This window comes from Zootoca vivipara, chromosome 6 (genome assembly GCF_965207765.1).
Source record: "Zootoca vivipara chromosome 6, rZooViv2.hap1.1, whole genome shotgun sequence".
Lineage (NCBI taxonomy): Eukaryota > Metazoa > Chordata > Lepidosauria > Squamata > Lacertidae > Zootoca > Zootoca vivipara.
The window spans coordinates 36,476,225-36,546,154 of NC_142589.1; the positions used below are offsets into that span (position 1 = coordinate 36,476,225).

At 47.3% G+C, this 69,930-nt stretch overlaps 4 protein-coding genes across 5 annotated transcripts in view; 2 read left to right on the plus strand and 2 right to left on the minus strand.

The window, feature by feature from the left end:
* CHMP1A (charged multivesicular body protein 1A) overlaps positions 1–8,651 on the plus strand; it is an 11,954-nt gene extending 3,303 nt beyond the window's left edge. The window contains exons 3-7 of the mRNA XM_060276046.2: positions 2,067–2,144; positions 2,998–3,144; positions 4,863–4,991; positions 6,342–6,529; positions 7,037–8,651. Coding sequence (XP_060132029.1) covers positions 2,067–2,144; positions 2,998–3,144; positions 4,863–4,991; positions 6,342–6,529; positions 7,037–7,058 — 564 coding nt within the window. The 3' untranslated portion in view covers positions 7,059–8,651. The remainder of the gene's footprint in view (positions 1–2,066; positions 2,145–2,997; positions 3,145–4,862; positions 4,992–6,341; positions 6,530–7,036) is intronic.
* Positions 8,652–13,045: 4,394 nt separating this feature from the next.
* On the minus strand, positions 13,046–26,325 carry DPEP1 (dipeptidase 1). The gene is made up of 10 exons (XM_060276045.2): positions 26,056–26,325; positions 21,828–21,960; positions 20,767–20,899; positions 19,025–19,175; positions 18,291–18,360; positions 16,836–17,012; positions 15,956–16,040; positions 15,772–15,847; positions 14,849–14,984; positions 13,046–14,144 (listed from the first exon to the last, which is right to left on the minus strand). Exons 1-10 carry the CDS (start codon positions 26,163–26,165, stop codon positions 13,974–13,976), a joined length of 1,242 nt encoding a protein of 413 aa, XP_060132028.1. The 5' UTR covers positions 26,166–26,325; the 3' UTR covers positions 13,046–13,973.
* A 10,285-nt stretch (positions 26,326–36,610) lies between these two features.
* LOC118087707 (sulfotransferase 2B1) lies at positions 36,611–47,752 on the plus strand. Of its 2 annotated transcripts, none has more exons than XM_035120633.3 (6): positions 36,611–36,925; positions 40,905–41,113; positions 42,593–42,719; positions 45,225–45,319; positions 46,641–46,821; positions 47,184–47,752. In XM_035120633.3, the coding sequence occupies exons 1-6, from the start codon at positions 36,787–36,789 to the stop codon at positions 47,288–47,290; spliced, it is 858 nt and encodes a 285-aa protein (XP_034976524.2). In that variant the 5' UTR covers positions 36,611–36,786; the 3' UTR covers positions 47,291–47,752. The 2 variants fall into 2 exon arrangements, with proteins under 2 accessions (XP_034976524.2, XP_088528087.1); XM_088671961.1 differs by having other exon boundaries at positions 36,780–36,925; positions 42,590–42,719; positions 47,184–47,740.
* Positions 47,753–50,951: 3,199 nt separating this feature from the next.
* On the minus strand, positions 50,952–57,668 carry LOC118086793 (melatonin receptor pdcr-1-like). The gene is made up of 2 exons (XM_035118785.3): positions 54,340–57,668; positions 50,952–51,196 (listed from the first exon to the last, which is right to left on the minus strand). Exons 1-2 carry the CDS (start codon positions 55,463–55,465, stop codon positions 50,952–50,954), a joined length of 1,371 nt encoding a protein of 456 aa, XP_034974676.3. The 5' UTR covers positions 55,466–57,668.
* Between the last annotated feature and the right edge of the window lie 12,262 nt (positions 57,669–69,930).

Genomic DNA, 69,930 nt, shown 5'->3' on the forward strand with positions numbered 1-69,930 from the left:
GCGAAATCCCGGCTCCGATGCCTTCCGGAGGCCGGGGAGCGTTTCCGCGACTGGGCTGTACAGCCGCGAAAGCAGTCCCCGGCTACCGGAAGCTGGGGACCGCTTTCGCAGCTGCACAGCCCAGTCGCGGAAACGCTCCCCGGTCTCTGGAAGGCATCGGAGCGGCTTCGCTACGATGCCTTTGCGGAGGCCGGGGAGCACTTTCGCGACTCTCCCCGGCCTCCGCAAAGGCATCGGAGCGAAGTCCCGGCTCTGATGCCTTCCGGAGGCCGGGGAGCGTTTCCGCGACTGGGCTGTGCAGCCGCGAAAGCGGTCCCCGGCAACCAGAAGCCAGGGACCGCTTTCGCAGCTGCACAGCCCAGTCGCGAAAGTGCTCCCCGGCCTCCGCAAAGGCATCGGAGCGACTTCGCTCCGATGTCTTTGCGGAGGCCGGGGAGCACTTTCGCGACGCTCCCCAGCCTCCGGAAGGCATCGGAGCCGGGACTTCGCTCCGATGCCTTCCAGAGGCCGGGGAGCGTTTCCGCGACTGGGCTGTGCAGCCGCGAAAGCGGTCCCCGGCTTCCGGTAGCCGGGGACTGCTTTCGCGGCTGCACAGCCCAGTCGCGGAAATGCTCCCCGGCCTCCGGAAGGCATCGGAGCCGGGACTTCGCTCAGATGCCTTTGTGGAGGCCGGGGACCGCCTCCGCAAAGGCATCGGAGCGAAGTCCCAGCTCCGATGCCTTCCGGAGGCTGGGGCTTTGTTCCGATATCTTTGCGGAGGCCGGGGACCGCTTTCGCGGCTGCAGCCCAGTCGCGGAAACGCTCCCCAGCCTCCGCGAAGGCATCGGAGCAAAGCGGTTAATCCGTTCTAGAGGGTGTTTTTCCTCGTCTAGAACGGATTAATCAACTTCCCATTACTTTCAATGGGAAAGTTCACTTCGGTTTACGAACACTTCGGTTTATGAACAGACTTCTGGAACCAATTGTGTTCGTAAACCGAGGTTCCACTGTAGTGGGAAGTTTCACTGACTCAGACTAGCTTTTCCCACAGCTCTCCATTGTGTATTCAATGCAGGTGGCTTCTATTCTGTCTTGTAAAATTTATTGATATTCTACAGCAGGCATCCCCAAACTGCGGCCCTCCAGATTTTTGGCCTACAACTCCCATGATCCCTAGCTAACAGGACCAGTGGTCGGGGATGATGGGAATTGTAGTCTAAAACATCTGGAGGGACGAAGTTTGGGGATGCCTGTTCTACAGTATGCCAACCCCTTGGTATTGCATCTTTGTGGGCCTCAGATTTGTGTACTCTGAATATGCACACAACTTAAAAATTACTCAGGATGTATTGGTCTAAAGTAGGGAGATAATGGCCATTTCTACCTCTTGTTTCTGTACAAGAGCCCTCCTGAACCAGACCAGAGGCCTGTCTCACAGCAGCCAACCAGATGCCTCTGGGAAGCCCCCAAGTAGGACATGAACACAATGACACTCTCATGTTCATGATCCCCAGTAATAGTTATTCACTGGAAGTGATATAACCCTCATGACTAGTAACCATTGTTATCCGTTTCTCCGTGAATTTGTCATATCATCTTTTAAAGTCATCCAAGTTGGTGGCCAGTACAATCTCTTGTGGTAGCCAGTTCTATAGATGAACTATGTGATGTGTGAATATTCCCTCCCTTTCATCCGCTTTAAATTTTCCACTTTTCAGATTCCTTGGATGACCCTGGGTCTAGTATTATGAGAGGAACAGGAGAAAAACATGATCTTCTTTTCCCACCTCTTAACATACATAATTTTACAAGCCTTTGCCCTATTTTCCCCATAGCCCTTTACTGGTCCTTTTTGTAAACTAGAACACCCCAAATATTATAACCTTTCATCACAGGGGAGTTTAGCCACATATGGCTTGTCTTTTCTTCATCTTTTGAGGTCTTGCACATACTTTTTGAGATACGGTGACTAGAAATGTACAAATAGCAAGTTCTTCCCTGTGGATATCTCCTCCTCTGGAGATGTCTTCCTGCCTGCCTACCTACCTACCTACCTACCTACCTACTGAGCATCTCATTCTCTCTAGTTTACAGCCAAGCAGCTGGAGAAGCTTGCCAAGAAGGCAGAAAAGGACTCCAAAACCGAGCAAGCCAAAGTCAAGAAGGTAATGGAAACAAATGCTGGTGATGAGAGGAACTGCCAGATGTCCCTGGAAGGCTGACTGCCTCTCCAATCAGGAACTCCGATAGCAGCATTGCTGCTCTCTCTAAGCCTCCTTGCTTACACACTGTGGCTCCCCATTTGAACACCAGGAACCAGTGCCCCTCCAGATCTTGTTCAATTATAACTCTTATCAGCCCCAGTCAGTATGACAAGCGGTTCGGGATGATGAGAGTTGGGTCCAACAACACCTGGAGTGCCACAGATTCCGTATCCTTGTTTTAATTGTTTTTGTTTTAAGGCTCTGTGTTTCCTGTGTCTCCCTGCTCAGTGCAAAGTTTTGGCTCCCTTAGTTTCTCCTTTCTATGCCCATCCTCTCTGTCTTTTGCTGCGTTCCATTTCTGGCAGAGCCTCACCTTTCCCCATAACTGATCTACTTGGCTGTCTCTGTCTTTAGTAGCTCCACTCCTGAACATGTTTGTCCATTTTCTTGTTCTCTTCCTTCACTCCTGATTTCTCTGTCTAGTGCAGATTGTCAGTAAGGACCTTTCGAAATTGTGGGCACTACATTGTTGCACCACTAAAAATGGAGAGGCATGGGGCAGTCCTTATATAGGGAAAAGGTGGGCCTAGCAAGTCTGCACCATGTATAGAATTCTTGACGTTGGGAGACACTGTTTGAAGGCCACCTTGTTTTGGCCAAGCCATGCATATATGTTGTCAGGTGTGGGGCAGGTAAAGATGCAGCTGGGTTGAAAGGTTTGCCGGTTGATTGGCAGCATGTTTAGAGCCCCATGCAAGTGTTCTGATTCTGGTGAATTCACCCTGAGCATCTCCCCATTTTTCTTCTGCTCCAGGCCCTTCAACAGAAGAATGTGGAATGTGCCCGTGTCTATGCAGAGAATGCCATTCGGAAGAAGAACGAAGGCTTGAACTGGCTCCGTATGGCTTCCCGAGTGGATGCGGTGGCCTCTAAGGTCCAGACGGCAGTGACTATGAAGGGGGTAAGAAGATGCACTTTGGCACTGGTGTTGGGTATCCACAGTCTAACCTGGTGGATGCTTCCTCTTCCCTGCTGCTTAAGGCTACAAGGACTTGCCTTTCACATTGGCCATGTTTGCACATAATGTTTAGCAGCATGGTGTACAGCTTCATGACACCCAGTGGCAATCCCCTACTTTGTGCTCACCAAGGTCTCCTGCCCCTCTCATTGCTTTTTAAAAAATCACATCTTTTACCGTAGGCATTGCTGGGCAAGGTGGGTTGATTTACATCAAGATGATTTAAATCACAGCCATTTTGTGGTGGTGCCCATGCCAGTTTCTCATATTTCCATAACCTTGCCCCACTCCAGTCCATCTGAAAAAGTCCACACTTCACCATTGGTCAATAACAAACCATGGCTTACTGGGAACGAGCAACAGACTGATGCACTCTCTCAGCTGCACCTGCTTCACTCCTCCCTAGCAAGAAACAACACTAATGGTTTAACGTTCAAGCCAGTGCTTGTGTCTTGTTTCTCTCCAAACACACCATGACTGGTAAGCCAAGAGCAAACCTTGGCTTCCACATGTGATTTATCTGGCGAGAAACAAATCACCAGCACCGCTTAGCATGTAACACTAAGCCAGCTGCTCCATGGTTCTGTAAAGGGGGCACAGGGAAGGAACTGGGCAGGATGATTGAGCAGCACGCAGAGTACTTTATTATTTCAGGCTATGGTGTACCATTACATGAAAACTGAGCTACAGTTGGACTGACAGCCACCCATCCAGCCAGCTGTCTTGGTTAGCAACAGATTTCTAAGATCTCTGGAAGGAGTACTTTTCCAGCCCTACTGCCCAAGATCCAATCTGCAATTTAATCCATAATATTAAGCATGTTGTTATTGGCAAACATGCTCATTTGACCCCTGGGTTGCTGACTCTTCCTTATCCTATATTGGTATGTGAGCAGAACTGGCCAGTCTGGTTTGCTGCATTGAAGCCCTGTGGGCTACTTTGGGGCCAAAAAACATTCCTCTTACCCACTCTGCCCCTTTCCACTCTGCCCATTTTTTCTCTGCTTCTCTCTGTTGCCCCCAGCATCTCAATCCTGGCCCCTCTTGACTTTTAGACATTGAGTCTGGGCTTCCAAGACTGAAAATGATGAAACAGCCATTAAGGTCTTGTCAGCTGAGGACTACCTTGGTTGTGACTTGTGCTTCTGAAACCCTCATTCCCTGTTCATTTGAAACTTTCTGCCCCTGGCCTTTCCTGCCATTGTTGCTCTGGGGGACATAACTCTTAAATCAGTGGTGGAGAACCTCCAGCCTGTGAATCTAATTAGACCTACCAGCCCTGCCCATTTGGCTAATGGAGGTCACTTCAGCCAAGCCATGCCCATCTGCTCTGGAGGAGGTAAAGAGGCAGGGCAGCTGAAATGAAAGCGGGTTTGCAGGCACTGCTGGTTGGTCACTTGCAAAATACAGGGCTGTGCTTTGACCTGCGCAGTTTGGTTTTAAACTGTGCAGGCAGAACAGGGCACCTGATGTCATTGCGATGCCAGCCCACGTGTCAAATTTGGCTCAGGGGATGGGGGAGAATGCAGCTTGTGGACCAGATTCAGTTTCCCCCCACTTCATTTAAGTCCTCTTCATGTCCTGGCTCCAGCTCTCTGGGCAATTCCCTGGTGGGCTTCTGCTTTCTAAATGCATGATACATTTTCTGACTCTCTACTGCAGGTGACTAAGAACATGGCCCAGGTGACGAAGGCCTTGGACAAAGCACTCAGCTCTATGGACTTGCAGAAGGTCTCCGCTGTGATGGACAAGTTTGAGCAGCAGGTCCAGAACTTGGATGTTCACACTTCGGTAAGGGCTGCTTGCTGTCCAGGGAGAACAAGGCATCTGTGCTGTAATGCTATGGGTGGTGGGATGCAAGACACCTTAAAACTCCTTCCAGTAAACCTGTTCTGTCCCCATCCCCCCCCTTTGCCTATGACTCCTTCTCCTTCCATCTACCCCCTCACTGCCCGATATGGTGAAGTTCTTTTGAAGTTCAGACTTCAGTGTAGGAAGTGTGCAAAACACTCTTTTTTGGCAGTATGTATGCTCTGGTCTGGAGTTTGGAACGTAGGAAGCTGTCTTATACTGAGTCAGACCACTGGTCCATCTATCTCAGTATTGTCTACCCTGACTAGCAGCAGCTCTCCAGGGGTTTCAGACAGGGAGTCTCTCCCAGCCCTACCTGGAGATGTTGGGGATTGAACCTGGGCCCTTCTACATGCAAATCAGATGTTTTACTGATGAGCTATGGCCCTTGGATGTGGGCTAGGGCAGGAAGGCGCAGAATGTAAATGAACAGCCTTTTTCATGTATGCAGTGTGTTGGGTCTGCTAGCCCACTGTTTTGTTGTGTGAAATGTGGATCAGTCGAGTGAAGGTGTTCTAAGGTGGTCCAGTTTAGCAATGTGATTGTTCATATTAATTTTATAAACACTACAGTTGTGCACAACTCTTCCCTGCCTGTGTAGAGGAAGTGATTGTGTGTGTGTGTTTTCCCTGCTCTCAATGCAAGCTTCTTGTAGAAGGGCCTTGCTACTGCTGATTGATCTCGAGAAAACAAAATAGAGAAACTTCAAGTAAGCATCATGGAATCCAGCTGCAGACACAGATTATAGAATACTTAGTCCCTACTAGCTCACAGCAAATAATTAAATTATATTGAAAGAGTCGTTAACAGTTTTGTGTGATAACTAGGCACCAGCAGAACCCTTCCAAAGCGAGGTGTGGATATTGGGAGGGCCTGAGGATTTTATGTCCTTATTGATAAAGAGGAAAATATAAGAACCACAATTTTTCAAACTGATCTTTCTTCACTTCACTTCTTGCCACTTGTTCAGACAGGACTGTATCCCAGACAATGCTGAACCATGCCTCTGTCGTTATTCATTACTTCCAATGTTGAGCAATGAACATCTGAACCACCACCAGATGTTCATCAGTGGTGGGACAGCAGTAGCACTTTCCTGTTGCAGGGAGATCTGGAAGAAGGGCGTGTTTTGTGCTGGACACTTGTGTGGGACAGCAGGAGGAATAATTGCCACTGAGAAGCAGGCCCGTTTGTTGGGACTGCACCCATTTGCTTCTGTAGCTTTGGGGACCTATTCTTGTGTTCTGTTTCCTCCCTCCTTGCTAAGGCTCTGTTTTGTGACCCCCACAGGTGATGGAAGACTCCATGAGCTCAGCCACTACACTGACTACGCCCCAGGAGCAAGTCGACAGTCTGATAGTACAAATTGCTGAGGAGAACGGCCTGGAAGTCATGGATCAGCTGAGCCAGCTCCCTGAGGGGGCCTCGGCAGTGGGAGAGAGCTCTGTGCGTTCCCAGGAGGACCAGCTATCGCGAAGGTTCGTTGCCACCCAAACATGCCCATAATCATTTCATAGGATTCAAATTCCTGCTTCTCGGCCAACAACAGAGACCTAGGCCTGGCAGCTGTTAAAATATCTATAAGTTGCCATATTCTGGTAGCAAGTAGCATCACTCTTCTCTCCCCAAAACAGCACCACCCATCCACAGTATCAGCTGGTTTTGGGGAGCCAAGAGGTTTTCAAAAGTATTGTTTAAAATCTTAATAAAATCAATTTTAAATACAAAATTAAAGAAAGAAAGCTTAAGGGCGAACAACCCTAGGGGACAGTCTCCAGAGATACCCTGACAAGCGCTGAGCATGCTCTGTGGCTGCAGAATCTTCTCTGATGTGGCAGGAGGGGAAAGAAGGCAAAACTGAACGAGAGTTGTAATATTCTGTTGCAATTCCCCACCCCATGGTCAAAACTAAAAAGCCAGCTCTTTTCTGTACCTTAAAAAAAAGCCTTTTTTTCATTTTCTGTTTCTCCCATGTTCCTTTCCAGGTTGGCTGCCCTGCGGAATTAACCCTCTCTACTCTCCCTAATGGACTGTTGCTTCTGCCTTGTTCAACTATGATTTGTGGACTTCCTGCGGGAGGCCCCTGGCCACCCCATCCTACGGTGATCGGAAGCAAGACTGGTCCCTCGACTCCTCCAGGCCTGCTATGTTCAGCAATGGACTTTAAATCCTTTCACGGTGATGGCAATTGACTCCCTAAAGACAGTGACAGCAGCAAGCATCTGTGCATGAACTTGCCTAGACTTGGCTGGGATGGCGTGATTGGGAGGCAAATTTATTGGAATGGTTCTCCGCCCCCCCCCCCCCAAACAACAACAACAACTTCTTTTTCAGCCCACACTTTCCTCATCCTCTTGTGCCTGAAAGTCATTGGATGAAAGGAACAGGAGCATATAGCTCTTAGAAATGATTCAGGCAGAGCCTTTGCAAGACTTAAAACCTTTATATCTGGAGCCTGTGTCTGGTGTGTGGAGGCAGGTGTGCTGTTTGTTTCTCCTAATATCAATCACTTACTTGGCTAAGGGCAGCCTCCCTGACCTGGTGCCCTCCAGATCCTTGGACTACAACTCCCACAAACCCCAGCTTCTATAGCTGATGGGAGTTGTGGTCAACAGCATCTGGAGAGCACTAGGTCAGGGAAGGCTGTTTTAGGGGATGGCTTGTGGAAATCAGACTATTGGAATTGTGCTACAAAGTGAGCTTGTTGAGAGAATGACTGTGCACCTTTCTCCCCTCCCCTGCCTGTCTGTTTACACACCATTTTGGATTTACACACCATTAAGTGACCTTTGAAACTAATGTTCCTTTATTCTCTCCCTCCATTTTACACACACACACACACACACACACACACACACAGAGAGAGAGAGAGAGAGAGAGAGAGAGAGAGATTCATTTGCTGATTCTATACCCTCTGATTCTTCTGCTAGCCCTCCTAAGAACTCTTTGCTCATGTTCTGCATTTCAGTTCACCCTTGTCCAGCATGTACCTTTCCTCAAACTTCTGGAAGGGGAACTCTCATGCACAGAGATGCTTGGGTCTTTCCCCCTGATTTGTCATATTGGAGAAGTTTGCCTCTTGGTTCCAGAGCAGCTCTTCCCCCTGCTCTCTCTCTCTCCCCCCCCCCTTTCAATAAGACTTGGGACCTCCTAATACTCTGGGTGGAAACTTACTCTGGGTGGAAACTGGGTGGGGCTTAACAGGATTAGGTTCTCGTCTTCAATGGTGTTGCTTTGACCTTTCTGCCAGAGCCAGTGTCAAGAGAGCAAGAACCTCTTTGGTCTTAGAGCTCACCTCTCCTGTAAGAAACCACACTGTTCCACTTTGCTGCTCGTATTCAAAATGAGGTCTCTCTCCTCCCACCATTCTGTCTCCGAAGGGCCTGGCCTTTATGCTTGTGCTGTTCCTGTTCTTCTAAGCCGCACTTTGTGGGGTGGGGTGTGGGAACAGAGGGTGTGTTTTCATTGTGAAAGGCTTGTTGGAAAGGGGTTATGGAGTGCCACATCCTCCCAGCTCTTTTTTTGGGAAAAACACTACTCTGTTTTGCCTTCCTCCACCTCTAGTTAAAAAAAAATTAAAGCGAATGCTATTGTTTCTTTCATGCTGTTTTAAATAAATTACTCTCTGGAAATCGGGGCGTATGGGGTTTTAGGAGAGGGGTAGTACCACTAGGGGAACACACACATCATGCTCCTTTTGGTCCCCATTCTGCACTCAACTCTCACCTGGGGCTCTTAAAAGCTGTCAACATGCAACAGCAGTCATGCCAGGAGAACAGCTTCAACTGGGCAGCTAAGCCAGGCGAGGGTATCCAATGAGTCTCAAACACTCAGTAAGTTAGGAACTTCCTCTGCATGCAAAGGCAGGCTCCAGTGGATTGGGAGGATGAGATCAATAGTGGGTCCAATGATCAAGAAGGTGGTTTCTGTGTGTGTTGTAGAGGGAAGTGAGGCAGATGAGGTTTGTCAACCTGGGAAGGTACCCAATCTAGGAGAAGGAGAACTCTGCTGCCTTGCAAGGTATCTTCGAGGGAAGAAAAGGCTACCCTACACAAATCTGGAGTGGAGACTCTATAAGACGGTTAGATGATGCTTTGTACACCAACTTTTGGAAACTCCTGCAGTCAAGCTGGTGCCAAAGGTATTGCTCTGCTTTCCTTTGGACCACATCAGCGAGGCCGAGAGGGGGGTCTTATGGGCAGCCCAGTACCTCCATACACACTGGCCAGGCCTGCATCCCAAGGAGGTCACTTCAGTACTGATAAGGTAGTGATTTTAATTAACCGCCGGAGGTACACTCCATTGTCTCTAAGTCTCAAGGCAGGCAGATGCCAACTATCTCTGAAAATTAGTAGGTGGTTAGGTTTACATAGGTTTCTTCACTCTTGGAGCAGGCTGGGAGAATGAGTGGATAATCCTGCCCTTGGGGATCCTACATAGAGGAAAGGAGGGTTACAAAAACTAAGGTCAGTGCCAACGGTCAGCCAGATTAGGCACTGACAGAGCCCCGGGGGCTCAGAAGGGTTTCCTGCCCTGTCGCCATCCCTGCCTTCCCTGCCGTGGCCCCAAAGCTGCTCCTTTTGAATGAGATCCAAGTTTGATTTCTATCCACAGTGTCCGCATACCATGTTCAATTACTCAGAAGGCCCAATCCTTCCTATTTCATTTTGTAAGAAAAATTGTCGCCACAGGGCAGTTTACAGTGTCCAATAGGTGGTCATGCCATCTGCAACATGATGAAAGAGCAACTGCTGTTCTAGCTCTTATGTCTGAGAATTGGTGTCTGAGTTGAGGGCAGGGAATTGAATTTGCAGCTCCCGATACACAGCATGGCTCCTGACAGTTCTTTCTGGTGTTACGTCCCTCCCCCGATCCAAAAAGGTTGGTAAACTCTGTACAGCAGGCATCCCCAAACTGCGGCCCTCCAGATGTTTTGGCCTACAACTCCCATGATCCCTAGCTAACAGGACTAGTGGTTGGGGAAGATGGCAATTGTAGTCCAAATCATCTGGAGGGCCGAAGTTTGGGGATGCCTGCTGTACAGCAGTGTTTCTCAACCTTTTTTGGACCAAGGCACACTTGTTCCATGGAAAAAATCACGAGGCACACCACCATTAAAAAAGTTAAAAAATTTAACTCTGTGCCGCCCTATATTGACTATATAATTATGACTGTAAGAAACACTTGCCAATTGCTGTGTTGGTTGCGATCTCCTGTAATAAGGCTTCACAAGCCGCTGATTTCTCTGCCAGCACAATCCTTTGCTCGGCAAGTTTCAGGTTGAGCTCATCCAGCCAGCTTCTTTAAGTTTGTCTAAAACCACCCTCCCGTGGTGGTGGCTGTTGAGAGCTGCGCTCGCTCCGCGTTGTGACCCGGCCGGCTTCCTTTCCGGCGGGTTATTGTTGGGAATTGGCGGCCGCCAGGCACGTGACAATGCAAATCGCCCTTCTTGTCGCCGCACGTTGCGGCACACCAGCCAGCGTCTCGCGGCACACTAGTGTGCCGCGGAACAGCGGTTGAGAAACGCTGCTGTACAGTATCGCTCCCTCAAATTCTCTGTGTGGTTCTGCATTAAACAGGTTTTCCACAAGAGGGCTCCCTTCCCCAGGAATGGCGCTGCTTTTTGCCTAGTCCAGCTTTAGATGTGCTTTAGCTCCAGCAGAGGCAATTTGGGGGGGGGGGGGCTTCCAGGGTGATTGGCCCAGGCACATTCTCCTTGGGGCAGGGGACTACTCACATCACCCTCCCCAAGCCAGCCTTGTGCCACTTTGTGAAGCTGGTATCTGATCAGATTCCATTCTTGGGCACTGCCTGGTCAGACTGCCAAAGCAGTGGCTCAGAATTGGGGCAAATAAGAGACCAACCTGACCCCATCCATTGGCCAGAGAACGAGCCGATACAAGAAGCTGGCCTCCCTGCTCTCCACTCCCATTGCCTGTCACTCTGGGACTGTAGAAGCAAGGAGAGAGGATGCTGTGGCCCCATCTGTCATCTGCTAATGGAACAAGCGCTAGCAATTGCTATTCAGGCAAGAGAACCAGCAAGGGGAGATTAGCCTGGCCCTTTTCATACCACAAATGCCATCTCATGCAGCTTACTTCTTTGGCTTTAAAAGAACTGATCCCCATCATCTACCTTTCCCCTACACTCCTCTCATTTTTTTTTAGTCTGCTTTGGGAAATGGCAACTCTGAAAAGTGGAATAAAAATAGCAATAATAATCACAGTTGTAGTCTGCATCAAACCCACAATTCATTCCTTACTCATTTTAAAAAAGAAACTTTCGCTTCTCGCTCCCCACCCCCCCTGCTTGTCTGCAGAATTGTGATCCCACAATTCAGCTCCTTTTTAAGCAATTGGCTGTTCTTCTTCAGCACACAGAGGGCCCTTCATTTAAAAGTGAGTCTCAGGTTAACCCCTACGTGGAGTCCTAGGGAACTGCTTCATACCATCGGTCCATCTAGCTCAGTATTGTCCACACCCGTGGTCTTCAACTGGTCCAGACCCAAGTCCTACCTCTGACTCAGAACCTGCAACATGGGACCCACTGTCAAATGTCCACATTTGATTTATACTTAATGCACATTATTAATCCTAAAATAGTAATTCACAGAGCAGTATGCTTTAGCATTGCTACCAAATGAAAAGCAGTGGTTGTTACACTTATGTTTAGTCAAAAGGCTGAGAAGCTGTTTGAAAAAAACCCCTAATTTTTGCATTCTGGGAGAAGTCCAGATAGCCATAGAAGTAGACTCGAAAGTGAACAGAGTGCCCCTGCTCCATACAGAGCTTCCTCTCTAGAAGCATAGATGTAGGGTGGTGGGGCATGTGCTTGGCCAGAAATATGTACGTTCTTAAAAATGGCTTGTGCCTTTCTCCTGCCATGTTGCAGCACGCGTGGAAATCGATAAAAGGTGTGTGTCATCAGACGAATGTGCCCTAATGTGCCCTAGACACCACATGTAGTGTTCTTTTGGCCTAGTCAGCCTTATCTGGAATCCAGCATGGCAGACATGCTGCAAGCCACCTGGTATAGCCTCTTGATCCACCTGTGGGACCTGACCGACTGCTTAAAGAGCTGTGGCCTTCACTGATTGGCTGTGGCTCTCCAGGGTTTCAGGCAGGCGTTTTCCCTAGCCATACCTGGATTGAACCTGGGACCTTCTGTGTGCAAGGCAGAGGCTCTACAGCTTAGCTATGGTCCTCCCTCTCGTGCTGTTGTGCCCTCAGCAACTGGTATTCAGTGGCGTACCAAGGTTATAACAGTGGTCATTAAAAATATATATATTAGTGACTGTTGGAGCTGTGGTCTAAAGTGCAGAGGCTTACAGGCGGATGCCAGGCTCTACAGGGCAGCTTTGGGCTAGTTTCAGTATCTTTTCTGCACTGTAAGGCAGACCGGGGTCTCGTGTGCATGTGTGTGCCTGCCTGTGTCTTCCTAGCTTGCCCCCTCTCTGCTGGGTAGCAGGCAGGGCTACGCAGGGGCCACGAAAAGCAGGAAACGGCCTCCACCTGCTACCCTGGTGCTGATCCTCTCCTACACAGAGCCCCTGTGCCGCAGCCAGCCAGCAAACGCAAGCAGGCAGGCTGAATCCCTTCCCAGGTCTGTTTGTGCAGGTGCCCATCACCGCCTCCGCGTCCAAAGACAGGCTGTTCTTGAAATGCCACCGGAAGCTGCTAATGAGCTGCTTGATTAGCTAATTAATTGGCTAATGAGGAATGCTTGGGCGGAGGCTGAGAGACGGCAGCACCTGCCCGGGTGGCACTTGGCAGCTCTGTTGGGGCCCTTGTGCAAGCTGAGAGGCTGGCAAGAAGGGGAAGGTGGTCACCCGGGCCTCTCGGCCTCATTGTCAGAGGTGACCATTACCTTTCCGGCCTTGCCTGGAGCTCCCCAGCAACAGATTTCAAAAAGGATCCTCTCCTCCGCTGGGGGAAGCTCAGGCGCCTCTTGCATGTTCATGCGTTCGACTCCAAAAAAGAAAGGCAACTGGTCTCCTTTGAACAGCAGTTAAACTTTTACTTAGAGACAGGAGTGTACTTGGCACTTCGGCAGTACAGAACATGTGATGGGGTCCCCTACCAGTGCTTAAACCCAGTGAGGGCGAAAGGGGAAAGAGCAGGAGAGTACTGGAGTAAAGGTTACTCATGAATGACTCCAGAAAGGAGGAAGCGTCTTGCTGGACTGTTGGGAGAGGATGCAAGAATGTCAGAAGAGCTCTGCTGGATCAGGCCAAAGGACCGTCCAGTCCAGCAGCCTGTTTGCTCAGTGGCCAGCCATAGGACATACGGTAGGAAGCTGTCAAACCACTGGCCCATCTAGCTCAGTATTGGCCACACTGACTGGCAGCAGCTTTCCAGGATCTCAGACAGAGTTCTCTCCCAGCCCTACCTGGAGATGTTGGGGATTGAACCTGGGACCTTCCGCATGCAAAGGAAGATGTCCTACCATTGAACTACAGCTCCAGATGCCTAAGGGAAGCCTGCAAGCAGGACCTGTGTCCTAGAAAGGGCCTCCAAAGGCAGGGTAGCTGTTGTGATGGCCTCTTGTTTATTTGCTGGACTGCAGCTCCTACCAACTCTGGCCATTGACCAGGTTGGCTGGGACTGATAGGTAACTCAGTCCTCAGTGTTCTTGGAAGCCACACTCTGGCTGATGAGTCCAGCTTGGTTGCCATAGGTTTGATGAGCATGGTGCCCTTTGCTTTATAGTTATTGGGAGTGGAGCAACGGGCCAAAGCTACCAGACAGGGGGGAACAGCTGGAAACGTGTTCATTGATAGTTCCGTTGAATTTCCTAAAGCGTTTGGGCAAGGGTGAAGCCTAGTTTGTGGTAGAAGGGATGCAGCAAGAGCCTGATCTCTGGTGTGACTTTCAACCAATCGGATTCCATGAGGTCACCAAGACAGGGGAGGTGCTGGAGCTTCTACCAGAGCAACACGAGGAGGACAGGGAGTGTGAGCACAGCAGGCGGCAGTCTGGGGTGGTCCCCATTGCTACGGTACCCATAGTCTGTTCGGCATGTCCCCTCCAATTTCTCAAAGTCGATGGGTCCATCGTCAGGAGCTATTTTTTCAAGGGCCATTACGTCCCGCACCTAGTGGAAAAGAAAGTCCAGTTAGGGTGGCAGTTGATGCTTGCCCTACTCAGAAAATCAATAAACCTGAGCTATTCATATTCATTACCTTCAGTGGGTCTACTCTCAGCTAGACTACCGGTAGCATTATATTCATCCCGTTGCACGGTGCCTTATACTGAGTCAGACCATTAGTCCATTTGATCTAGGATTGTCTACACTGGCTGGCAGCACTTTTCAGGGTTTCAGGCAGGGAGTCCTTCCCAATCCCAGCCCTACTAGGGATTGAACCCTGAATCTTCTGCCTGCCAGGCAGATGCTGTACCACTTTTTTTTTAAAAAAAGCGATTCTGAAATGGGATGGCCTTGCATGCAAAGGAAGGAGCCTTATACTGCGTCAGATCCATTGGTCCATCTAGCTCAGTATTGCCAACACTGACTCTCAGTGGCTTTCCAAGATTCCAGGTCTTTCTCCCCTCACTTGCAGTGTCTCCCTGCTAGTGTTGAAGATCCAGCTGCCATTCTGGTTGACTGCTGCCTGTGGAGTTGATGGGGTGTGAGCCATCTTCAGATAACAAAATGTCTTGGGCAGGGAGGAGACAGGGCCAAGAAGTAGTGAGGGGAAGGGGAGCGGTCCTAGCAGTGCAAAGCATTATCTGAGGCTCTCTGTGTCTCCCTCCCAACCCTTCTGCAGACAGAGCCTTGTTGGTCTAGGGCAGTCTCACCTGCTCCACACTCTTCAAGACCCGCAGCAGGTTGTTGGTCAGGGCGTCTCTCACTTCCTTCTCTGTCCAGTTCCTCCTCAGCAGCTCTGCAACTAAGTCTGGGTATTTGGAGACATTTTCCAAACCATCTGGGACACTGTGTGGGCCAAAGAATGCCGGAACAAATCCAAGAAATGAGAGTCAAGAGTCCCCCGCACCTGGCAAAATCTCCTCATTTTGCCTCAACAGGAGGGAAGCATCTGGAAGAGTCAGCTCAGTAGCTTCTCTTTGGTGGCTCACACACCTTGATCAGCTGTATACCCTTGGTCAGGGTTCAAGAAGCCAACAAGAGACACCTCTGGGAATCCCTTGCCTCTTGGGTTGTACCTCTGAGATAGTTTTGGTGGAGTCACGTATGCATATAATAGACATGCAACCATTGCAGCCTTCATGCTCCCAAGCGCCCTTATTTTATTCTCTCTATTTATAAATCATCTCACAGCCAAAGTGGTGTACAATACAAGAAAATGAGATGAAATACAAAAGAGACAGAGTTGAAAAATAATAAATGCATAACTACAATTGTACAATTAATAAAATGAGCGGATCACTGATGGGATTGGGCTACATGATCTTTGAGAGACCTTCCAATTCTGTGATCTATAATTATGCAAAATGTGGACTTTCAATATCTGGGACCAAGCATCTCTGTAACAAAAAGGGGGCTGAGTACATTTTAAAATTAACTTGCGGGGGGCGGGGGTCACTAGTCAGTTACTTATGGTCTCCAGGTAGTCAAGTGAACTCTGATGGGTGAGGCATGAATATCTACTATGGCCAGGCTTTGGATTGATTGGGCCCAGGCCAGCCTGACAGACTCAAGAACTGACATATCTGGGGTATCTGATATACCCTTCTATCTCCTCCCCAATTTCCTCTGGTACCTGGGAACACCATCATAGTCTCCTCCAAAGCCAACTGCCTCTGGTCCAGCAACACGCTTTACGTAGTCCATGTGGTCTGTGGGCAAGAAGTCTGGGAGGTCAACACCCTGACTGCTTTTGTGTGCTTTGATCCCTCCCAGCCCACCTCCTCAGGTGCGCCCTCACCCCACCCGCTCTGCCTCACCTGCAACCTGTGTAAGGTTGGCTTTGGAACTGCAGGACACGTAGGCGCTGTAGAAGTTCACCATCACAAGGCCACGGGTCTTGTTCTGTAGAAGGGAGGCAGGGCAGCCATTTCAGAGAAAGCATGTTCCTGGCAAGAAGCTGGCGCTCTAAGACAGGACTGGGCAGGCTTCTGGTTTGTGGGATCCACTTGGGTGGTGATGTTTTTATGAGAACCCCCAACGCCCACCAAGCAGAGACATGTGCAAAATACAGGCCACTTAGAATTAAGGAAGCCCAGGCCCAGGAATTACTTCTCGTATGCAAAAAAACCAAATTCCTGGGCTTGGAATTCATTCATTCTAACCAAATGGAACAAAAATCCACTCCTAATTGCACCAAGGTTGCCCCCCCCCTCATTTCAGCAGTATTATGTGTGTAGGTTTCCTGCTGCTATTATTTAACCCAGGGACTGCTAACCTATTTGGACCAGTGGGTACATTTGGAATTGTGAGAGAAAGTTGGGTGCGCCAAGTCACAAAATGGCTGCCATTGAATGGTGTGGCATAACGCAAAATGGCTGCCATGGGACCTTGGTGTTCCCTCATATCCTTAAGTCTTGCCCTACTCACATCTCTGGTACAAGGTCACTTTATAGCAGTCTGCAACACCCTGGTACCCTCCAGATATTTAGGACTACAACGACCATCAGCCCCATTTTGTGCTGACTAAGAGTCATGACACAAAAGGAAAAGGCACTGTGGGGGGAGGAGGAAAAAGGCAAGCTCAGGCATTAGTTCTTTGGGCAGGAGCTGATGGGAATTGTAACTATACCCCAAAACAGTTGGAGGGAACCAGGATGACACAGGTTACCTTGCAACACACATCGTAATCTTTCTCACCACTTCGCGGAGGACATCGTCTGGCACATTGCGCCGGTGTTCACAGATGGCATAGGCTGAGGAGTGGCTGAATATCATAGGTGCTCTGGAGACACTCAAAGCATCTTTCATTGTCTTCACAGAGACGTGAGCCAAATCCACCATCATTCCCAGACGGTTCATCTCCCTGACCAAGCGCTTTGAGGGAGGAAAAACAGGGCAAGGGGAGGAGAAAGAGAGAAATTGGGTGCAGAGTAACCAGTGAGTCTCTTTGTATTTCCTAAAGTTTTATGATCAAGAGGAGAAGAGAGGGCAGCTATGTGAGGACAAACCCTTCAAACTGTCCCTTACCAAGAGATAGGCAGTCACTCAGTAGACTGTTAAGCTTAAAATCACTATATATATGGTTTTTTTTGGGGGGGGGAGGTTTCCCAAAAAAAGCTTAACAATTTTGGTTGCTTTCTGAAAAGAAAGGTGAATAACTTTGCAGGTGTCAGGAATTTTACTTTTCGAAATATGGCAACCCTACCTAAAATCCTTTGCTTATTAGGGGCCACCTCACATTTTCTTCAAAAAAATTGCTTTGCACAGGTAACTACCATACAGTTATCAAAAATTTCAAAAGTAGAGGGTCCGTGGCTTTTGAAAAATAGGGGGTCCTAAGTAATTAGCTAATTGGGAACGACTGCCCTAAGTTGCAGAATTCCTTCTCCACAGAGATGTGTCTGGCTTACTCACTATGCAGCTTTCAGCAAATGCTGAAGACATACCTCTTGACAACTGAGGTGCGCATTTTCAGGGCCCACTCTATTCTTGTTAATGTAGCCTGTTTTAACTTTTTAATTCTGAATTTTAAATTGTTGCACCCCACCCTGGGATCTGATGGTGAAGGACAGGTGACGAAGAAGAAGAAGAAGAAGAAGAAGAAGAAGAAGAAGAAGAAGAAGAAGAAGAAGAAGAAGAAGAAGAAGAGGAGGAGGAGGAGGAGGAGGAGGAGGAGGAGGAGGAGGAGCCACTGCCCAACAGGGGAGTAGATTGCCTCAGAAGAAATTTTCAAACAGAGATTGGGTGGTCAGGGATTTTTGAGCTCCGATTCCTGAATTGGCCTTGATTATTGTTGGCATCCTTTACAACTCTCCAGTTCTGTGGTTCTATGATGATGATGATGATGATGATGATGATGATGATATCACTCAAAGCATATCCACTTTCTTCCTATCCTTAGCTAAATCAGGCTATTGGGGGGGGGGTAGCTGCTTGCTAAAGTGTGACAGGAGCTCATGCAATTGTGACATTGGGAGTTGAACCTCAGCAAACAGGAAGGACCACAGCTCAGTGGCAGAGCATCTGCTTTGAATGCAGAAGGTCCAATCCCTAGCATCTCCCAGCAAGGCTGAGAAAACAGACTCAGACCGAGAGTCAGACTGAGGAATGTCATATATTTCCTTCAAAACTTGCTAGAGAGCTTCCACTCACCTTCCCAAATTCAGTCAAGCCATTGTGAACTGGTTTCTCCTCCGGGGTGTCCACCAGCCAGTTATCAGCCCTGCCGAATGTTATAAAAGTTCTGGTTAATACACACTATCTTTTACGCATGCGCATAAATAGGTGCATAATCCCAGATATCCCCTTTCTGTCTTCAAATAAAATTACATTCACCCAAAACATCTCCTCTAAACCACAAGACTAAAAGAGAAACACAGAGCAGGAAAAAGGCTATGTTTAGCCTTTAGTCCAATAATTACAATTATTTTATTGCTTTACAATGTAATGTAAATCGCTTTGATATACAGTCGTACCTCGGAAGTCCAACAGAATCCATTCTGGAAGCCCTTTCGACTTCTGGAACATTCGGAAACCAAAGCGCGGCTTCTGATCTGCAGCCAATTGGAAGCTGTGGAAGCCCCATTGGACATGATTTGGCTTCCAAAAGAATGCTCAAAAACTGGAACACTCACCTCAGGAGCCAGAATGTTCGACTCCCAAGGTGTTCAGGAGCCTAGGTACAACTGTATTTCTATGAATAGTGGTATATAAATATTCTGATTGATAGATAGATAAATAAATAAATAAATAAATAAAGGAACTGCATTCTGTGTTTGCTCTGACACACTTGCCCAGTGCTCTGGGGCTGGGCCCTGATATTGAAAGCAGACTACGCTCTGGTGAGACCAGGGCACAAAGCAAGCCTCTAGCAAAGGCAGCCTTACCAGGGTGTGTTGCAGCTGTGGGTGAGGGTCATGTAGCGCACCCCCAGCTGGTAGAAGGTGCGCAGGACAGCCATGCTGCTGTCGATCGAGTGCCCACCCTCCACGCCAATCAGACTGGCCACCCGTCCATTCTTGAAAGCATTCTGGATACCTGCAAGGAAAACATCTGTGGGCTTCGAACACCAAGCAAAATATGAAGAATCTGCAGAGGATGGGGACAGGACAGGTGTGGGAGGCGGAGGCATTCTAAATCAGCCCCTTATCACCAAGTAACCCGTTGTGGGATTCAATGGGAATATAGTCTCTTCAATAGTAGGGAAGATTTTGGCAGGGGCTGCTTCTGTGTCTCATCTGGAGCAGCACAGTTTAAGAAGGACATTGACAAGCTGGAATGTGTGCAGAGAAGGGTGACCAAGATGATCAAGGGCAGGGGTTCCCAAACTAAGGCCCGGGTGCCGGATGCGGCCCAACTGCCTTCTAAACCCGGCCCGCGGACGGTCTCGGAATCAGCATGTTTTTACATGAGTAGAATGTGTCCTTTTATTTAAAATGCATCTCTGGGTGATTTGTGGGGCCTGCCTGGTGTTTTTACCAGAGTAGAATGTGTGCTTTTATTGAAAATGCATCTCTGGGTTATTTGTGGGGCATAGAAATTTATTCATATTTTTTTTCAAAATATAGTCCGGCCCCCCACAAGGTCTGAGGGACAGTGGACCGGCCCCCTGCTGAAAAAGTTTGCTGACCCCTGATCAAGGGGCTGGAAAGCAAGTCAAATGAGGAATGGCTGAAGGAGCTGGGTATGTTTACCCTGGAAAAAATGAGACTAAGAGGTGATATGAAAGACATCTTCAAATACCTGAAAGGCTATCACATGGAAGATGGAGCAATCTTGTTTTCTGCTGCTCCAGAGGGTAGGATCCAAACCAATGGATCCAAAGTACAAGAAAGGAGATTCTGATGAAACATGAGGAAGACTCTTTTGATGGTGAGAGCTATTTGACAGGTGAATGGGCTACCTTGGAAGGTGGTGGACTCTCCTTTGCAGGAGGTTTTTAAACAGAGGTTGGATAGCCATCTGTCAGAAATTCTTAAGCTATGATTCTTGCTTTATTATTTATTTAATTTTAAAAATTATATACGGCTGTATCATTAAAATATATCACAGCAGTATACAACAATATAAAAACATAAAACCAATCAATAACATCACAAAAAGTTAAAAGCAAGTTAAAAGCAAAAATAGAAATAGAAAAAAATATCAATAGGCCATTGTTGGGAATGTACGGTTAATTGCCTGCATAGTTTTCAGCAGCCATTTAAAAGTTGGTACATAGCACACCTGCTGAATCTCTATTGGCAGGAGGTTCCTCAGGGGGAAACCTTTGCAGAGGTTGGACTAGATGACCGTATGGATCCCTTCCAACCCTGCAATTCTGTGATTCTATGATTCTCCCACCACCAAAGCACAACCATGGGGAATGTGGCACCTGTTGAAATTGTCCCTACTATGAATGGTAGCCTGTATTCAATTGAATCCAGCAGCCCCCACTGGCCTTCCTGCTCCATCACAGATAGGAATGGGGCAGCAGCCAACCTCCCTGCCCTGGGACTTCTCACTTTTGTCAAGGTCTTGCCCTGTGTTGAATTGTTGCAGGTCAGGCTTAATGAATGTGTTCCCATCCTGGGCTACCCGTCTCCAGCCTGGGAGAATCTCTCCTGTCTAGGTTGTTTTCCTCTCTTACCTGTACTGCTAGTGACACACTCAAAGTCATCCGGGTAGTGGTGACACATGCGATGGATGACGTCAATCTGCTCTAAGGTTCTCTTGACAGCATCTTTGTTCTGGGTTTCACAGGGCACATAGGCAGACCAGAACTGAGCAAGGAGAGGAAAGCAAAAAGGAAGGTTTCCAAGGGCTAGGAAAACTGCCTCTTTCATGCACCCACCCACCCACCCATGGAATGAGCTGCTGGGATGCCATGGAACACCAGCAAACATTCTAACTTCTGGTGAGGGAGAGCCAGTCTGTAGAATCTTGACAAGACAACGCTTGCTCCAATCACTTAGTCCAAGTACAGTTTTGCACTGAGTGTAGGGACAGGAAGTTCTGTGTGTTGTTTGTGGTAAGAAAGTGAGCATATAGTGGAGTTTCATCTTCCACTGAATGGGTCTCTCATACACTAAAGGTAAAGGACCCCTGGGTGGTTAAGTCCAGTCAAAGGTGACTATGGGGTTGTGGTGCTCATTTGCTTCAGGCTGAGGGAGCTGGCATTTGTCCACAGACAGCTTTCCAGGTCATGTGGCCAGCATGACTAAACCGCTACTGATGCACGGAGGACCATGATGAGTGCCAGAGTGCACGGAAATGCTGTTTACTTTCCCACCATAGGAGTAACTATTTATCTACTTGCACCGGTATGCTTTCAAATTGCTAGGTTGGCAGAAGCTGGGACAAAGCAATGGGAGCTCACCCCGTTGGGCGGATTCGAACCACTGACCTTCTGATCAGCAAGCCCAAGAGACTCAGTGGTTTAGACCACAACACCACCTGTGCCACCTGGCAGCTGGGAAAGAACTGTAACACAACCAACGTAGCATTAAGTTAGCCACTTAGTGGTATACTTGCTACACTGATGTGATATTGTTGCACATGGGAAAACACAAATGCATTACCAAATATTTTCCTCTGAAAAATAACCTGTAGGGGTTGGAAACTTGCAAAAACGTCCAAATAACCAAATGGTTTGACAGAAGTGCACATTCCACCTGTTCTATTTTTCTGTCTCTTCCCCACTGCTTGTACCTGTGCTCCCACATGTCCAAGACGCAGCTTCTGGGTGTTCGTGTGAGTGTCATTCAGCGTGGTCAGATTTGCAGACTCCAGAGACAGCTGGTTGTTGAATTTCTTCAGCAACTGCCAAGGTAAGTCATTGTGCCTAGAACAGGAGAGGGTAAAATAACAATAAGTCAACAGGCCCAGCACTGCACAACTTAGGCTGCTTTTGTCCAGAGAAGGGCACAGCTAGGTTACCAGCCAAAGCTGATAGAAGGCACCATCAAGGCCACTTGAGCCTCAAATGATAGGAGTGGATCCAATGCATACCCCAAAACTATGCACCTGCTCGCCCAGAGAGAGGGTAACCCCACCCAGTGTAAGTAACATTCTACCCATCTGGTCCAGGTAACCACCTACTAAAGATGCCTTAGTTTTATCTGCCTTAATTTTTCATGTATTGGCTCTCATCCAGTCCATTACTGAGGCCGGACATAAAACAAGCACATCTGCTGCCACACCTGCAGATGTAAAGGAGAAACAGAGCTGTGTGATACCTGCATATTGCTGTCAACACAATCCTAAACTTTGGATTATTCCACTTTAAGGATGGTTTGGCCAAGAAATGTATTCTAGAGTGAATTCCATAACTTAGGAAGACATTTGCTTACTCTGGCCCCTATCTACACCTTGGAATGGTGCGGCTGCTGAGTCTTATTTCTGCTCTGGTGACTGGATAGTGTTCACCTGAAGACAGCAGGCTAGTTGGAGGCATATACAGGGAGAGAGACAGGCTGTGTAGCATACAAAACTCTATCCTCCAATAGTGGGAATAGAGCGGCAAGGGTGGGAGGCTTAGGCGGAACAGCCAGGGAACTGCTACCCTTGTACCTCAACACCTGCTGCTGCCTGAGGCAGTTGCTTCACTTTGCCTAGTGGTAGGGCGAAGTTTATATAAAACCGAACTTCTGAAACTTTTCAACTTTGGAAACAGTCCTATGCTCACCTTCCTAGGAAGGAATAAAAAAGAAAAGAGCTTGTGAATCATTGTATATGACTTTTATTTTCCCGTGACCATCTACCCTCAAAAAGGAAAATAAGTGACTAAGATGGACATTTCCACCTTCCAGTCTGTTACTCTGTCCAGCCCTTTGCAAAAACAGGACTTGCTATTAACTTTCCAGCTGTGTTTTGTGTTCTGAAAAGGATATTCACAGCATAATCCTGTGCAAGCTGATTTGGAAGAAGGGATGGGCAGATATGTCAATTTCGGTTTCTTTCAGTTTCCCACTTTTCCAAAGTTAAGTTCAGTTTGCTACATTTCCACATGAGTTAGAAACTTTTTTCTGATCTCTTTAAGTTCTTTTGAAAATTCCTCAGCATTTTTGTGTGAATTTCTCCCTGCTCCCTACACATTTTAACATGCCATTTTGCCTTACATAATTTTCTGTAACACAATGCATTTTGGAATGTGATTTTCACTATTATTTGCGCTTATACGCATATATATATATATATATATATATATATGCAATTTTTGTACACATTATGTGGCTGTTGACTGTGTAGCAAAATTTGGATAAAGGTAAATTTTGAAGGGTGAGTTTTAGTTCTCATATGGCTTCCAAAAGTGCAAATAAGGTGAGTTTGCCTGTGAATGCAAATTGAATCAAGCTTGCTCACCGTTACTACATGGAAGTAAGTCCTACTGTGTTTAATGGAGCTTACTCTCTAGTAAATATTTGTAGGACAGCAGCCTTACATCTTCTGGTGGTTTTAAAAGGGCACACAGAGAAAGAGAACATGCTAAAACTCAATTTCTACAAGAGGAGGAAAAGAAAGACAGTAACTCTAAGTCAATCATTCATGGGATTCCTTTGAACAAGGTCATGGGAATCGTACCTACAAGCCTTAATGGAAATACTTCGGCAAAGGGAATGGAAAGAGCAACAGAATTCAGTTTCCATGGAGTGGATGGGGCAGGGGTAAGCAAGCGTCTTGATAAGCTATGGAATTCACTCCCTAGAATATATAGCGATGGCCACCAACTTGGGATGCTTTAGAAGAGGATTAGATCAATTCATGGCGGATAAGGCTTGCAATGGCTATTGACCCTGAAAGCTGTGTTTTGCCTCCACTGTCAGAGGCACAATGCCTCTGAATACCACATAGCTGCCAAGTTCTCCCTTTTTTAAGGGAAATTCCCTTATGCTGAATAGGCTTCCTCGCGAGAAAAGGGAAAACTTGGCAGCTATGGAATACCAGGTTCTGGGAATCACAAATGGGGAGAGTGCTTTTGTACTCAGGTCCTGCTTGCAGCCTTCTTAAAGGCATTTGATTGGCAACTGTGAGAATAGTAGGACTTAAACGGGCCTTTGATCTCATTCAGTTTTATGGCTCTTATCATGTTCTTGGTTTGTTTTGACTTTTGCAGCAAATTGTCAATGGGCCAACCCGGTTTTTACAGGCATCATGATTAGGTCATAATAATGACATAAATGGCCATGGAAATTAAATGCAGGGCCAAAGTCTAGTCAAATTTCCTTTATGATTCAGAGTAACTGTAAAGGATTCCTGCATTCCCTTCCAACTCTAGAATTCTAGGATTCTTTCCCAAGTGAAGCCCCTAGTGCTCTTAATGCATTTCTCTTTCCACAAACAGGCGTAATGTCTCTGACAATGGAAGCAGAATTTAACCATCATGGCTAGTAGCCATTGCTAGAATTGTCCTCCATTAATTTGCCTCATTCTCTTTTAAGCCCATCCCAGTTGGTGACCATCATTGCATCTTCTGGAAGGGAATTCTTCCATTTACTGTAACTATGCACTGGGTGAAGTAGTCCTTACTTTTGTCTTCCCTGAATAAGAAGATAAGAAAAGTCTTGCTGGGAAGCCCTAAAGAAGGACCAGGGCTTGGGATAAAAGTCTGGGCTACTTTTGATGGGAGAGCAAGCTATACTTCCTCCTCCTCATAGGGTGTGCAAAGAATATTTTTTATGTACACCACTTAGAAATTTTGGTAATTAAGTGGCATATAAATACCTTAAACAAACACCATCAGGGGCCTCAGCTGGATCAAGCCAAGGGCCCATCTAGTCCAGCTTCCTGTTCTCACAGTGGCCAACCAGATGCCTTGAGGGCAAGCTGGCAAACAGGACCCAGGTGTAGCAGGACTCTCCCCACTTGTGAACCCTAACAACTGGTTGACAGAGGCATATTGCTCTGACATTGGAAGAAGACCAAAAACCATTGTGTCTAGTAGCCATTGAGAACTTACTCTCAGTAAACATGGTAGCACCCAAACTGGATATTCCCAAGATGGGAGAGTTGCTCTGCATATGCTCAGATGCCCCTTTGCCACTAAGTCAATTTTAAACAGCAACAGCACCAGCACCACCACATTCCCTGGTGCTGTTGTCCTATATAGCAGAATTTTTGGAATCAGAAAGCAGCAGGCTAAGGCCTCTGAGATGTGCCAATATCTCAGAGGGCTTGGCCTGGCAGGGAGGCAAGCGCTCTTAATTTCACAGTTGCAAGGCCACCTAGCTGTACTTATTGTTCATATTCCAGAGAGAATGACAGGTTTGAATGGCACCAAAGGGCAGTAATTTACCCACTTGCCTACTAATGATTAACTTGGAGAACAGCTTCTACAGCTGCTATTAAGCCCAAACCTCCAGGTCAGTGCCCTAAAAGCCTGGGAGTCATTCCCTTCTGGACCTTCCCAGTTCAGGCACCTTCTGCATCCTTCCTTCTGCAGGATTACTGCTTTTGCAACAAGGTATTTCTGGAGGACAATGTGTGAACCAGCCCTTCTGTGATGCTTCAAAGGGCCCTTGAAAATGCAAAGAGGGTTGGTGACAGTATCCCATCTGATCCAGACTCTGGGAAGACCTCTTTGGAGTAAGTGGGTTTGGGACCCCATGGAGAACCTCCCCACAACTGAAGATCTGGAGGAACCCACCATTGTCCAAAGGGCAACCTGAAGTGTCTCACCTCAGGGGTGCACCTTTCCTGTGGCCTAGATGACCCCTCTGGCCACATCCTGAGCCTGCCTTGAACTCTAATTAGGAACATAGGAAGCTACCTTCTCCTGAATCAGGCCATTGGTCCATTTAGCTCAGTACTGTCCACCCTGACTGGCAACAGTTCCCCCAGGGTTTCAGGCAGGATCCTTCCCCAGCCCTACTTGGATTGACCATGAGATCTTCTGTATGACCCTTCCCCCAGAAGGCATAGGAAGGAAGTGTGGTCTTACCCATCTATCACAGGTGATGTCGTCATGATTCTCTCTGCCTCCTGCAGATTCTGATCTGCTGAGCAGAGCAAGAGGCAGGAGAGGAGCAGGCAAGCGGCTTTCAGGAGCATCCTGGTGTGTGGCAGGCTGGACTACACCTCCCTTTGCTGAAGTTTCTCTTGTAGCCCTGAAGCTTTTCCTGCAGCAGGTGATGTAAAAGAGGAATTCCGGGGAACCTCTACTTGCTGCAAAGAGTGATCAGTTTCTCGGATTGACGCACCAGGAATAGATAAGCAGGTGCAAACTCTGGGGTGTACTTGCCACCCTACAGTCAATAAGTAACAGCTTGGGAGGAGCCACAAAACAATAGCAGCTGCTTTGGTTCACTGTATCTCTTAGGGCACTGTGCCCATTAGAGTTATGGTTGCCTTGCCTCAAAAAGAATGCTGTAGAACTGGAGAAGCTTCAGAAACAGGCAACCAAAATGATCAAAGAAGATGTAAGAAGAAAGGTTGCAACATTTTGGGCAGCTGAGTTTAGCGGAAAGGCAAACATAGAGGTGTGGGACATGATATTGACATGTACGTAATTATAGATGTGTCATGTGACAAAGACACATGAGAGCAGGAACAGCAAAGCAGGCTATAACTATTGAAGCCTAACTGTCTTAACTGTTGTTCTAGGCATAACTTCCATTCCAGGCTGTGTGACTTACCTTAATAGTCATGAACATCTTTGTCTCAGAGTGTGTGCCAGTATAGAGCTGAATCTGTATTCTGTAACTGATTTATTTAAAAGTTTCTGGAACTATTTTATGAAGAACTTTATTTTAAACTTAATAAAGCTTTTATTACAATGAAGAGTTCTGCTTAAAGAATTCCCGCTGCGCTTCGGGATGGTGGAGCCGAATGTTGACATGTTCAGGACAGACAAAACAAAGTGCTTCTTCACACAATGCAGAGCTAAATTATGGCATTTTCTCCCATAAGAGATAGGGCTGGTACTGCCATGAGCTTTGTTGAGGCAAGTCTCCTCAAGCAGCACTCGGGTGTGTGCAGAAGACTTGGATTTGGGTGCCCCGCCCAAATCTTGTCTCCTACTTGCTTGGACATTGTGGTGATGCCTCCTCTTCCTCCTGGCCTGGGCACAATGTCAATGGCAAATGTGAGGGACGGTGTGTGTGTGTGTGTGTGTGTGTGTGTGCGCACACAGAGTGTTGTAATCCCACCTGGTGGCAACTCACCTGGTAGCTTTCTTCTCCCAGAAAGCAGCCCCGCTTGGTGGTGGCTCCAGGCAGGTAGGAGCAGGTCCATGCCACTGGCTGCTGGTGGAGGGCAGGGCTGGTAGAGACAGGCTTCCTCCTTGATCTTGTGGTTGCATTTCCAGTGGGTGGCCTATGCCTCACAGAGCCCAGTGAGGGGCCTGCCTGCCTGCCTGCCATGGCTGTTTCTGCTCCTACTGCTGCTGATTGCTGGTGGGGCTGCAGAGAAGGAAGAGAAGGAAGGCAAGAGTGAAAGGAGAGGAACAACTCTTCTATGTGTCCTTTTTCTCATTTTTCTCCAAACCTTGTTTCCTTTCTGCTGCCCTCATCCTGTTGATCAGGTCTAGTGTGAGAGGATTGACGGGAGGCGAGAGAGTCTTGTTGGTCCTGTTGTGGTGTGTATGTGGGTATTATAGCAGCTTGGCAGTTAGATTTTGGTGTTTTTTCCTTGCCATTTTGTGCCCCTTGGAGCAGCAGCTCTTCAGCAGCATCTTCGCTTCCTACTGGATGCTCCAGAAAAGTGGCAGCCATTTTGCGGCTAATCTCATGGTGCACCCCCTTAGCAGCAGTACTTGCCTGTTACCATAGCTGCTTTTCACCCAGCTGTGTGGCTGCCTCTGTCTCATGGCACTCCCACCCCACCCCCTTACCCCCCCTAGCCAGAAGAGTTCTAGTGGTCTAGTCCTGGCAGACAATTACCCCTCACAGAGCGATGGTTTCCAGCCCCTTTAACAAATTCATTTATCACTGCCTCTGAAGGGTGTTCAGAAACACCAGCTAACTCATAATGTTGCAGCAAGGTTCTTAACTGGTACCGAATTTGGGGGATATAAATCTCCACTTTTATACTATCTTCACTGGCTTCCCCTTCATTCCTGACAACAATTCGAAGTTCTCATTTTTTACCTTTAAAGCCATGAAAGATCTGGCACCTGGATATCTGAAGGACCAGGAGACCCGAAGACAGGGCTCCCCCCCAGCCAGTGCTCAGCAGAACTCAGCTCCGGCACCTCTCAGGTGGGCACCATTGTCAGTCTAAGACAGGGGTTCCCAACAAAATTTTCTCGAGGACCCCTCATCTAGCTGCTATTGTGACAAGGACCCCCATTAATTCCTAATCCTAAAATTAAAAAGTGAGAGCTTAAGTAAGCTTAACACTGATCTTGGAAGGGTTAGGTTCAATGGATGCCGACAATTTAGGTTCAATGGACACTGACAAGATCGGTTCGAGAGTCACTGACTTACTTGCTTGAACATCAAATGCATTATCTTCCTCTTCATCTGTAGGCTTTTGTCGTTTTAACGAACCACTTTTTAACCAACGGTCCATTTTTAACTACGCGAACTGTAGCTTCCGCGAAAAACAACGCTTTGTTTACAAACACTACTGTTTTGCAAAGAGGCAGCGCGCGCCAGGGAGGAGGGAGGGGAATGGAGAAGACAGGGTACCTGCGCAGTAGCACACAAATGAAGCCGACGCGCGCAAAGCATCTTGGGGAAGTGAGCGTTAGTAGAATGCGTGCGCTGCCTCTTTGCAAAACAGTAGTGTTCGTAAAGCGCCACCTAACGGCATACAGCAGAACTACTGCCTCATCTAATTCTAGTTTTGCGCTAGACTCTGCTCATGCAGGAAGCAGCCAAAACAAAAAATCTGTTATCATACGAAATATATTTAATATATTTCTTATTCTAATAGCATCTTGCGGACCCCTCTGGCATAGCTCGCGGACCCCTGGGGGTCCTCGGACCACCTGTTGGGAACCACTGGTCTAAGAGAACAATGGTGAGCAATCTGGTTCCTCTTTCTCTAAAAAAATACCACTGCCTGAATGACATTAATTGACCTATACACTTTGATCAGTAGGCGATGCCTCTTTTTATTTTGAAGTGTTCTTTCCTCCTGGCACCCCGGTGATGGTTTGTTGAGCAGCCACACCTAGCCTGTGTCAGTACCTGCAGATAAGTAACTTTGATAGCAGCTGTCAATCTAATTGCTATCTTTTGAGAGTTGTGGTGGTAGTGCATACCAGAGCACTAAGGCACATGTTGTTTGCAAATACCCGATTTTGGCTGCCTTCACACGACAGTATACAGTATTTCATTTTCAGGACTTTCCCCTGACTGTTAAGTTCCACATTATATTTGAGCTTTCACAAGGCATAAAGGGCACATCTGGAACTATAGTGGAATATAATGCAAGTTTCTAGTGCACATGCAGAAAGAAATAGCAAAACATAGATAATACAAAAATAGCAACAGTAATAATGACCCGCCCCTGTTCTGCTGACAGCAATGTGCACACAGAAGCATAAAATACAGAAATATTGTTTGTTGGATTCCAGAATCAAGTACAGCATGAAGTTTGGAGCTCCAGATGCTGCTTCTATATCCACATGGGATGCACTGAATCCACTTTAAACTGCTGTGTGTGCACAGCCTGAGTTGGAAGCAAAAGGGACCCATAGCTAAAAAAGTGTTTCTGCTTTACTCTTGAGCACAGTCATTTATGGCAGCCCGGTGCCCTCCAGATGTTTTGGACTGTGTTGGCTGGGGCTGATGGGAGTTGTAGTTCAAAACATTTGCAGGGAATGTTGGTTTGTGGAATTTGTACTCCCAGGGCTGACTCTATAATGAGCCAAGGTGAGGCGGGCAATTCAGTGGCAGAATGGGAGGGGTGGCAGATTTGAATCAGGGTCCTAGCTCGCTTCCATTCCTCCTGTCCTGACTGGGCTGATTGGCATCTCAAGACTGAGCACATGGAGGCAGTTCTTTGATGCTCCACCTTATTGTGCATGGGACAGACGTGGCTCAAAGAGATCTGGGCTCATTTGACATCTCCTGCCCTTCCTCCCAGTTCACTCCTCCTGATGCAGAACCCCTCTCTCCATTCTCTTTTCCTTCCCCCAATCCTTGAAGAACGTGGGTGGCCTGAACTGTGGGGACTTGAAGAAGCGCAGAGTGGGTGGGCAGGGCGGAAATTTATAGTCTATATATCATTGCTGGCTCCATATCCTGGGGCTGTAATGAATGGGTCTCTTTGACAAAGCCGAGCCAGCGAAGGCTCTTCCCGCCCAGGCTTCCATGTATGCTGGCTGCTGGCATACTCCTGTCTGGTCCTTAATCTGCCTGGCAGACCATAATCTTTCCAGGTTTAAAAGTGCAGCATGATAACAGGCCACTTTCATGGATAGTGAGGGGGGCGGAGCAGTCCAGTTCCCACCACTCTTTTTATGAGACCCCCCCCCCCCCGATGAGTTTGCTCACTTGCCTCCGCCCAGCAGCAGTCTTTATGGCAAATTTTAACATTTTACTGTCTATAAACTGTGATCCTGTCTGGCCATAGAGCTTGAGTGGGTGGAAAACACATAAGCCTCCCTCCCTCACAAAAACCCCTAGAATATGGTGGTGCAGGGTGGGAGGAAGCCTCACTTTCTCCAGGATGCTTGGAAATACGTTTTTGCCAAGTAGATTTTTCTTTTCTTCTCTTTCTTCTTTTCCTTCCTTCCTTCCTCCTCCTTTCTTTTCTCGATCCCTCCCACCCTCTTTTCCCTCTTCTCTTTCTTCTTTCCCCCACTATTCCTCTTTTCCTTTTTTGTTTTTCTTTTCTCTTTCCTCCCTTTTCTTTCTTTCTCTTTTCGTATCCCCCTGTCTTTCCCCCTTCCTCTCTCTTCCTCTTCTTTGCTTCCTTCCTCACTAGTAAAAATGCCCCATTATTACTGGGAGTGGACTAACCCTGACTGAACTCAGTGGGACTCCCTTCAGACTTGCGCAGTGTTGCTGAGTGTGACCCAAGATGGAAGCAACGAGTGCCTTGCTCTGGCTGACAGCAGTGGTGGCTGCCATAGGCTAGCCAATGAAAGTTGGGTGGGCAGCGTGGAGGCTCAGAGGAGGCTGGGGATGGTGCTATGGCTGCCCTAGTGGCTGAGTGTAGGCCTCACAACGCCCCTCACACCCAGCCTAGCCCTGCAACCTGCAATCAGATTCAGTGAAGGCTCATAAGTGACATCCTATGTGTGAACTTTGTAATGTAGGTATAATGCCCAAGTTGTGGTTGATAGGGATACAGGGGTTATTCTGATTCTTGACCTGAATTTTGAAGGTTTATTGTGCTCTATAGCTAGGAATGGGACAAAGACTTGCTGTTCTTTTGGTGGAATGAGACATGAAAGGGGTGCTCCCTTTTATGATTCGTCCCAGGCGGCAAAACGTCTTGGGCTGGTCCTGTGTACATTCATAAATCACACCTTCTTGGAGCTAAATGTTTTTGAGTGCAATGGCAACCCTTGCAGTGCTTTCAGGACCAATGACAGATAGTCTCATACGGTAGCGCCACTTACTCACCTGGCAGCCACATTCTGCACTAGCTGCAGGCTCTGGACTGTTTTCAAGGGCAGCCCCATGTACAGCTCATTCCAGTAGTGCAGGTGGGAGGCCACTAGAGCATGAGCAACTGAGCTTAATATCCTGATCCAGGAACAGTTGTAGCTGGTGAACCAGCCTAAGCTGGACATAAGCAGAGAAGACACTCCAGTCACAAGCTGAAATCCAGGAGTCCTCTCAGGCTACAAACTTGTCCCCCCCCTCCTTTTTTTTTGTCAGATACCATTATTATGTTTTAACAATTCAATGGACAAAGGAATGCTTCAGATTAAGAATGACAGGTAAGTTCTGTCAGCACAAACCTGAAAGCACAAAAAGGAACAAAGACGTTGACTTCATGACCAGGAACCAGGCATTTTCTATTACATATTCACAGTTTCAAATTCCCCCTGAACAGAGAGGAATGAAGATGAGGTGGAGTGAGAGATTTGTTGACATAACTAATAAAGGGGAACCCAATCGTGTCAGACCTGTCTGACAGCTCCTTTTACAACCCTATGATGGTAAGTAAGGTTGCTCAGAGAGAGCCAGGTAGTCCCATACAGAAGTCCACCACCCCTCATTAGAAGGTCCTTGGGAAGTTTTCCAATGAGCTGCTATCTCTAGATGTGTCTTCAAGGAGAGGAAGTCTTTGTGATGCAGAAAAGGGTTGTCTTCACTTTCAGAGGCTAGCAATGCCACTGCAGGTCAAAGAGGCTGGTTTTTTGGGGGGTGATTATGTCAGAGGCCAAGGTGAACACCCAAGAAAACATCATCACTATCATCATTTATTTGTATGCTGCCTTTCCATAGTAACCTAGGCTCAAGGCAGCTAACAACATGAAAAAGAAAATGCATAACTGAATGAAAATATAACAAAAATTAGACAACAAGTTAATGAGAGCATCTCATTAAGAAATATTTGGTAAAGTTAAACAAACCCCTTATAATTCAACAGGCTATATAACAACAAATATAGCAACAAAATACAAAAACATAAACAGGAAAACAGCAAAAGTAATGGGCTAACAAAATTAAATCCTGACCCCACACTAAGCGCCAACCCACTCTGAATGAATCCTGTGAATTAAAGTACATTCCAACCACATGTGGAAAAGGGCAACATGACTTCCGCACACCCTCCAAAACTGTGGGAGCCATGCTTAGCATGTTTAAAAGCAGAGCCAGAGCCCAGTGCCAGTGGAGGAGCACCTTTAAGGGTGCTTCCTGAATTCTAGCAAAGACTTTTCAGTGGACGATGGGACCAGATTCTTTCCCACACCTCATCATCAAATCTGGTGTTTATGCCCCGCACCCCTGCCAGTTTCAGACTACTTCTGTCCCCCATCCTGTAACCAGTGGCAAATAAGAGAAGCCACACCTTTCAAGGAAGGAATAGATTGATTGCAACAATGTTCATTCGATGTCAAAGACTGCATACCAGATCACCTCTGCGTGCAACCTGGGCGGCCATTGCTTTTATTGGCGCAATTTGAAACCAATCAACTTTAAACCTTGCAATGTAGTTTAGAGCAAAAGCTTTGAAAGCCTCTACTATAAAAAAGTCGCAAAGTTAGAGTAACCCCTCCCCTAGTCCTCCTATCCCTGGAACTGCTTCTGTTTATCAAGATGACAAAACTGTTTATGATCCAGGAATAGAGCAAAGGGGGAACATTCCTCCCTGCTTGCCACCCCCCCCAAATTTGTAGAGAGTCACGCACAGGACGGAGTTAGAAATCTTGTGAATCATGACATTTTATCGCGGGCTGAAATGGGTGCGCTTTTGAGCTCTTTCAAGCTTGAGGAGTCACTGGATAGATACTGGGGCTACGCAAGGGCTATACGAACCCTAGAAAAAGCTCAGAGGGTGACTGTGAGCTAAGAAGAAACCTTCAGTGCTGGAAAAGAGGTCCTTGCATTCCCTCGCTGACAGCAGAGGAGAGGGGAAACTCAGGGCATGACGGATTTAGAAATGGCAGAAATTTAATTGTGGGTATAGGTGGGATTGTTTCAAGCTGGTAACCCAAGAAAGGCTCATGGAATCCTTAATAAAATGTACTAATCACTTCAGCTGAAAAGCAATATCTTAGATTGGGAGCCCCTAAACCTCCTTTTGCCGTAAGCTAGTAAAGGATTGAAGTGCCTACTTAGCTATGTTTTCTACCATTCCCAGAACAAATTTAAACGCTAATAGAAATTTTGGTAGAACTGACGTCTTCACAGCCATGATGCAGCCCAGCATTGCTCTAAGGAGCTCCTTTTGCTATAAAGCTGGCCATGATGGTTTTGCCTTTGAAGTTAACCTGCATATTTGGGCAGACACTTTCCCCCAATAATGGAACCCTTCTTAACCCATAGCAAAATCTGAGTGAGTGGAAATTCATTAAATCTCTGAGGTGGGAAGCTTTAAAGTCTGTGAACCTGTTCCTTCAGAAGAAGTGCTGACCTTCCCAGATGAGATCACACACCCAATTCTCAGACCTGGGAACCACCCACCCATGACACTTTTTCTTAACATGACTCAGTTTATTGGCCTTCATCCAGTCCATCACTACTTCCAGGCACCTGTACAGCACCCTCACTGCCTCTCCTGATTGTGATAGAGTGGGGAGAGCGTGAGAGCGAGAGCGCTTGTGTGTCATCAGCATACAGAAGACACCATGCTCCAAATACCTGGATGACAGCTCCCAAGGTTAATCCTCCCACCTCCTTGTTGTCACTCCAGAAGAACACAATGATCAACTGTGTCAAAAGCCTCTAAGAGGTCAAGGAGAACCAACAGGGTCACAGTCTCCCAGTTTCTCTCCTGAGAAAGGGTGACCAAGGCTGTTTAAGTGCCCAAACAGGGCCCGAAACCAGACTGGAATGGATCCAGATACCGGTAACCTGTTTTTCCCCCAGGTATACCTGCAGCTGCCAGGCCAGCACCCTCTTGATCATGTTACCCAGGGAGGAAATATTAGAGAGTGGATGGTCATTTTTTGAAAACTCTGGATCCAGGCAGGAGATCTTCATAATGAGGCATCAACCCATCCAGTCAGTCCCTTCCTGCTAAATTTTACCAGCTATAATGAGCAGGGATAAAGAGACAGTGGATTCAGCCTCATTGCTGCCTCCTGTCTAAATCCTCAGGCTATAAAAACTGAAACCAATTCCACAAGCTGTGAGTCAGTGGTGCTCCGGGGGCCTCCAACAAGCCCAAACCAATTGTGGCACCGAAAACAGTATTAATGTCACACATATAACCTCAGGCTTTCCTGTTTGCTTGCAGCAGGAGTCTTATTAGTCAAAATATTTTCTCTTCCCCAAAATAAGATAAAAGGTTTTATTCTTCTGTTTTCTTTATGGCTGCAAACATACGATTTTAATCACACACCTAAACAAAGTAGAGGTTTCTAGTTATAGGTAGGTAGCCATGTTGGTCTGCTGTAGTCGAAACAAAATGAAAAAATTCATTCCAGTAGCACCTTAGAGACCAACTAAGTTTGTTATTGGTATGAGCTTTCATGTGCATGCACACTTCTTCAGATACACTGAAACAGAAGTCACCAGAGCCTTATATTGATATAAATTATTAAGTTCCCTTAAAGGGAGATCAGCCTCATAAGGAGGGCTGAAATCCTCTAAGGAACAGATAGACCTAGGCTCCTTTTGGTCGGGATAAAATGACAAAGACCAAAACCCAGGGCTTGTAAAGCAAAGCGTGATCTTTATTTAAAAAAAGACAGAGGTCTGTTATAACAGAGGTTCCCCCCTCAAAAGCAGAGATGGCAAGAGGAACCCCGAACAAAAGAACATTTACCCTTATATACCTTTGGCTGTACATGTAAGTGGATGGAGAGAGAAAAAGTGGGAAGGGGAGATAAGCAGATACATTCTAAAGTTCAACAATTGAAAATCACCTAGAGCACAAACACATCTACTTTATAAACATAGATTTTATCTCAACAGGTGACACTTCTTTATTCCTCAAGGAAATGGAACGACCAGGGAAATGATCCCTCAAAGTAATGGGAAAAGTGTTTTGTAAAACAAAGGGAGTCTGAGAGGCTTTGCCTGGGAGGGAAGGAGAGTTTAAATGTGTTGTTTATGACCATATGGCTCAAGATTCTTCGGGGTTGTAGCAGGAAAAATGTAGAGCAAAGGTGAGATGTGCTTCCATTTTGGTTCAGGAGATTTAGTTACGTACATGTGGGTGTCAGTGAACCCTTCACAGTGAAAATTATGTAGTTTGTCCCCTCTCTGTTAATCGGTTTACTCTTATAACAAAATATAGTGAGAGGGTGGGGAGGGGTATTACTCAGAATGGGTGATTGGCTGATAGGTGTGGTAAACCTGTTGATGACTGTTAACGACTGCAATTGGTCACAGGGACTTCTGTTTCAGTGTATACGAAGGAGTGTCAAAGTGGGAGAGGTATGGAGAGCTTTGCAGGATGCTCCAGCAAAGGCTGGATGACCATATGCCAGGGGTACCAAGGAACTGGATTTCCCGCACTGATGGGTTTGGACCAGGTGACCTTTGAGGGCCTTTCCGGTTCTGTGATCTCTGTGATGCAAAAATTATTGCATCATTTGCAGGCATCATGTCGCCCTATGAGCTTCGCTGTACCAAAGAGCGGGCTGAGTACATTTTAAAATTAAGTTGCAGAGGCACACGCAGACATGAAAGACGCAATCACCCCCACCCCCACCCCCGCCTCATCCCCTGCCACTGGTTTCTGCGCTTACAGTATTTCAGGGGCACCCAGCTGTCTAAGCAACAAAAGAGTCTTGCTGCTTCTTTAAAGACTAGCAGATTTATTGCCATCATCCTCTCTCTCATGAAACAGTCAGACCACAGCAAGGCTTGCCAGCTGTTTAGCTGCACAATCACATTCACAACGAAAGTCATTAAAACACACACATACACAAAAACTAGCACGCTGGCTTTTTTGGGGGGGGGGTTAACTTAAGAGAGTAAAGAGTGTACTAGTCACAAAATGCGAGACTTAAACAGAAGCAGCCTCTCTGAAGCCCTCGCTCCTCCCCCCACCCCCCACTCCGGAGTCTGGGGCGGGAAGGAAGAAGGGAGGTCTCCTTTCCCCGCCTTCTGCTGCTTTTCTCCCCCCACACAGCTGCAACTTAGCAAATATGTACAGGCTGGACGTAACAGAGACCTTTGCTGGCATCAGCCTGCCTGGCCATCTCCACACCCAGGCGTCCCTGAACTTTGCCAGCACTTTCCAGTTCTGCAGCTCCGATGTCCTCCTGGTTACCTACCCCAAATCAGGTAAGGGCTGTGTGAGGCAGTGGAGGGAAAAGCCCCTCAGAGGCTCACGGACCTCCTGCCCTTCTTTCTGTCTGCAGCAGAAGCATTGCTTGGGCTGAAACAGTGACATAGGGAGTGGCTTTATTCTGTGTACAAATGGCCAGCTTGAAACATAGCTAGGTTACTTTTCTTCTTCCTTTTTATTTTAATTACCATATTTACTCACATCTAATGCGGGTGGCGCTGTGGGTTAAACCACAGAGCCTAGGGCTTGCCGATCAGAAGGTCAGCAGTTCGAATCCCCGCGACAGGGTGAGCTCCCATCGCTCGGTTCCAGCTCCTGTCAACCTAGCAGTTCGAAAGCACGTCAAAGTGCAAGTAGATAAATAGGTACCACTTCTGTGTGCTGCTCTGGTTCGCCAGAAGCGGCTTTGTCATGCTGGACATATGACCTGGAAGCTGTACACCGTCTCCCTTGGCTAATAACGCGAGATGAGCGCCGCAACCCCAGAGTCGGTCACAACTGGACCTAATGGTCAGGGGTTCCCTTTACCTTTTTAATGCTCACCTTTATTACGTTCCAAAAATCGAGGGGCGCATTAGATCCGATGGCGCATTAGACTCGAGTATATACGGCAGGGTTTATTTAGGGGACGATGCATCAGAATGCAGTGTTTTGCAAGAAACAACAGGTTAGGTACAGGCTAGATATGGGTTGCGGGTAACTGATTGCAGGGTAAATGAGTGTGTACATAGCCTTGGACAGACCACTGGTCCACTGAGCTGATGGGGCCCTCCAGGGTTTCAGGCAGAGGTCTCTCTTTCCCAGGTCTATCTGGAAATGCTCTGCTTGCAAAGCAGATGCGGTACCCCTGAGCCACAAATATCTCATAGCTGCATAGGAAGCTGCCTTACACTGTCAGACCTTGGTCTATCTAGTTCAGTGTTGTCTTCTGTGACTGGCAGCGGCCCTCTAGGATTTCAGAGGAGGTTCTGTCCCAGCCATACCTGGAGATGCTGGGGATTGAATCTGAGCCCTTCTGTTAAAGGACTCTTCTTCCTCTTCCAGAGCTACACTTCCCAGAGTGATTTAACAACCAATCCCTCTTCACAGGAAACTCCAGGAATTGTAGCTCTGTGAGGTGAACAATTGGGAGAATTGCCTCCTAACAACTTTTAGCACCATTAAGAAACTTAACGAAACAGGACTCTTGGGGGGAAGCCATGACTGTTTAAAGTGGCATGATTCTGTTTTAAATGTGTGTTGCAAATGTACTTAGTGTGCATTGCTCCTAATATATGTATGCAATTTTGCCTTACACAAAAACTTTTGCAAGCAATTTCCCCCTAATAGGCATCTTTCTATATTATTCTCATTAGTATATGGAGTTTTAGGCACACTTTCACTTATGTTACCAAGTAACTCAAAGCAACCTACATTAAAACCAATTAAAAACAACCATAAAAACCTAAAAACACAACAATTCAAATAAAAGACTAAAAACACAAAAAGACAGGACTACAAGTCCTATCCCACTAAAAGAGGCCATGGTATCCTTAAAATCAGAGGGCAAAAATCCAGGGGGGGGGAGTCTTTGTCCAGTGCCTAAAACACTATGAAGATGGCACCAGGTGTACCTCTCTGGGGAGAGCATTGCACAAGCAGGGGGCCTCCACTGAAATGGCCTGTTTGTGTGTTGTCACCCTCCAAGCCTCCTGTGATGGGGGCATGCAAAGAAGGGCCTCAGATAACAATCATAGGGTCCAGGTCAGTTCTTGTGGGGAGAGGAGGTTCTTGTGGTCATGAGCCACATCAGGCTCAGCATTTTGAACTGTACACTTTATTTGCTTAGAAAACTGCACTGCAAAATTGAGAAAAGGGCGGATTTCAAAAGATACCTCTGTTTTCATCTGCAGGCTGTTTGAGATGTGCAGATTAGAAAAGTTTGTGGTAAAATGCAAGCCAAACCAAATGTCTCACCCATCCTTAGATAGTGTGATAACTTTGAGTGTGGGAGATAGGTGGTGTCTAGTGAAAACCCAGGCAGTGCAAAGAGGAAGTCCATCTCGATTTTAATCATAGGACGTCACCTGGCACATTGGGTTGCTCCAGGTTCATAGCATTGGGCTGGTCCCAGCATCATACTTCGGCCTTCAAAGCTGCATGGAGCCAGTGGCCTAACCAGTGGCTCAGTTTTGCAACAGGATGGTGACTCAATCTGTAGTTCCCGATTACCACCACCACCCTCAACAAACTTTTTGATACTCATACCTGCAGTGAAGGATGTGGTGTCAGAATGTAGCCACACCACTGTATAATTCAGCTTTGCTAAAAGGCTCCAGCAAATTAAGCAAATTAATCCATTTCTGATTGGTGTGGGGAGAAACAGGACATGCTCAGCTCACCTGTTTTTTTCCTTTCTGGGATGCCTCTTGTTTTATCATGGAGACAAGATTAGGCAGTTTGTAAAGTGGAAGGCCAAGGTGCTCCTTAAACTAAGAGATCTTTCCCCCTAAATGGCAATCAAGTTAGAGGGGAGAAACTGGAAGATGCACTGAAAAATGTGTAGTTTAATTGCAGGGGTGGGTGGGTTGCACTTCATATCCAGCTTGAATACTGATAGACAGAGGTGTATGGAGTGTTAGGAGAGGGGTATTACTTGTGGTGGGAGACATGTCATACTCCTTTTGGGGTAGTTTGTCCACCTTTGGTACCCATCCTATACTCAGCGCTGAATTGTGGCTCCTACAACCTGTCAACATGTGACAGTGGCCACACCCCAGCAACTGCTTTGATGACCAGCTAAACCAGGTGAGGGTAGCCGATAGTCTCAAGCCCTTGGTGATCTAGGGACTTCCCCTGCATGCAAAGACAGGCTGCAGCTGATTGAGTGGACAAGACCAATATTGGGTCCAATGGTCAAGAAGGTGGTTTCTGTGTGTGATGTAGCGGGAAGTGAGGCCAGCTGGAGCTCATCAGCCTGGGAAAGTAGCCCATCTTGGAGAAGGAGATGAGGCAATGTTCTGATGACCAGAGGGTTGTAGTGGTGATGGCTGGAAGTTGAAGGGTCTGCATGGGGTTAAGGCCTTCAGATTCCTAAGCTGTCCCTTTGATTTCTGTGCTGACCTAAAGAATGCTCTAAAGAATGTCAAGAATGCTTTGATGGTGTTCCCTGCTTGGCAGGGGTTTGGACTGGATGGCCCTTGTGGTCTCTTCCAACTCTATGATTCTATGAATTCTGGAACTGTAATTTACCCCCCGCAGAGCTACAATTTCCAGCACCCATAACAAACTACAGGTCCCAGGATCCTTTGGTGGAAGTCATGTGCTTTGAATGTGCCTTAAATGTGTGGGGTGTGCACAGTCACAGTGTATCTCAATAGCTTTGTCCCAATAATATTGGGAAATGCAGTTTTTTCAGGGTGCTGGGAACTGTTATTCTGTGAGGGGTGAAACTACAGGTCCCAGGATCCTTTGGTGGAACTCATTGGCTTTAAATGTTTTTGTTGTTGTTTAGTCGTTTAGTCATGTCCGACTCTTCGTGACCCCATGGACCATAGCACGCCAGGCACTCCTGTCTTGCACTGCCTCCCGCAGTTTGGTCAAACTCATGTTCGAAGCTTTAAATGTACTTCAGATGTATAGTGTGGATGTGACCAAAGGTGGACCAAAGACTGCCTTCAGTAGTCTGTAACCTTATTACACCCTATATCAGGCATCCCCAAACTGCGGCCCTCCAGATGTTTTGGCCTACAACTCCCATGATCCCTAGCTAACATGACCAGTGGTCAGGGAAGATGGGAATTGTAGTTCAAAACCTCTGGAGGGCCGAAGTTTGGGGATGCCTGCCCTATATGAAGAAGCCTTCTTCCTTGCAACAAAAACAATTGCAATCCTTATTTTTAACAAGCCTGCCATTAATGAGGTTGTCCCTGGAGGTCCTGCAGTGGTTGGTGGTCAGAGGCCTTCCCCTGCCTATGTTCTTGGCCTCCCCTCTAGGCACCACCTGGATGCAGGAGATCCTGACCTTAATCTACAGCAAAGGAGACCCTCAGCCTGCCAAGAACATCCCCAACTGGACCCGGAACCCATGGTTGGAGCACACCTACTTCTCAGAGATTCTCCAGGCGACAGAAGGCCCTCGCCTCCTCACCACCCATTTGCCCTACTGCGTGTTATCAGCTTCTCTAAGGAAAGCTAAGCCCAAGGTATGTGCAAGGAGATCCCATACCTGGTCATATTTCTCATGGCATCAGGACAGGGCTGGCCCTACCGTTAGGTAACCGTCTCAGGTGGCAGATGTTCGAGGGTGGCAGCAGCAGCAGCCTTCATGACTGTTTCCTCCTGAGCCTCTTGGCCATTCCCTTCTGTTGGAACATAAGCAGCTGTCTTATTTCAAGGCAGACTATTGTTCCATCTGGCTCAGCATTGGATACATCAGGCATGGTGAAGCTCTGGCTTCTCTAACTGGCCCCTGGGTCCCTCCCCACAGCACACCAGCTCTCCCTAAGCCACACCTCCTCACTGGCCCTGCTGCACACCCTCGTTGTGTGTTTTTGCTCTGCGGGAATATATCCTTGAGCTCTTGCTTATAGAGAACAGAGAAGGGTGTGTGAATGTGTGTGGAAACTATGCTACTGTTCAAAGCTAAAACTTACACCCCTTTGCCCTGCTCACTTTTGACTCTGGTCACGCCCACCACTGGCATGTGGCCCCCCAGAAGTCTCCCCAGAAGGGATTCCCCACCCCTAATCATCAACACTTGACTGGCAGCAGCTCTCCAGGATTTCCCACCAGGCATTTTAACTTAAGGAAACTTACAACCAGCAGCACTCTCAAAAACATAAGAAGAAAGGTGGATTTGACTCTGTATGGTCTTGATTCATGTCGTTTATTAACAACAGTACAGCGAAATTCCTTCTGTCTTAGTCACAGCAGCCACTATGGAGAAATTATCTTAATACTTTAGATTGAAGAATACCCTGTGGATGTGAGTTTAATCTGTAATGTAAAACATTTCCCAAGTCTGTTTTGATGTCATGTGGATGACTGCATACAGTACAAGACTTCACATGCGTACGTGTACCGTATTTGTCCTGGAAGACGACACATTATGTTTTGTATTTTATTTTTTAAAAATTTCATTAAAGTTTGTAAAAGGGAGGGCGATAAGAATATAAGAAGAGCCTTGCCCACTTAGGTTGCATGCACCCCATACATTTAAAGGACACTTCCTCCAAATAATCCTGGGAGCTGTAGTTTGTTAAGAGTGCTGAGAATTTTAATTCTATGCAGGGTAAGCTACAGTTTATCCTGGAAATGTGCTTTAAATGTTGTGGTTTGTATGCAGCCTTAGATGGCTTTAAAATTTGGAGTTAGACAACTTCAGGGAGGATAAGGCTATCCGTAGCTACTATTAGTCATGATGACTCTATGCAGTCTCTAGATGCAGATATTGTATGCCTCTGGGCACCAGTTCCTGGAGAACAACCGCAGCAGGAGGGTCTTTTTTGTGGGCTTCCCAGAGGCACCGAGGTGGCCATTGTGGGGCTGGTTGCTTGCTTCCAGAAGGGCTCTTGTTATGGAGGGGAAGGAAAATGGAGGGGTGCTTTTCGTCCTTTCCACTTGGGCTGCGTCATGCTGACCTACATGGCGTGTGCCCTCTGCCTCTTCATTTGCTCCAGCAGGTGATCCATCTGACTAGAAACCCCAAAGATGTTGCTGTGTCCTTCTATCACTTCTGCAGGATGGCCAAATTCTTCCCTGACCCTGGCACCTTTGATGAGTTCCTCCTCAGCTTCTTGGATGGCACAGGTGTGTGAGTCAGGTCGGGCATCTCTGTGCCACAGTCATCATTTGGGCTGCCTGCCTAACAATGCCTTAACTATCATGGCTTCAATTACACACACACACAGAGCCACTTGGGAATATGTAATTTTGAGACGGTATAGATACTTCTACCTATTAGAGGAAGGGCCAAAGCTCAGTGGTGAAAGGTTCAATCCACAGCATCTCCAGAAGAGACGCGTGTCTCTGAAACCCTGGAGAGCCTGTCAGTGTTGCCCAGGGGTGGGGAACCTTTTTCATTCCTTTTGGGTAACCTTCCAGGGACCTGAGCACAAAGAGCCCTCTCCCTTCCTGCGTGCTTTCCAGCAACTGATATTCAGAAGCATTACTGCCTCTGAGTGTGGAGAGCCTTATTCTCTATGAAGGCATCTCTATGAAGGCGCTGCGTGAAGATGTTCTTTCTTTTATCTGTCCTGAATCTTCCAACATTCAGCTTCATTGGAAGTCCACGATTTCTAGCATTGAGGGGGGGAGACACATTTTCTCTATCCACTTTCTCTGGGCTGTGCATAATTTTATAAACTTCACATCTTGCTCATCTGTTCTCTAAACTAGTTGCTGGGTCATTTCTCTTGGCAGAAACACTGTGCTCAGGGTGTTTTCCTAGGGCTGCTGGGTGCGCTGCAAGACACAGAGTGTCATGGAGACCCCAGTCACCTTAAGTTGCAGAGGGCCCTATCCACAGTGTACTGGGCCCTGGAAAACCTGTTGGCATCCCATTCCTCAGAGTAAGCAAAAGGTAGAGTTTTTATTTCCCACCTCTGGAATCTGTCCTAATTTTGAATCTGTACCTCTAAATTAGCATATACAAATTTCATGTAAATTTGAACTGTGGGCCTGTGCCCTGGAGTCATTTAAATACCCAGCAGCACTGAGGGCTGGGCCCATAATGATGCTACCTGCAGCAACAGAAATTGAGTTCACTTCAATGTCATCATTGCTGCTAAAAAGCCACAAGGAAACTCATAAAAGCTGAAATTTAAGGTCACAATAACACAGTAAAAGAACATTTAAGCTCTCTCCCTGTGCTGTCTGGGATATTTGCTGCTACCAATAGTGCCTGTTTGTGCACCTTACATTTGCTCGCATTTTTATTTTACTCTGGGATCTATAGTGCTATCAGTACAATCTTAGTACTACTACAACTTACTGCTTCTATTTGGAATCTCAAGTACCACTAGAAGTGTCTTATTATTCCTACTATTTGGGATCCCTAGTGCTAACAGTAGTGTCTTTTTCTCTTTGAAATCCAGTTGTTGTTGTTTTGAAAAACAAACAAACAAACAAACATTTTGGGGCAGTCTGACCTCCCTTTTAAAACAATTTAAAATAGTAATTGAAATTCTTACACAAATATGAAAGCATAATAAGCAGCTGTTTGATTTCTGCTCTCTGAGGTTTGTACTGAGATTCCAGGAGGGTCACTCTAAGGGAGTGTGGCTTCTTAAATTGCCAGCTGTGTTAGCTTGGATGCCTTCCCGAACTTCTGCCCTTTTAATATGAGTTTACGAAACACTTTTATAGCAAACACCCACAGGACAGCAGAGGTCAGTTTTCCCTTTTGATCCTAGCAAAGTTCACTGCCGTTTGCAAAGCCTTGGAGCTGTGTGATTTTAGTCATTGCAAAGTGGCAGTTCTGAAAAGCAGAACCCCTAAATAAACCCAGCTTCTACCTTGCTTGAACTGGTAGTTATTGAGACCACCTTTGTTTAATCAGAAATCCAGTTGAGACAGCTTGCTGTTACAGAGAATGGGAAGGATCCTTGCACCTATTGAACTTCTGCCTGTCACACCACTAATGTTAAAGACACAGGACCCTTTCTTTTCTTCTTTTCTTTTTTTAAGAAGTGGCAACTCCAACTGTGCCAGATAACTGGTTTTGATTCTTCCTCTTTTAGATGGAGAGCCTGTTCCCTGCATTAGTAGGGGAAATTTGTTGATTCAGAGCGACATTGCTCACATTGCTATTTACCTTTGCTTAAATGAGCCAGAGCCACTGAATGGGTTAACCACATTCTGAAATCTCAGCAAAGGGCACGAGGGTGGAATGGACCCTGCCCTCCAGGGAGACCTGTAGACTGGCTGGCTGGCATTATTGCAGGGATGGAAAACATCAGACCCAGAGCCTCTCTATGTGGCCCTTGGAACTCTCCCCAGTCACACCCACCCACCCTCAGCACCAGTCCTGCATGACACCCAGAGTGCTTTTGCTGGGCTGGAATGTGTCCTTGAATTCTGATCATGCCACTTGCTTTTGTGGATGGGGGTTAGAGCGTTGTGTGTTGAAAGTAGCCTACTCCTTTATAAAGGTAACATTTACAGTCATTGGCTCAACTGCTTTTGCATCTGGTCCTGCCACTGCTACCATGTGGCCCTCAGAAGGTCGCCCCAGACTGAGAAAGATTATGAGTGTTGAAGGCAAAGGTGCTGCTTTCACCTTCTGACCCATCTCTTCTGCCTTGCCCCACACAGTGCACTACGGTTCCTGGTTTGAACACACCAAAGGCTGGCTCAGCTGCAAGGAAGAGTTGGATGTTTTCTACATCACCTATGAGGAACTGCACCAGGTGAGTTCCCCTAGCCCCCCACGCACATGATATGGGTGGTTAAGTTGATGCAGCCTTGTCTGTGGGCCTTTTGTTTGGAGAGCAGGTGGGAAGTCTTGCTTTGGGAGGGTGGGTGTGAGCCAGGCACCCCCAAACTTCGGCCCTCCAGATGTTTTGGAATACAATTCCCATCTTCCCTGACCACTGGTCCTGTTAGCTAGGGATCATGGGAGTTGTAGGCCAAAACATCTGGAGGGCCGCAGTTTGGGGATGCCTGCCCTAGAGTGACAGGTTCATGCAGGCAGCTCAGGTAACAGGTTGGATGGTGATGCTTGAGGAAGACCTGCAGATTAGCAGCAGAGACCCTGCTATGCATGGCAGATGGCTCCAGGTTCAATCCATGGCATTTCCAGGTAGGGCTGGGGAAGGCCCGTCTGAAACTCTGGAGAGTCTCTGCTAATCAATGTATGTAGACAGTATCAGAGAGCTAGATGGACCAATACTCTGATGCAGCTTCAACATTCCCTGTATTGTTTTGCCATAGCTTAGCAGCAGAGCTCCTGCCTTTCATGCAGAAGGCCCCTGGTTCAATCCCCAGCCTCTCCAGGTAGGGTTGAGAGAGATCCTTGCCTGAAACCCTTGAGTGCTGTTTCCAGTAAGTGTAGACAATACTGAGCTAGGTGGGCCAATGGTCTAACTAGCTATAAGCTTCCTCTGTTCCCTTTTCTAGTTTTAATAAAACAACAACCAACTTTGCAGAGTAGCTGGACATGCTGCAAAGCTCAGTGCCAGTGAAACCCTAGGCACCTACCCATCTTGATTTGCCCAGGGGCAAATGAGTGTCCCAGGCCTGCGCCATGAGTGTTTTATGTGTCTCTCAACAGCTGGATGTAGCCTGTAAGGTCCAGCTTCTTCCCTCTACTCACTTCTGTGATCCCAGGGTAGGGATAAGAGATAAATTCAATTCTGTTTGCACGTTCTGAAACAATACGCAAACTGAAGCAGCAATCTTTTGAAATCCGCACTTCTCTGAATTTTGCAGCGCAGTTCTCAAGACAAGTAAGGCCCACAGAAATGCACCAACATGAGTAAAGCTTACATTAAAATGATTACATTACTGAAAATGACATGCATTATATTAAGAGAAAGCCACTTTGCAAAAATGTTTATATTAGGCAAAATTGCATAAACGTGTGTGTATTGGGATTCACAGCTAAAATGCCGGTGAATTTTCATTCTTAAAAAAATAAATCTCACACTAATGCAGAAATGCACAGAACTGAATTTAATATTGGGGGAAATGAGAAACTGAAATGGACTTCCTTGCCTGCCCTTTCCCCAGGATCTGGAAGGCTCTGTGGAGCGACTGAGTGCCTTTCTTGACTGCCCTCTGCAACCAGGCCAGATGGCTTCCATCCAGAAGCATTGTAGTTTTGCTTCCATGAGAAACAACACCATGGTGAATGGTACACTCGTCCCTCATGAGATCATGGATCCAAGCAAGAGCCAGTTCATGAGGAAAGGTGGGTGGGGAGACAAGGAGGGCTGGGCGAGTGGGAACTTCTGCAGCAAAGCTGCTGCCCCCAGCTGGAGCTCTGTGCTCCTTCCAAACACACCCAGTATTAGTTTGCTGCAGTCTGTGGCAGAGTTTCTCCTGCATGTTCCATCTCAGAAGCCTGCTCTGCAGTAACTCAGAGCAGGGCTGCTAGTGTGGCTGCCCCTGTTCTGCAGAACAGCATTCCTGTCGAGATAAAACAGACATCCACTATCTGCATTTCCCACACTCCTCAGTCACTTGTTTGCTGCCTCTGGACAGATGTTGCTGGACAAGGTGATGTCTGCTGTGCTCTGATCCAGCCAGACAATGCCTTTGTGTTCTTCTTAGGTATTGTTGGAGACTGGAGGAACCACTTTTCCCCGCTGCAGATTGAGATGTTCAACAAGAAGTACCAGCAGGAAATGGGAGACTGCTGCCCGTGTTTCATGGACTGATGGCAACATGATCCAGGAGCCAAGGGATTATAGCTAGTTGGGGATTCCCACTGTGTTCAAAGAACCACTGGACAAAGGCTCTGCAGGGACCTTTCCCATGTCAGATAAAATATAAATGAGCTCAGAGTCAAGGTTGTCACCCACATAGACAGAAGCTGTCTACCTTCCATAACCTGGTGCCCTCCAGATGTTTTGGACCACAACTCCAATCAACATCAGCCAAGTTGACCATTGATGTTGATGAGAGTTGTAGTCTGAAACACCTGGAGGGCCCTCACCAGCAACGAAGATATTTTACCTGAAATTCCTGTTACCTAAGGTCCTTTAACCAGAGATGGATGAGACTGAAATGGGAATCTTCTTCAGAGAAGCCACATTCTCTGCCAATGAGCGGGGGTTGGGGGGGTTGGGGTTGGGAAGGCTCTGGGGGGAGTGAATTACCACTTACATAAAAATGTGCATAAAAATACAATAAAAATAAATAAACTGCTAACAACCTTTATATATATATATATATAAAGACAAACAACAACAGCACATCCGTTAAACACCCAAACCTAAAAATCCAGAATGGGTGTTGGCTGAGGCTGATGGAAGATGCCCATTTTTCTCTCTTTCACACACATGGACCAGACATAGTTCTGTGGTGCTCTGATACTCAAGTGGGGGCCCCATGTACACAGGAGTGAGTTATATTCTGACACACTGAATTAACTGCCTGTCAGTTTTATAATCGTTTTCCTGTACAGTATTGTATTTGCATTTTCTGCCACCACATTTTATAATTTGCCACCCTGTTGAGTGGGGGAGAAATCCATATGCCATTAATAGTTTTTATGAGGCTGTAGAAGACCTCACATGAGCTATAACGTCAGGAGACTGAGCGAACTCTGTTGCTCAGGGGCCAGGAAGGGGAAGGCTCAGTTGAGTTCTACAGAGTGTTCCAACACCCACACCCACCTACAAATGCAACATCGCTCAAAATTGTTCTTGGGCAGTGTTGTATTCTAAAGGGGAAGAATACAATGGAAAAGAATGAAAAACAGCAGCACAGAGGAGATTGCCAATGGCATTTTCTCAACCTGCTCTGTTGCCTTTCACAGCACACTGAAATGCTGATCCAGAAATTGAGATTCCCCCCCACCCCCACCCGCACCAATCTCCATGTCAGGAAAAGCTTCACCATGTCAATCCTGAACAATAGGCTTCTGTCAAGGCAGAGGAACAGGGCTAGAAAATTATGCTGGCAATTCTGCTTCCATCCCCCAAACTACTGGCATGGGGGCAGGGACACAACCCAGGGGCCTTTGACAGTGCTAGCAGAAAACAAAAATTAGGAGGCGGAATCCAAAAGTTATTTCAAAAATCTTTATTTTTATTTAATCATTTTAAATTATAACTTAATAATTTTTCTCCAAGGAACACAACACTTACAGATCAGAAAGGAAAGGGGGAGGGTGGAGAGAGAAAGGATTGTAACTTAAACACAGAACTCCAAGCCACAAAAGGATTTTTAAAAGGCTTGGACAACAATAAAACAGAGGGGGTAGTTTTAGAGAGAGGTTTGGGTTTACAAAGTAGATTTGGATCATTTCATGCTGCTTTTCATAAAAAAAATATATTAATACTCTCGATATGGCTATTTTAAGCAAATCAGATATAAACATGCTATTTCGCATAATCCCTGCTGCACAACAGCTACAGAGTGGGAAATAAACCCCCCCCCACACACACACACAGAGAGAAGGAAGGAAGGAAGGAAGGAAGGAAGGAAGGAAGGAAGGAAGGAAGGAAGGAAGGAAGGAAGGAAGGAATATTGCAGGTGAAAGAAGGAAAACAAATAGAGGGCTGTTGGCATCCCATCATGAACACAGCTAGTTTTCTGAACAGAAGCCCTGCCTGAGATATTAGTCCAATTTTGTTGCAACAACAACAACAGAATTCTGTAAGTAGTTTGCCCCAATACCCTACCCACCACCGGCCTTTTTGCAAAAAAATAAAAATAAAAAATTCCTACTTGGAGAGGGAAAAAGTTTCCCAAGGAAGAGAATTAGTCACTCTCTATTGCAATGGCTTGTGTTTCTGCATGTCTGTAACTGCTAGGATCTTGGGGGTGGGGGAGGCAATTGAATCAGAAACCTTGATCTCTTCATTCAGAGACGTTGATCTCTTCAGTTCTCTGTTCTCAGTCTAAATCATTTAAAAACTAGTGTATAAAATAAGAAGAAGAGAGCAATGAGGGGCAGGGAGAGACAAGGTTATGTAAAAACTGACTGGGCAGCAACAGGATATTGGGGGGGGGGTCGATTCTGCTGTAAAAACACGAACAGTCACAGGAGTGCTACATGCCGCATGGCTTCTGGGAACAAGGAATTAGTTGCCCAAGCATTTTCCACTCCTGTGGGATGAGGTGAATCCAAGTGGTGGTGTTTTTCAGCGGGGTTTGCAGTCTTGTGAAAGTGTCTTCTGTTTTAACCCACTGCATCCTGGTACATCTCTTTAGAGGAGGAGTGTGGAGAGCCTTTGGCCCTCCATACTCCCACTGGCCCTACTCTCAAGGGCTGAAGGAGTTGAAGCTTAGCAGCATTCAGAGGGACAAAGGTTCTCCCCTTCTGCTTGAGATGAAGAGATTACAAGACGTTATGAGGTCTGGTATTGGGCCCGTGGCCAATTCAACATGCCGAAAAAGGGGGGGGACTCTACAAGGTAAGTCAGCTCAGATCAACTTCACAGATGTTTTCATTTCATGGCAATTTCTTCCTTGGCTCATGAGCCTTGGCTGTTACAGAACGTGTCAATAGGTCTCCCACATGTGTCTTTCAGTCAACGACAGCCCAGCACCCTGGAGGAGGGAAACCATTAGCTAAAACCTTACTCTTAAAATTCAAGTGGATGGCAGAGTCTGGTTGCTAAAGGAGCATTAAAACAGTCACCATGGCCCTTACCATTTTTCATATTTTATAACTATTATTATTTTTAAAAGGGTTTCTCTCCTCACCACCAAGTCTCCTTTCCATGGGTCTGGGGGAACAAAATGATTGCCGAAGTTTTTGTATGGTGAAGAGAGGAGGAATAGAAAGAGAGGACAGAGATAGAAATATAAATAGGGGGGGGGAGACGAGGCAGCTCTCTGCTGAACTTGATGTTCCAGTGACCCCTGCTTTCCTTTTACGTCCCCTGTAAAACTTTTGCCTGCAGCTGCTCTATCACCAATTCCCAGCAGTTGCCTGGTGCTTTGGGGAGGCGCAAACCACCCAATGTTTTGGCAAAGCAGTTCCGAAAAGTGGGAGCAAGCGTGTCAGGGCGTGGTGTGGAATGGCACTCATCCCCAGTTCCTTGGCCAAGTTCAGCCCAGCCAATCACAAAAATAACCCCCAAGTGAGCCAAGTAAGACACTGAGTCTCCTCTCTTGAATCTCTTCTTGGCATGGCTGTTTCCAGAACTGCCCTTCCAACTGCTTAGGCATCCAGGCCTCTCCCAAATGATACATCCTTCTGAAGTTTGCAGGTGTGCACCAGGAATGGCCCTCACGCTGCAGCAAGGTTTCCTCAAACCAGACTGAACTAAGTAAGAAGAGCCTGGATGGGTGTTGGTTTGTTACAGTTTGGCCTGGCGTTCTTGGAAAAGCTGATGGTGAGGGACTAATGTTGCAGGAGGAGCCTTAGCGGGAGGTTATGCTGCTCACGGCTGCACTGACGGTAGGGAGCTCCTGTTGCTGCTGCTGCCACCATTGGTCCTCTGTGGCCTGATAGCAGGGCCAGCACAGCTTATGCCCAATCTTCTGGAACTTGTGCCGGAAGCTCCTGTTGGTCCAGAAGTAGACAAAGCAGTTGAGGAAGCCACTGCCTATGGGGAGCCACAAGGCCACCATCTCAATCCATCCATGGACTCTTTCGTGGGTGACAGCTGGAACGAGACAGCACAGGGAAGGCATGTTTTAGCCAGGAGGATGCACTGCATTTATTTGATTTCATTCTTTATCTTAGAATATTTCTTTTTGTTTCTTTTATTTCTTTATAAAAATTTGTACTGCCTTTCATCTCTATCTCTCAGGGCAATTCACAGCATTATTTCTTAATGGCTTTATGTACAAAAGAACCTCTAATAAGTGATGTACAGGATAGAAATAAATACAATGCAATATATTAAGAAAACCAAACAAAAAACCTATTAAAATAACATTATAGTGCTCCAAAATTAACAGTGACCAAGCTTGGATTATCCTTCTGGGGAGGTCAGGTGAAGTAAAAATGTATTTCATAATAGCTGTCAGAGGTTCTTGTGGCTACTCTTGAGTAACGACGCTCCGTCATTTCCTTCCCAGCTGCTTCCTTCTCTACTCGGTGTTGAGGCTCTTGCATGATATCAGAGCCTCTCCCCTCCCCTCTACTTCCTGATTCCTGTAATCCGATCCACTACTGGACTTGCTGCTCTGCGAAGAGCTAGACCTGATGAGGGGGGGCCCTGTTCCCTATAAGCCCTCCCCCTTACAGTAACCAAAATGCCCAAAGGATTTTGCATGGTCCTTAAAGGCTCCTGTATTATATCCACTGGAAGGAAGTTCCATGCCATGGGGGCTGCTCCGTTAAAGCTCTGCTACGTGTCACCACTGAGCAGATCTTCAGTGCATGCAACACATAGCTCAGTGATAGAGCATCTGCCTTGCATGCAGGTGGTCCCAGGTTCAATCCCCTGCATCTCTAGGTAGGGCATAGAAAGACTCACTATGTGAAATCCCAGACAGTCACTACCAGTCAGTACACAAGCAATACTAGATTGACCAGTGGTCTGACTCTGTATAAGGCAGCTTCCCATCTAAGAAATGCCTCCTCCAGTGTCTGCAGCAATATATAGCAGGTAAGGTGATCTCTTACCTGGAGCATTGGTAGATGGTGCACCTTAGGACAGGTAAGGCATAAAACAGGGAGTCCAAGAGCACATGGAGCCAAAGTCAAAGACAGCCAGAGCAAACTGATTCCAGTTTTGTCCCCCTGCTCAGTCTGCAAAGGGCAATGCTGAGACAGAGGGGGAGGAGGAGGAGGAGGAGGAGGAGGAGGAGGAAACTAACAGGCAGGACCACCCTCTGGACTGGTTATGGGTAAGTAAGAAGGCAGGCTGCTGGGGGCTGGCAGAGCGGGCAGACTGAGGTTGGAAGGGGAGTACCCTATTCACTCCAATCATGGATCAGCCTTCTCTGCCCCCACCATGTTGCCTGCAAGCCCATATTCTATGACACCAACTCAGTTTGGATACACGATCATTTTGAACTAAGTCCCTCTGAATTTAACAGAGCTTACTCCCAAGTAGGGCTGGGCGAATTGGAAAAATGAGAAACTGAAATTTAAATTAACCCATCTTAAATTCCTTTCTGCACCGAACTTCACATCAGTTAGCGGATTAATATTTTTTTTAAGTCTTCATGAGAATCCATCAGCATTTTAATGTGATTTTCTCCTAATATACACAATTTTTGTTTTGCAATTTTGTCAAATGCCATTTCTGCAAAGCAGTTACGTGAGTTATTTTTTGCGTGCCATTTCCACCATGTACCCTAGAATATGCACGTTTATACACGTTACTCAGATGGAGAAACAGATTGCAAAAGTTAGTGAATTTCAAAAGGGAGGCAGTGTTTCAGTTTGCAAATTGTTTCAGAAAGTGTGGATTTGGTAGGTTTGCCTTTAAATTTGAAGCAATCAAATTTCTCCCCCATCTCTACTTCCAGGTAATTGATCTTAGCATAACAGTCTTAGTACTGGCTCCTGCTAGTTTCTCTGTCCTTCCCACCGCTACTCTTGAAATGCCATCCACAGACACACTCTCCTTACTGCTTGGAAAGAGGAATGTCAGTAATTTGATTGAAACTGTAGTGCTTAATTACCTCAGCCTAAACCATCCATGCAAAGACTCGCCCAACCTCATCCATCCTTCTAGGATCAAATTCCCTAATGTCAAACAAGTTTTAAACAAGTAAACATTTCAGGTTGTTTATGTTTGGTACATGAGGTCAAAGTCGTTTTTTTGTTGGTTTTTAAGCAAGCTTCTAGACCGCATTGTTGTGAAAAATCTTTGTGAATAATGCACTGTAGTATTTCGGGAATTGGGGTGGGGGTGTGTATGTGTACCGGTATGTAACGACTGTGTCCTAATTGCAACACAGACAATCTCCCATAGTTTGGGGACATGTTTTCTGTTGTTGCATCCATACAGACCTTTAGTCCTTTATGTTTCTTTGCAGGATGGGGAACAGCAGATCAGACATTGCAGCTGCTGAAGCGTTTTTCAAACTGCTGATAACCTATTTAGAACAATTATGCTTGCGTTCTCTCTGTTGAATCACTTTGGCTTTTCAATCAATGAAGTACAAATTGCTGTAGAGTTAACCAATACAGCACATAGTACTTGGAGGTGGGGAGAGCCTCGGGCAGCATTAAGAGTGCCCATGGCCCAAAGTTTCTCTGTTTGAACTGCTGTCAGAGGACAGTCCTCTATTGGGACTGGTCCATGTCAAATTTAAAGATTAAAAAACCCATGAGAAGGGGAGAGCAGACCAGCCTTTGAAATTGGCCATCAACAATTTGTTCTCCAGGTGTTGCTTACTGAGATCCTGGTCATAATCTCCCCTGGTGTTGTGAGATGTATTGCATTTCCATTATTTTGTACCATATATTTTGGAAACTTGTTTGTCTGATTGCTATGCATCTGAGCACCTCTTAGGATATCGTATCCAAATTTTGCATGCTGGTTCCAGAGCTCAAGGAGCAAGTTTTCATCTATGTTTGGATATAATTAGATACCATTTTGTTTCAAGATAGCAGACCGAACCTTTCAATACTACACTGATTTGGACCCCCGATTTCAAAACTGCAGCATCTTTTCTGTTTTGTTCTTGTTTCAGCGTCTGGTATGAGTCTGCTGGTAGTAATTATATCGCAGTGTATCTAGGCGCATATGAATTGCTAGCCACCCCACCCCCACCCCTGCCCCTCTTGCTTTCAGTTTTCTTTGGATCCCCCAGAACAGCAACCACCCCCTCTCTGTACACTCACCATTGTACAGCATGGTGACGATGCAGGGCACCCAGCAGACATAGAAGGCGATGACGACAGGCAGGAGGATGCGGGCTGCAGCATCCAACTGCAGCACACAGCGCATCTTCAGCCCTGCCTCTTTCCCTGGAAGGGCCCTGCCCCCTTTCCCACGCCGGCATTGGGAGCGGGCTGCCAGCCACAGACACAGGTTGGCAAAGGTGATGGTCCCAGCAGCAGGGCAGAAAATGGTGCCCGCTATGAAGAGGGAGTAGGTGGTGTTTGAGCCATAGTCTGGCTCACACAGCAGGGCTGAGGCCGAGAAGCGAACTTGGAGCATGGCTCCCGGGCCCGGCACGGCCAGCGGCACCAGCAGAAGGGCCGGCAGGAGCCAGGCAGCGGTGATGAGGAGGACCACCCTCTTGTGGCTCAGCAGGCGCCTGTAGTGCAGAGGGTAGAAAATGGCCACGTAGCGCTCCAGGGAGACACCTGCCAAGGAGTAGAGGGAAGCCCCAAAAATGCAGCAGTTGATGAAGGCCACCGCCCGGCAGGACGACGCCTCCCCTTCTTCTGCCACCGGCCCCACCACCAAGCTACGGTAGAGGTTGAGGGGCACCACCAGCACTGCCAGGGCGGTATCGGCCGCAGCCAAGGACAGCAGCACCAGGCGGGTGCTGTGACTCCAGCCGGACACAGAGGAGGCAATGACTGTGATGATGGTCCCATTGCCCACTAGGGCCAGCAGCCCCAAAGCACAGATCAAGCTGGTTTTCACCATCCAGCTGCCGCACCACTGCTGAGGGCCACCATTGCTGGGGCAAGGGCCCTGCTGCCAGGGGGGACCTTCTTTAACTCGGGGGTCCTTCTTGGGGGGCTGCTCCCCTACAAGATCCTCAGGCGGTCTTGGCTCAATTGTTTGGGCTTCTTCCTTCCACTTCAGGTTGGGAATTTGTTTTCCCAGGGCATGCCCATCTCTCCTTGCATCTTTTCTTTCTTGTACAGCCAACAGGTTTCCTTTTCTAGACTCTGGCTGCTCTGTTCCTTTAGTCATGGGAGTCCAGGCCACATCGCATTCTCCCTTTTGAGCAGCCCAGGTGCCTGCTAGCTTTAGAAGCAGCAGCAGCAAGATATAGCAGGGAATCATCATGGTTGATAAGCACACCTGCTAGCCTTTCAGGAGCCTTAAGTCTGTGGAGCTGAGCCTCACATATCCTCCTCAGGAGGAGAAGTAACCATCAGGATGCCTTCTTTGGTTGCACTGGGAGGTGGGGGCAATGAAGGAGGCAATTTGCACCTGGAACTCTGTTCTCAGGATGGAAGGCCTCAAACAGCTGGGACTGGGGGGCTTGAAGGTCCTTGTGGCCCTGGCTGGATTTCTCACACTTTCTTCTTCTACTCCTCTCACACATAGAGCCCCCCAAATCATGCCCAGGTAACAGGACAGGGGTAGCCAACCCCTGCAATCCGTACCTGCCAACAGCCACAGATGATGGGACTTGTAGTCCATCAACATCCCTGCAGCTGAAGCATGTCCTGCTGAGGTGCTGAACACCACAAACTGATGCAGGCTGCATCCACCCCATACATTTAAAGCAGTCTTCTGCCACTTTAACATTCATGCCTTCCCCCAAAGAATGCTGGAAACTGTAGTTAAGGGTGCTGAGAGTTGCCATGAGAACCCTCATTGAGCTACAGTGCTTCCAGCATCCTTAACAAACTACAGCTCCCAGGATTCCTTGGGGGAAAGTCATAGCAGTTAAAGTGATATCAGAATGCTTGAATGTATGGGGTGGGTGTGACTGCAGAATTAGGCATGCTGAGGCATTTGCCATGTATAGAACTGGGAAAGACGGCAACAAAGACAGCCCTGGAGCTCAGAGCAAAGTATTAGGGCTTGGTTCCACAGTGACAGTGTGAAATACTGGGCTCTCTTATTGTCAGCAAGGGATCTCATACTGCCGTGATAGTGGCAGTTCCAGGGATGCACCATGAATAGAGTGATGCATGTAGAAGGTCCCAGGTTCAACCGCCACCAGCATCTCTAGGCACGGTTAGGAGAGGCTTGCCTGAAGTCCTGGAAAGCAGCTGCCAGTCAGTGTAGACGATACTGGGCTGCATGCACCAATGGTCTGAGTTGGTAAAAGGCTGCTTCCTGTGTTCCTTTGCTGATAAGGCCCTGGGCATTGGCTTCTTTTCTCGTGAGGTGCTGGTGGTAAAAACATGTCACTCGTCACAAGCAGGATATTTTCATGCCAGCCTTTATCTACCTAGATGTGGCTCCATCATCCTAGCCTGTTGGCCAACCTGATCAAAGAGGGTTGTGGAAGAGCTGAGTCCAAGGAAGTCTTCTTTATGACCCCTAGCTTTCTTCTCTTGGCCACCACACCCATATGCTTTTCCTGGCTGGCTTTGTGGTCACTGAGGATGATAAAAAGGCTGCCTTCTCTCACTCTCACACACCCTGTTGTGCCTTTAACAGCCATGTGCCAAGCAGAAATTAATTCAGCCAGTAAGTTTATTTTCCTGGCAAAGATATGAAAGCTGGAATACTGCTTGTCATAGAGATGTCAAAAAACCCCTTTCGTAGGAGAGTCAGTGTGGTGTAATGGTTAAGAGCGGTAGACTCGTAATCTGGTGAACCAGGTTTGCGCCTCCGCTCCTCCACATGCAGCTGCTGGGTGACCTTGGGCTAGTCACACTTCTTTGAAGTCTCTCAGCCCCACTCACAGAGTGTTTGTTGTGGGGGTGGAAGGGAAAGGAGAATGTTAGCCGCTTTGAGACTCCTTCGGGTAGTGATAAAGCGGGATATCAAATCCAAACTCCTCCTCCTCTCCTCCTCCTCCTCCTCCTCCTCCTCCTCCTCCTCCTCCTCCTCTTCTCTCCAGCTCATTCACATTTCATGATGATCACCCTTGTGCTTCCACATGGAACTGAATTCCACATTGCGGGATGGGATGTAGGATCTATCTGAAAGTAGCGCACGACTCACGACTCAGAAACCATGGTCCTCATTTGTTTATTTTTATTTATGGCATCTATACCCCACCACTTTCTCCAAGGATCTCAAAATGGTGTCCATAGTTTCCCCCAGTCCTCATTCAAACCTCACAACAACCCTGTGAGGTAGGTTAGGCTGAGAGGCACTGACTGGGCCAAAGTCCCCAGTGAACTTCATGGCCGAGTGGAGATTTGAACAAGTACAGTCCTCAGTCTGAGTGGGTCCCGCCGGAAAGCTAGAAAACTATTGGTTCCCGCTATTGGGTTTTCCTCACCCAACCCTTGTTCTATAAATATAGTGTCCCTGCCCCAGTCCCTCAGTCTTGTCTTGTTGCCTTAAATAAAGAGCTGTTGTTATGAAGATGTCGTCACTGAATGATTACTATTAAGAAACCCACGACACAACACCAATGACAAACTTAGTTGGTCTCTAAGGTGCTGCTGGAAGGAATTTTTTTATTTTGTTTCAACTACGTCAGACCAACATGGCTACCTACCTGGAGCTGAAAGCAAAATGTATTTTATATTCTTATTTTGTATTTTTCTGTTGTGAAATGCCCTGGGATCTTTGGATGAAGGGCAGTATACAAATTTAATTAATAACAATAATTATAAATATTAACTTCAGCTGGCAGAAGATCTTTTGATAAAGCTCAAAGCATTTTACAAGTTGAACCTACGCAGTCAGAAGTAGGTATGGTTGAGTTCAATGGATTTTACTCTCAGTGAATTAGAATAGAATTGTTGTGTATATGGATCTCTGGAGGCCTGACAACCAGGGCTGTCATGAGGAAGTCCTGCACTTCAAAACATGTCACTATGCCGCTTGATTGGTGTGAATGAGCTTTTACAAACCTGGTGCCTTCCAGATGTTTTGGCCTGCATCTCCCATCAGCCTCAGCCAGCACAGGAAGAACATCTGGAAGGTACCAGGTTGGCGGAGTCTGCTGCAGGTTGGTATGTTGGTGTGTTGCAATTCTTTGGCAGGATCTGCAAATACATAAGATGCATATTCTGTCTTGTCTCCACTATTTTTATGGGTAAGAAATGCAAAGCGGGGTGGGTGGAGAGATTCCAAAATCGGGGGGGGGGGAGGCGTAAATGTTTTGGCCCATCCCCACCTCTGCTTAATGTGGATTGTGAACTTCCTGTACCTCCTATAATTCCCCCTCTTCTGTGCACGCTTTTCTCCAGTGATTTCTGTCCCATACTTTCTCCTCCCTAAATCTAAGATTTCCAATGTAATCAAATCAATGTAGCTCTCCTATTCGGATTTTCAAAGTGCAGGGAATCTCCAGATTTAGGGAGGAGAAAGTGTGGGGCAGCAAAAGGAGCTCCGCTTGGAAAAGAGCTCTGCTTGGTTCCGGTTTCCGCCGGCAGGAATGGCGGACCTGTTTTCCATCCCTCTGACCTTCGTAAGGAATTTGGCGGTTGCTAGGGGAGTAAATGGCAACCCCCTACCCTCTCCGGGGGTTACGGAGAGGGGCTGCTGGCCCGCGATGCCCCCAGACCCACTCCGACTGTTTATGGAGTGGGGGGAGCTTGGGCTGAAAAGCACTTACGAGGGCCAGGACTCCCGGACGCTAATCTGCATGGCGGGGATTTCCATGGTTAAAGAAGATAATTAGGCTTAAATCTATGGACATACTTCAGAAGGAGGGGAAGAAGCGCTGTTTACTGCTGAGAAATCTATGCTGCTGAGGGAGAGGAGTTAAAGGCTGTATATCACCTGGAAGAAGGATTGATGGGGACGGAGCGATAAGGGAATTGAGTTTTTTTTTATTTTTCTTCATATGAGTTACTTCGTATCGTCCCAGACGCGATGTCCTGGCTTGTTTGGAGTGAAAGAGAAGCAAAAGACTGTGTGAGTTGAACTTTATAAACTGTTGTTACTGAGCATATTTTTTAAAGATGTGGAGTTGCCGATGAGAAAAGCCCCCCCCCCTAGTCGGACGGAAGGAGTCCTGGACGCGTTCGGAGGATTTATGAGCTGTGACGCACTTTGAATTGGAGCAGCGACCTGAAGCTAAGTTCAGCTATAGGGCAAGGAGATCCATTAATTTACCAAGAGTTTATGGTTTGATGTTTGGGTCTTCTGCCTGGAAAAGCTGTAAATTTTAAAGATCGTTAATCTTCATGGCTATGAGAGAAAACGAAAGTGATTTGAGCTTTTTAAGATGGCGCTGCTTCGACGCAACAGGGAGCTCCAGACTAAGAAGATTTATGGGGAGGCTGGACTGATTAACTCACACAGGAGAAAGAACATTTGTGAAACCTTGTTTGATATTTATCTCAGCAGCTGGGAAACAATCGGTTGAAAGTGGAAAACATCTATGTGACTGTAAGGGGAAGATCTGGATTATTATGAACTTGGAGGACGATTTGAACTTTAGAAAAAAGACGGCAGTGGACGGTTGCGAGGAATCCCCAATTTCTTGAAGCATGGGAACCCAAATAAAAAATTCTTTAGACGATTTGGCATAACATTCGGTTTGATTGATATATATATGTGTATAATTTGAAATAATGAATGTGATATAATTGGTTTTAATTGGAAAATTAATAAAATATATTTTAAAAAAATGGAAAAGAGCTCTGCTTGGACAAGGGGGATTTTCAAAAACTGGCACGGACACATTCCCTTTCAAGCTGGCTCTAGACATAAGTTTCTGTCAGTTCCCATCTCACAATGCAAGTGATGCTCGGCACTGTGCTCCAGACGGGGCGGGCAGCTTCCCCCCAGGGACCTCTTCTACTACAAGCCGGGCCTCTGATCTCCTGGAGCAGGCCATGTTCCCTTTCAAGTGTGCCACAGGCAACTGCTGAATGATTCATTAGGGCTTTGAGCCTCCGTCTCTCTGTGTTGTGGCTGCCTAATTTGCCAGCCTGCAGGCCTGGCTCACGGGTTAAGCGGTCTCTAATGAGGTGGGCTCCCTGCTGCAGGGGGTACATCTGCTTTGTGGCACCTCCCCTGGCCTCCTTTGCCTCTGGCTAAATTGGGTCGCTCAACAGGAGGCTGGCAAATCCTGATTAGCAGGCCTGTTGAATCATCAGCTGTGCAAAGCCAGGAACCGAGCAAAATAACACCACAGGGAGGTGATCAGCTGCAAGCCTGTAATAAGCCTCCCCAACCCACTCTGTCTTGGGTTGTGTCAATCAACTGGTTATCTTTATGGGTTTGTGAACCAACTGCAACACTTAGAATGGGGAAGCCTTCTCAACCTTACAATCAACACTTAGCATCTGCTGCCTGAAACAGCCACCTCCTCTGCCTAATGGTAGGGCTGGCCCTGATGCTGGGAGTCTGCCTGGCAGTTCTGAGATATGCAGAGCAAAAACAGGCTCCTACTTTGGTAAAATCAGAGAGGTGAAAAATGATGGTGGGGAAAGCACTGGAAAGTGTGGTACAACACCACCTAACATCCCCACATCAGAGTGAATGCCCATTAAATAGCCAGTGTTGTCCACTCTCCCTGCAAAGCAAACCAGGATGAATGTTTAATTTGCAGCTTTTCTGCAAGATTCTCCATGTTATCAACAAAATGCTCCTGTCCTTTCTGCTCTTTTGTTTCTCAGTCACTTTAGCCAGCTTGCCGAAGGCTTTGGGTTTTGGGTTAGGCTGGCAGCAGCATCATGCAAGGCACAATCCCATCAAAGGACAAGCTCATCTTGTAGACCCTTTTCTCCATTCAGTAGCAATTTGCTATAATCTTGGAGACGACAGAGCGAAAGGCTTTCTTTGAAGCTGATGAAGCAAGGAAGATGTTTTCTTTTTTAAAAAAAACCCACACAACAACAGCAGGAGCCGCACTTGTTGACAACTCAACTGTCTGTGTTCGGAAGATGCAGGTCACAGGTTCCTCCACAGAGAGGAAATCTATTTTCCTTTCACGGATAATTTTGCGCTCTGTTGGAGGCAGGATTATTCTTTTGTTGCCGAGCAATTTGCAAACGCAGATATGACACCTTCATCCAAAGCAGCCACTCTGGGGTGGAAAGGAAGGGAATGGGGAGTGAGCAAACTGGGCCATATCAGCCGACCTGCAGAGGATACTGTTCTTCCTTGGAAAGTTAACTTTTTACAGATGCCCTTAAAATAGACCAGATGTTTTGAGGTTTGGATAATGATGCATTGAAAAATATGGGGTTTGATAAATGTTTAAGGGCAGTACCTGCACTTTGGAACTCCCTGCCCATTGAGATTGAGCAGGCACCTTCACTGTACTCTTTGGCACCTGCTAAAAACATTCTTATCTAGACAAGTCTACCCAGATCCTTGAGGGATGTGGGTGGCACTGTGGTCTAAACCACAGAGCCTAGGGCTTGCTGATCAGGTGGTCAGCGGTTCGAATCCCCACGATGGGGTGAGCTCCCGTTGTTTGGTCCCAGCTCCTGCCAACCTAGCAGTTCGAAAGCACGTCAAAGTGCAAGTAGATAAATAGGTACCGCTACAGTGGTAAGGTAAACGGTGTTTCCGTGTGCTGCTCTGGTTTTCCAGAAGCTGCTTAGTCATGCTGGTCACATTACCCGGAAGCTGTATGCTGGCTCCCTCAACCAGTAAAGCGAGATGAGCTCCGCAACCCCAGAGTTATCTGCGACTGGACCTAGTGGTCAGGGGTCCCTTTACCTTTACCTTACTCAGATCCTTAGAAGGCTGGGGAAATTTTAATCTCAGTATTTTATCTTTTATATGGTTTAAAGTATGGTTGTATTCCCCCCCTCTGTTTTATTGTTTTATATTTTTTAAGCCACTCGAAGGTTTGTTTGTTTTTACAATCAAGCGTTGTGGAAATTTTATGAAATAAAAATAAACCAATAAGATAAATAACACCCCATGAATGCAGGACAAATGTTCACTGTCATATAACCTCCTGTAAACAAATCAGAACAAATGCTCTATAAGGACCAGATATAGTTTAATCACCATGTAAGCTTTGTGCAAGCAAATCAGGACAAATGCTCAAGAAACAGGTTGCCTGCAAAATCCTTGACTTGGTGACTGCAGCTTGTTGGCAAATCCAACTGAGGGCCACCAGGGGGCAGCAGCATCCCATTATGGACAGAGGAGAAGCCTGAGATAACACTTCTGGTTTGGGAAGGCGAGGCTAGGACAGTGATGGCGAACCTTTTAGGGACCGAGTGCCCAAACTGCAACCCAAAACCCACTTATTTATCGCAAAGTGCCAACAAGGCAATTTAACCTGAATACTGAGGTTTTAGTTTAGAAGGGGAGGTTGGCGCATCCATGTGGAGAGAGAGTGGAGCAATACAGTGGAACCTCGGTTTTCGAACAGCTTAGTGCTCGAACTACTTGGAATCGGAACACTTCAAACCTGGAAATGAGTGGTCCGGCTTTCGAACTTTTTTCGGAAGCGGAACGTGTTCTGTTCTGAGTATAACTTCCATTTTGAGAGCCACACTTCCGTTTTCAGAGTGAGGGAAGGCCGGCCGGCGGCAAGTAAACAGGCAAGGGAGGTCGCCGCTGCCCTGCCCCCCAGCTTGCTCCTGCTTGCAGGCAAGGAGGAGTGGGATTGGTCTGCTCTGCTAGGCAGCATTGCTGCTTGCACGGGAACAGGAGCTGGATCGGGGCTGCTCAGCTGGGGAGGTGCAGGCTCCGTCACACTTTCCATTGAGGGGTTCGCGGCTGCACTCCCCTCAAGGGAGAAGTTTAAATGAGCCCCTACCTCTGCATCAGATCCCCTGCAACCCCGTGAAGGCAGTCAGGCTGAATAGTTGCTGAGGTTGGGGAAGGTGGAGGCAGGCCGGAAGCTGCATCTGAGATCCCCTGCACCAGGTGAAGGCAGCTAGGCGCTCCTCAGCTGAGCTGCCTGTTCCCACTCCTACTTGCGTGCAAGCAGGAGTGAAGGCGGGGATCTTAGTCTCAGAAGTGGAGTGGAGTGGAGGCTTCGCGCTTCCCAGCTGCTAGATCCCCGCCCTGCTTCTGCTTGCACGCAAGTAGGAGTGGGATCGGGCAGCTCAGCTGGGGAGCGTGAAGCCTCCACTCCACTTCTGACCCCACTCCCATTGGACACAGAGGGTGTGTAAAGCCTCAAAAATACTTCCAAAAAAACCACACACACACACACACAACTTGCAGCAGCAGGAGGAAGGCAGCTGCTCGGAACTCTCGGTGGCTCACCAAACGCGGCAGCGCACTTCTGAGCGTGTGCCCTCCCCACCCACAGCTGAGATTCCCCAAGGGAAAATGCGCACCCTGGAGGGTGTGGATCCGTTTTGCGCTCTCTCTCTCTCTCTCACACACACACACACACACACACGATGCCCTATCTGAGGCGCTTCTCGGACACAAGTTGAGCTGAGGACTCGACACACTGCCCTCGCCTTGTGCTGGGGTGACGGCGTGCATGCCCACAGAGAGGGCTCTGAGTGCCCCCTCTGGCCCGCCTGCCATAGGTTCGGCACCACTGGCCAAGGAGTTATCTTTGGGGGCCGGGTTGCAGACTGTGGACCTTTTATGAAAGCCAGGGTTCAATCAAGAAAGCTGCAAAAGGGAAGATCTTAAGGGTTCCATTGTAAACCAATTACATACAATACACAGCACACACACAGAACAACCCAAAAGTCAGCATGAGTACAACCATTATGAAATCAGAACAAACCCAGCACACTCCCCAAGTGACCCTCCACCCTATCCCATGCATTGATTCCTCCAGTGGTATTCTGCAGAACAATTTATTTGTGTGGATGAGGTTCACTGTGTGAACCTCATTCACGCTGCGCAGTTGGAATTCACTTGTGAGCACTTTCAGACGACCTGTTTTTGGGGCAATCGGCCTGATTTCTTTGCAGTGAGATGAGATGGCATTGGCTGTTTAATGAGAGTCCAGGGATGCATCAAAGCAAGTGTCACTCCACATTTCCATTGCATTTCCCCATCACTTTACTTACTGCAAAAAAATGATATTTTGGGGAAGCGGATTTCTTGCGTAAGCCCTCCCAATCAATTATGGAACCTGAATTTGCCAGTATATGATTAAATCCCAACCAAGCACAATAATTGTCTGTAGCCACTGCCACTCCCTTGTGGCCTGTTAATAGTTACAGCCCCCTGGCTGTTTAGTTCTAACCTCCTGTGAGTTTAGAGAACCTAGCTGTGCTTTGCAAGCTGAGGAGAAGGGGGAATGGCACACCCTTTCCCCACTCTGATTGAGATGTGTTTAAAGGATGTTAATGCTTACCTAACCTGACCTTGGATGAGTTCTAACCGCATAGAGCAAACTCCACTGGAACCAACAAGAATTTCTGGTTCATTGGCTGAGGACAGGGAATTAAAAACACTTTCAAAACATGCTGCCTCTAGCCGATGTGCAGCATCTCCACACATGCGTACACATATACCTACCAAAAACCTCTCTCTCCCCTTCCATCCAGCACGGTGGGCTTTTCTGTCTCGACTCCACCCCAACTATTTCTGGAGCAACCCCCACTCCTGCCGTTTGTTCTGCATCTGGTGTCAGCTCAGTCAAAAATTGGTCCTTCTTCCCTTGGCATATAAAAACCTGTGCAGCACCTTTCCCCTCCTCCTTCCCTCTGATTTGCTGCACTCTGGCACCTGCTGTGCCCACTCCTCTCTCCCTGAGAATAATTATCGGCTGTGCCAATCAGCTGTGCAGCCAAAGCAATTTGCCCTGCAGGGAGCCAGAAGGTGGGCGGCTGTCTCCATCCACAGGTAGCAGCCTCCCTGGTAAACCCCTCCTGCCAGCCAGCCTGGTACGGGAGGGGGCTCCACGAAATGTGCGCACTGCCATATGATGGTTGCTGTGCATAGGTCGGAGCACCAGGGGGGGTGAAGAGGCCTCCCAGCTGTAGGCAACTCTTTCCTATGACTCTGTGTCCTGCATGGATGGCCCAAGTCAGGTGTAGTGCCGTTCTTCCCTGCTGCTGCTCCTCTTAAGGCACTGCCATGCCCAGGGATGGCCACACAGGTGAAACCAGCCAGGCCAGGCAGGGACTGATGATACCAAACACCCAACTGTCAGGCTGAGTGCATGCCACACCAGAAGCAGGGCAAAAGATGCCCTGGAACTTCTGTGGCATGAAAACATCCTGGATTTCAGCAGGAAATTATCGGTCATGGACTGATTGGAGGTGAAACAGTATGTCTGCTCTGAAACCTTTGCAGACACAAATGGTATTGAATGTGGGATCATGCAGAACTGATCCAATACTATCATGAGCACTGATCACCATGAATGCACAATGAAAAGCTCATCTGGAGGGGCCTGCTGTCTATTCTTTATTGAGCCTTCATTCTGATTTATTTGTGCAGTGGTTATACCCAGATACCCAGCTGCTTTCTGTTTTGGATCTGAATGGATGCTGCTGTTTTAAACTGTTGGGTTTGTTTGTTTTTTACACTGTGTTTCTATGCAATTGTTTTAAACTGTTTTAAATATATGTAACATTTATTATTAGTATGGCTTAATTTTTGTTGTTGTTGTTGTTGTTGTTGTTGTTGTTGTTGTTGTTTAGTCGTTTAGTCGTGTCCGACTCTTCGTGACCCCATGGACCAGAGCACGCCAGGCACTCCTGTCTTGCACTGCCTCCCACAGTTTGGTCAAATTCATGTTCGTAGATTCGCGAACACTGTCCAACCATCTAGTCCTCTGTCGTCCCCTTCTCCTAGTGCCCTCAATCTTTCCCAACATCAGGGTCTTTTCCAGGGAGTCTTCTCTTCTCATGAGGTGGCCAAAGTATTGGAGCCTCAGCTTCACGATCTGTCCTTCCAGTGAGCACTCAGGGCTGATTTCCTTCAGAATGGATAGGTTTGATCTTCTTGCAGTCCATGGGACTCTCAAGAGTCTCCTCCAGCACCATAATTCAAAAGCATCAATTCTTCGGCGATCAGCCTTCTTTATGGTCCAGCTCTCACTTCCATACATCACTACTGGGAAAACCATAGCTTTAACTATACGGACCTTTGTAGGCAAGGTGATGTCTCTGCTTTTTAAGATGCTGTCTAGGTTTGTCATTGCTTTTCTCCCAAGAAGCAGGCGTCTTTTAATTTCGTGACTGCTGTTGCATTTGTATCCCACCTTTTTCTCCAATGAGCTCAAGGTGTCATGCATGGTTCTCCCCTTCCTCAGTTAATTCCTGTGACAACCCTGTGAGGTAGGTTAGACCAAGAGATGCTCACTGGCCTAAGGTGACCCAGTGAGATGCATGGCCAAGTAGGGATTTGAACCCTGGCCTCTCAGGTCCTAGTCCAACAGTCTAACCACAACCCTATGCTGGCTTTATATATGTCCTTGTATTGTAAATAGCTTTGAGATGCTTCATGGGATGTGATTCATAAATGAAAAATAGTAACAATACTAATAATATGACAATGAGCATTTGTCCTGCTTTGCTTGTTGGTTGTTTACACATCTTCCCATTAATCATTCATTCAAACCCACCCTACCCCTCTTTTCAAAGCATTTCCCCATCACTTTCCTAACCTCAAACATGCCAAAGTGCATGGTTGGACAAAGATGACAAAGCACTCAAATCCACTTTAATTGTGCAAACCTAAACTTCTGTTGTGTGCTTGAATCCTTCCCACAAGATCACAAGTCTTGAAGCACCCATCAAGAGTTTAAGCTATCCTTTGTCTCCCCAGTGTGCAGGTGGAGGTGGAGCATGGCTTGCAATGGCCCAAAGCCTGTTTGGAGGTGCAGAGAGGTACTATTTAGGGTGCCTCTGTATCTCTGTGTTGACTAAGGAAATGGGTACCAGCAAAGAAACTTCATCCCAATCTTTTGGCAATGGGTGGGGCAGGAGGAGTAAGAAAGGCGAGGGGGCTGGGGAGGGTTATAGGGAGAAAGCATCCTTGGGCAGCCTGTTGCAATATAAGCCTGAGCAGGTAAAGGGTAAAGGGGCCCCTGACCATCAGGTCCAGTCGTGTCCGACTCTGGGGTTGCGGCGCTCATCTCGCTCTATAGGCCGAGGGAGCCGGCGTTTGTCTGCAGACAGCTTCCGGGTCATGTGGCCAGCATGACAAAGCTGCTTCTGGCGAACAAGAGCAGCGCACGGAAACACCGTTTACCTTCCCGCCGGAGCGGTCCCTATTCATCTACTTGCACTTTGATGTGCTTTCGAACTGCTAGGTGGGCAGGAGCTGGGACCAAGCAACGGGAGCTCACCCCGTTGCAGGGATTCGAACCGCTGACCTTCTGATCAGCAAGCCCTAGACTCTGTGATTTAACCCACAGCGCCACCTGGGTCCCTTACAGCGCCACCTGGGTCCCTGAGCATAGGCGTGCAAAGACTTCTGCACACATCTTGAAGTGCTGCAGTCTTTCACATCCATGCAAAGCACATGTATGTCCATGTAGACATATGAAGAAGCCCTGCCCTGCCTCACAACAATCCCCTGCTACTGTTAACCCACCATCCAGGACAGGGATGACATTAAAAAATGATGGTGAAGTGCAAATGGCGTTAAAGATTCATCCCAGTGATTTAATTAAACATCCCTGCATTGTTGTGCTTGAAGCAAAGTGCTCTGTGCCACCCCAGGGAGCGTCTCCTGCCAGCAGCCTAGAGCTTAGAATCCTTCTGTCCAGCTGGGTAGGTTAGACTTCTGCCTGCACAGGATCCCAGCCCCACAGCAGCATTGCAAGGAGTGGCAGTGACACCACTCAGGTCTCAGTCTACCCTCAGCCAGTCTCCCTGCCTTCTGCCCCATCAGTCCCACTGGGCACCAGCCACTCCTGCTGGTCATGCTCATCATAACCAGCAGCAAAGGGTTTAATATTGGGCAGAGTAACTTGCAAAACTGTGGTTTTGCTCCTAGCAGATTATGGAAATCTGTAACAGAGGGAAGGAAAGAGGAAGAAAAGAGTCTGGATCCCTATAGAAGAGCCCTGTGATTGAATTGGTCTGAAGTTTTTTGGAGTCTCGGAAGGGTGGGCGTTTGCTGCTGGAAGGGGGCGCACATGGCTGCCCATGCACCCTGCAATCATTTCCGTTCCCTGCCTTAATCACTCCCTGCAATTAGCAATGTTTTGTGTCTCTCCGCTCGCAGCTGCTGGCATGTGCTGTGGCTGGACTTACAATGCGCCTCCAGTCACCTCCGTCACGCATTGCCAAAGCGGATGCTGTTGGGGAGGCTATGTGCATCAATGGCTGCGAGACAAGATTAAAACGCATCCGTGGAGGGTGGAAGCTCAACAGCTCCATGCAGAGCCAGTGCACGCCTTTAATTCCTGCATGGGTGGGGGATGTTTTTCAGCCTGAGGGCCACATTCCCTAACGTGCAATCTTCCGAATGCCACATGCCGGTGGTTGGTGGGGCCAGAGGCCACGTCTTCACCAGTCACTTGAAACAGTATAGCAGAAGTGTGGAACTGGATCTATCTTGGCCCTCATGGGCCAAGTTGGACAGGTGGGTGGGGCTGCCCACATGGCAATCACCCGACATCACAGTGATACACAGCACTAGGCAAAAATGGGTGGCTTATTTTTGCATGGTGCTATGGACAAGCATTGAAGAACAATGTGGATGGCGCTTTTGAAACCTCAACAGTCATCTGATCATTGGGACTTGGTAAGTCCTGTGTGCCGTGGTTTGCAAGACCTTGCGGCAAAGCTCCACATGAAGCAAGCCTTGACAACCAGCTGATTGGTGGAACTTGTAAAGACCCAATCAACTGATTGTCTGCTCTTGCAAAGCACTTTGCCCCACACCCTACACCTGACATCCAGTATTTAGACATTAGCCACCCCCAAATTCCAGTGGGCCTATCTTGAGTTGAACTTAGTCTGATGCAACCCACAGTGACGGAGTCCAGTGTGCCTCACATGGGCAATGCATCCTGCAGGACAAGTGTTGCCAAAGACAATGCTCTAGCCCTGGTGGTTGCTGTCAGCCATGCCTCGTGAGGTCCAGTGATCTGGCCTTTTGCCATCCTGCCTGTGCACCCATTTGCTCCCACACATTCCCTTCAGCCTGGAGCCAAGTGCAGGGCCTGGAAAAGAGCTTTTCTGCAGCCTCAGCTGGAGACATCCATTTAGCATAAATTTTCTACTTAACCCCAATCAGGGCTTGGTCTGAACTCCAAGAGGTAGGCAGCGGCGGGGTGGGGTGGGGGCTGGGGTGGCAGCTTTCATGCTGCTGGTTTGAATCGTGCAGCTTGCAACCCAAACCTGAGGTTCCCACATGCAAACACGACAGTCTTTTGGTAATTTTTTGAATTTGAGATCTCGGTGTGTTCTGAAACCAGTATTTCATGGGGTCAGAAACTACCAATTTATTTCAATAAGAGGGAATTACCACGTTTCTTTAAAAGATGTTAATTAACAGAATCAATTGACACAGACTTTCTTAAATGTTTAATGTTTCTTGACATTAGCTGTAACTCCTTAAATCTAGCCTAAAGATTCAAATTGCGAGTTTGGAGAGCATATGTGAAAACACACAGAAACTGTAGGCTGTACGTAGTAAAATTGGTCAAGAAAGGGTGCCAGGTGCTGAGTGGGGTGGGGTGGGGGGCTGCCTGTAGATTTATGGTGTACAAAAATGTTTGGGGATTAGCTCTTGCTTGGAAAACTCATGGCATAGAAGTCTTAAAAGGGACTGAAAAACCAGACCAGTCTTATGGTCTTTGGTGT

Bases quoted from the DNA above. Each gene is read 5' to 3' on its own strand.
- DPEP1 (XM_060276045.2), bottom strand. From the start codon at position 26,165: ATGCTCCTGAAAGCCGCTTGCCTGCTCCTCTCCTGCCTCTTGCTCTGC. The intron at 21,961-26,055 runs GTAAGACCACAC...CTCCTGTTCTAG, and splicing joins ACATCACCTGTGATAGATGG to GCACAATGACTTACCTTGGC. The intron at 18,361-19,024 runs GTAAGGCTGCCT...AACATTCGGCAG, and splicing joins CACAGCTGCAACACACCCTG to GGCTGATAACTGGCTGGTGG.
- LOC118087707 (XM_088671961.1), top strand. From the start codon at position 36,787: ATGTACAGGCTGGACGTAACAGAGACCTTTGCTGGCATCAGCCTGCCT. The intron at 36,926-40,904 runs GTAAGGGCTGTG...CCTCCCCTCTAG, and splicing joins GGTTACCTACCCCAAATCAG to GCACCACCTGGATGCAGGAG. The intron at 41,114-42,589 runs GTATGTGCAAGG...CATTTGCTCCAG, and splicing joins TAAGGAAAGCTAAGCCCAAG to CAGGTGATCCATCTGACTAG.
- LOC118086793 (XM_035118785.3), bottom strand. From the start codon at position 55,465: ATGATGATTCCCTGCTATATCTTGCTGCTGCTGCTTCTAAAGCTAGCA. The intron at 51,197-54,339 runs GTGAGTGTACAG...GTCTCGTTCCAG, and splicing joins CGTCACCATGCTGTACAATG to CTGTCACCCACGAAAGAGTC.